Raw genomic sequence first — 72,089 nt, forward strand, 5'->3', positions numbered from 1 at the left:
GTTTGAGTTCTTAGTTCCTGGGTGAATTTTTCCCTTCAGCAAATTCTTACATGGTATTAGAGCAACTTGGAGATTTTCTCATCGCAAGCCATTTGAGACCTCTTGTTTGCTTCATCACCGCAGCCTGAATCCAGAGTGTTGCTGAAATTAAGAGCATTTAGAGATAGATCTAACCTCGGCATTGCATCTAAAATGCTGAACTAGTGAAAATTGACTATAAACTCGGCTACCTTGGTCCAAAGTCGGCTGTGAGGAAAAAAAACTTTTGCAAATCAGAACCTAGAGGCCCCAATTTACATTATGGATATGGTCATTTTTCACAGATTCAATTAATTCATTTTAGGTCTACAATTTTTTATTTTTTTTTCTATTTATTTCCCGTCAGAGTATTTGTGGAAATTTGCAAAAAAAAAATTTAGCAGCCCCAGGCAACAATACCCTAGATCTACCATTTGGAGGGTTTATTATTATTTATCATAGGTTATTGATTTTTAAATTTGCAGTTAACTCCTCAATTTGGCTTATTGGCCATACTGTAAATCATTGAATACTTGCAATGAAATCTCGCTACCATTTCACTGATTCTATCGAGATCAACACAAGTAGTGGCCTCTTTGTTTATAGTCAATGGGCTTTTCTTTTTAAAAAAGTGCATAGCACTCAATCCCAACCAATGTGGGATTTTTAAAATAGTTTGGAAACTGGCTTACCCTTATTGGTGACATATTCCATGTTTGCAAACTTCAACCTCTAATGCTCATTCAAAACTTTGGCGTCGTAGAATTTGTTCTTGGTGGAGTTTGAAAACCCTCTGGCACACGATCACAGTTTTTTCAACAACCGAGCAAAGGAATTTTAGCTGCACAACCTATGAGCTTTGGTTGCATCCTTTTTTGAGTAAAGCACTATTCTTGGCTACTAGTTTTGGCAGTCACATTTTTTTAATATTTTATTTGCGTTCAAACCCTCCGTAGCTCATTTTTTACTTTCCCGACAGCTTGCTTAAACATCTCTGACTATGGTGAAAAACTTGATAATGACTAATGTTTCTAGCACTAGTTTCACGCCCACAGTTTTCACACTCCTATAATAGCCTAGTGCCACATGATGTAGGCCTATTCACTCTCGCCTGCACACTCAGCCAAGAGCGCACGCCAATGTGGACAGATAACTCAACTATATAGTCAATGCCCTGGTGGACCGCCATAGCAACAGCTGGCACTACCATGTCAGCACATAGAAATTGGTTTTTTTGCCACATCAGTCACCTATTCTGTATGTTCTGTATAGTATGAAAATTTGATTCAGCATTAAGTCATCTGCCACATCACCCTAGGGTGCAAAATTTTTGCTGACATCATCTTTTGCTTGTGTTAAAATGATGACCGTTTGACCATCATTTCTATGCATTTTAAAACTGCATTGACAATCATTTGATCATCAAATTTAGACTCACAATTTTCCTTCCAAACCCCTCTTTAGATTGCATTTCAATTTTGCAACCTAACTTTGTGAGCCTATAACTTAGACATCTGGACTCTGATTTAGGTTTAATTTTTTTTGAAATTAGGTAGAATTTCCTAAATGTTCAAGTGGTGGTGTTGTTTTCTAGTTTTGGTGCATAGATTTTGCAAAAAAAATAATTTTTTGGCTACTGTACCTACATAATCTTGTATTTTGCAACTTCAAAAGCTTCGTACGGGCACATCTGGTCACTTTTTTAGGTTCTATTTTTTTGAGAGTGCATTTTTTTCATCTACTTTCTAGATCTGAAGTCATATTCTAAGGTTGTGTGGACCAATTTCTCACTTTCAAAATTAGGCCTTCTTTGGCATTGTAAAGCTTTGATTCTTTTTTAGAATTGTTATAAAACTAAGCTACAGTGCTTAAGTGATAGATTTCAGCCTCATAAGGCAGTTGTAAAAGCAAAATCAGAAATTCCACTTTGTTCATTTTGACAAGTGGCCCATTGTAAATGCACTACTTATAAAGTGCCAACAACATTTTTTTTTTTTTTTTTTTTTTTTTTGGGGGGGGCGGGGGGGGGTCTTTTGATTGAGTGAAAAGGGGGGGGTTTACTGTGCTTTTTGTATCTCTCTCTTGTGCTCTTTTCATTTCTGCATCATGGGTCTTAAATGTCCTCCTCTAACTTCACGCAACTATTCTACATGGAAAGATATTGCATGGAGTAGATTAATGGAAAAAGGATATAGTCTGTATGTTGATGCTACAATTACCAAACCTATTGATGCTAAAGAACTCATTGATTGGAAAAATCATGATTAATAGGCTTTAGGTGTTATCAGGAGTTGTGTACATGGGGATCTTCTCTTTCACATTAAAAATTGTTCAGAATCTAAAGAAGCTTAGGATAAACTTGAACAATTGTATGGTAAAGTGGATGAATAAAAGGGATTTCAGATTGAAGATGATCTACTTCTCTTGGATCCTAATAATTATGACATAATTCAAGATTATATCATCAAAGTCAATGAGTATAGGGCACTTCTCAAAGATTGTGGAAATCCCATGAAGGATGACAGGTTGATTCATCACATCCTGAAGCGGCTACCTTCTAAGTATGCCAACTTTGTTTCAAGTTTTAATACTCATAAGTTGACCATGGGATCTACTTACCAGAAGCCTTCCTTTGATGGATTTGCAGATATGTTGATTGTTAAACAATCTCACTGGTGGATTTTGGACTTCTTAAGTCATCTAAGACCAAAGCCTTGGTGGCTAGTGATGATCAAAAATCAAGTCAAGGGGGAAAAAGAAACAACAACAAGAAGTAATGGAAGCAGAAATCACAATTTGAGACACAACAATCCTCCTCTCAACAAGGCAGTTCTTCTTCAAAAAAGAAGGGAAGTAATGAAAAGAAGGACAAACTTTTTTGTGCATATTGCAAAAAGCCAAATCATGACAAGCCTCATTGCAAGACAAAAAGAATTGATGAGCTAGAAAATCTACTCAAGAAGAACAAGATTCAAGTGCCAAGTACTTCCAAGGATTCAACTCCCACCTCTTTGAAAGGTTATGGTCAAGCACTTATGGCAAACTCAATTTCTTCTTTAGAATGGATACTTGACTCAAGTGCTTCTTACCATATGGGTTCTTCAAAGGAAGACTTTTCTTCATTGAAGTAGTCAAAGGTGCCACACATCTTCATGGGAGATGATGCTAAAATGGAAGTTGAAGGGAAAGGACATGTTGAAATGGAAAATGGGGAATTCAAGGATGTTCTCTACGTTCCAAATCTAAGTTCCAATCTCCTATCAGTTTACCAAATCTCTCACCTAGGAGATGGTCACAAAGTTGAGTTCCTTCTAGATTCATTGATGGTGTGAAGTCTCAAAGATGATTCATTGGTAGTAGTTGGGAAAGTCAATGATGACAAGAGGTTATATTCCTTCTCCCATTTTGTGCCTAAGAGTCCTTCATAAGCCTTGTTAACTCACTCTACTTCACAAATCAACTTATGGCATGAGCGGTTTGGTCACTTTGACTTTCGCTCTCTTCAGCAACTTTTCTCTTAACACATGATCAAAGGTCTACCTAGTATCAACTTTTCTAAGGGAGAGTGTTCATCTTGTTCAGTGGATATGAACCTTAAGGAGAAGTATGATAAAGGGAAGTCTTCTCAAGCTCTAATTGTTCTTCAACTAGTTCACATGGTATTAGCAAGACCCTTTGCAGTTACTTCAGTCAGCCAAGGCTACTACATACTCACATTTGTTGATGAACTTTTGAGATTCACTTGGGTCTTCTTCCTTCATTATAAGAATGAAGTGGTTCATAAGCTTCAAGACTTTAAGACTCATGTTGAAAATAAGTCAAGGAAAGCCATCAAGGTACTAAGGGTGGACAATGAGAATAGATATGTTGATAGAAGACTTAAGAACTTTTGCAAAATTGAGGGAATTGATCTTCAGAACTCACCAGCATTCATTCTACACAAGATTGATGTTACAGCTATGAGTATTATGACTCTCAATACCATGACAAGTTGCATGATAAATGCCAAGTCTCTTGATCCTACACTTGAAGTTGAAGCCATTAGTAGTGCTACTCACATACTTAACATATCTCCTTATCCAACCTTAGATGGAAAGACTCCTTTTGACACATGGTGCGATAGAAAACCAGTTGTGAGTCACCTTAGAGTTTTTAGTTGTCAAGCATGGGAAAACCTTTCATCAAAGAGTTGCAAGGTACTGACACCTAGGCCTTTTACCTTCATCGATTATGAAGACAATGTGAAAGCTTATAGACTAATGGATCCAGAGACACATGAGTTTTTTGTGGAGAAGGATGTCCATTTTTAGGAAAGTTCTCCTAGCTTATCCTCTACTCCTCTTCGCACATCATACATAGTGGAAATTGATAGTGACACCAGCGATAGTGCTTCAACAAGTTCAAACACGTGGGGTTCTATCGATAGTTGTAGTGAGAGGTCACATTAGTCCAGTCCATGTGCTTATATTGCCATAGTGAAAGGTCCAACACATCATGGTACATCTTGTCTTCCAGCTCTAGCTTTAGTTGACTTGGGAGACAGAATTGAGGACTTACATCTTCTCATTGATGATGATGATTCTACAGTTGTTGTGAGGGCACACTCTAACCCTCATGTCCATTCTCTACATGATCAATCTTCACAGGTTGGCATGATTGTGGATCCTTATGAACAACAATTAGTGGAGGGATATTTGTCAGTAGAGGAGATAGATGGTTTAGTGGAATAGGTTCAATAGACATCCTTGCTATATTTGAATTCATTCTTTTCAACACAATTGGAAGAGATGAACCTCAACATCAGCACAAGGATACTTGAGCAAGTTTCAGGGCCAACACACATCTTTAGGAATGTACCTTTGTCTTTGTTTCTTCCTAAGGGGAGGAACACTATTCTACATTTTTGGACCGGCTTCTTCATCTGAGTGGCTTTCACTTGTTGGCATTCTTCTTTTTGGGGGGGGGGCCTATTCTGTCTCTCTTCCTTCTCTCATTCTCTTATGTATATACTGGATGTATGTTGTAATGGGGGGGTCTTGATTACTCCATCCATTGATGCATCCTTACTTATCTCTCTTTTTGGGGGAGGGTTTTTCCCATGAGGTTTTCCCTCTTTCCCCACTTTATGAGAGATTTTCATTTTCATTATGTACATGGGTACCTAATATGGCCTAATAGCTGGGACCCATTATGCATCTTCATCCTAGTTTGTAAGACTAAGGGCATTCTCCTAAGTTGCACTTAAGGGGGGCGGGGGGGGGGGGGGGGGGGGGGTGTTGGTGTAAATAAGTATTTACTTATTACACTTACTTAAGTTTACTTAGGTTAATGCATTATTTAATTATTTTGCATTATTTTATGCTTTTTATTTGTGAGATGCTTAGGAGTTTGTGCACCTTTATGAGTTTTCATGTAGACAACACAGGAGTACACAACTCTATTTTAGCACATGGTGTCTACAACACTATTTTGCATATCACACCCTTGTAGGCTTATCCTCTCATCACCGCACTTACTTCCATGTTTAATGGAGGATAACCCATATATGGTGGACATGTGCTTGGTTTTATGACTTATCATGATGTTGATTATGAGGTATTCTAGATGTATCTCAAAGGCCTTTATATATAGGCACTCCTAGTGTACTTTTACATGACATTGCATGGCATATTGAATACATTGTCATTCTGATCATACTCTCTCTCTCTCTTTGGTCTACTATGTGCTTGTGTTTGAGTTCTTAGTTCCTAGGTGAATTTTTCCCTTAGGAAAATTCTTACACTTTCAATTAAACTCTTGCCAAAATGCATTTTTGGTGTATGAAAATTGCTCAAAATTGAAACCGATAGTTAATTGTCAAGGACACCACAAGTCTTCCAAAATCATAGAATATGTGCACCTAAAAAGTTGCACACCTATGGACCCTTGTTTCAAATAAGAGCCTCTCCACAAAAATATCAAGATGTGGACCTATGCACCTACAAACCTTGAAAAGTGGCAGAACCAAAATTGGTAGGAATTTCTATCTCCGCAATATTTAATTTCCTACATCTATGTCTTGTTGGTTTTTGACCAAAATGATGTCCAAATGAGCCTCCTTGAATTTATTTATAAGTGTGGCCACTTCTTGAGGTTTAGGGAGACTAAGATCTTTATATTGGCTTCTCACTTCTCTATGAAAATCCCTCACCCCTTACCTTATTGCTACAAAATGTCCAATTTTGATTACATCTCCTTAAGCTCCTCCTTAGTCTTGAAGATTCTTCAAATATAATATTCTAAGGCTACTTATTCAAAGGAGGATTTGAATTTTTTTAGTACAACCTCTATGAATGATGTCATTATTTTCTTTCCAATCATTCTTAGTATTGACCACTAGCCTCTCATATACCTTATCGTTGTTATAAATAGGATCAGTAACATCAAGCATGTCATTATCCCATACATTCAAGGGAATTTGTATGTTTAGGGCCTTTTCTACTAGTGTGAGCCCCATCTAAAAATAATCCTTTATTCTCACCTCATAATCATCAACACTACTAAGCCAATGATCCTCAACTATCAATACAGGCACAAACTCTTTTCCTGCCATGTTTTGGAACATGCCAATGTTATCAAAATATGGTCTTGTGAGGAGGTTCTCTTCCAAAGGATATTGGTCCTACTTGACCTTGTATGTAATAAATTATTTATTTTTTTGACTTCATATGGGTTGATGGTAATGGGACAAACCCAATTATTTCTAGGCTTCTTCTAAGCTCAATCATAGGCTAAGTCTAGTTGTTTGGCAATCTCAAAAAGAATGGTCCTATCTGAAGGATTGTGTGGGAGCTTCTTAGGGAAAATTAGGGAGCTAGCCACATAGATATAAGTGATTGTTTCAAATTGGATGAAGTAAACCCTGACTTGGGTTATATTTGTAGTGACCTCTACCAATAGTGTTTTTGCATAGTCCCCCTCCACAAAACTAATTACCACAAAGATGAATGCATTATTCATATTTTTTTACCCAAGGCTTCCCTCCTAGAGGTCTTTCTTTACTAGTTGAAGGTATACAATGTATGGTCACACATTTTCATCCTGAATACTACCCCTTTTGGTGAGTCCTAGGCACTAGGGTAGTTAGTTTGCTAATAGATATACTACGTAGGAAGTCATGTAAAATATAGGATCAATTTGAATTGATACCATTTGATTATGCAGAGAGTTGCTAATGATCATTTCCCAGTCAATAATGTTCTCCCTAGTCCTAATATTTTCAATGAAGTGGACTATCAACATCTCTAACTGGCTTGCAACAAAGAGGCCCAACACTCAGCTTAGAATCATGATGTAGTATTTTATGTCGTATATCATGTATCCATGGGTTAGGTCCACCTTTCTTGGGCTCCTATTATGGAAAGTATGGGTTATTAGGCACCTTCTTTGTATAATCTCCTTTGCTTGGGCTCTATTCTCCCAGAATCATCAATTCACACTCTTATATGAGATGTTGTATAATTTATCATAAGGTGACAAGTGGAAGACCCTCTCTATGTTGTATGGCCAAAGGTCCAGAACTAGCTCTCCTTTAACACTCCTCACTAGCCTTTCATCAAGCATATAATGTTGGGAGAGGGTCATGATTATCTATGATGATTGCACTGAAGTAGGGTTAGAGGAAGCACTAACTAATCCTTTTATAATCATTATGGTGATCATCTCCAACCACTCATAGAGCTTGTTGTAGAGGACCAAGAAGGAGTTCTAATAATTATGGCCAAATATAGTGTCATAGATTTCTAGATGTTTGCTGATGATCCAAGATTTCTTTGGCATGCCTTGGAACTTGACTATCATTGGTTTGGGTGATACCTTGGATAGTGTGGATGAAAAAGATTCCATGATTGCCTACACAAAATACAAAGGTCAATAATGACATAACAAGAAGCAAAAACAAAGATGAAAAGAGAAAAAAACTAACTAAAATAGAGACTTCAGGACCTGGAATGCACAAAAGGGGGATGTTCTTACTTGTGCACTTGTGGACCTAAAAAAGGTACACAAATACATAGTATAGTTTTTGTGCACCTTTGAAGTTGTGTAGTTTCACGTATGTATAGGTGTGCATTGTGCACAACTCTACACCTTGTCTTAGAAATGGAAGCAGGCACTTGTGTAAATTTCCCACATGTGCACCATGATAGTGTATGCAAGGTGAATAACAAGGTGGGCCTAAAGTGTTGGTGTACATGCTCACTTGCAAAGGTACACATAGTGTGCATGTGCATTGTATCTACATTGGGTTGACATGGACATGCTAAGGAATGAAAAAGATGAAATTATGGATGTTGAAGGTGTGAGGATGCATGGTTGGATCTTCAAGGATCAAAATGAGGTATGGATAGAAGGAAAGGGTCAGCCTATTTATAGACGAGGCTACTCTACACACCCTATGCAGCTTTGGGAGGTGCACAAGGTGTGCATATTCATGTTTGTGTAGTTGTGTAAGTTGTGCACACTATTAGGGTGTGCATGTGTGCAATGTATGTAGATGTGAACTTTTTCTTATACTACTTAAGAAGTCCTTTTTTCTCCTATTGAATCTAATTAAAGCCACTTTTCCAGACTCCTACACCTAGGACATAGTGTCCCCACTCCTTAAGGTACCTTAGAAGGCACCTTGCTCTAAAGAGTGGGTCCTACAACTTGAAGACAAGATGAAAAGGGGTCTTCATTTTAGGGCAAAAATGGGGTGTATGTTGGAAAACCACTATAGTAATAAATCTTGTCATAAGAGAGGAGGATGAAGTTAAAATAGAAGAAAATGTTGAAGAAGACATAGTTCTAAACCTAGAAGAAGAAATATTTTTCAAGGTCATCTCCAAGATTGGAAAATGACCTAAGTTTGAGGTTCCTAAATTTTTGGGAAATCTTAACCAAAGGGATTTGATCAATTGGAGAAATATTTTAAGTATGAAGATATTGAGGATCCTAAAAAGGTCAAGTTTGCAAAGGTAAAACTGAAGGGACATGCGAAGATCTATTGGTAGTAGATTCAATTGGAATCAAATAGAAGAGTGAAAAAAAAATCACCATATGGGATCATATGATAGCTAAATTAAAGTGAAAATTCATCTCCATAGATTATGAGCTTGATCTATTAAAGAAAAATCAAGGGTTGAAGCAAGTGAGAAGATCTCTTCAAGAGTATACCAAAGAGTTCTATTGAGTTATGATTAGAACCAACCATATAGAAGCTAATAAGAAGAAATTTTACCATTATCTTAATGGATTAAGGCCAAGAATTTAGGAGGATCTAAGTATGGTTTTAATGGCCAATATTGAGGAGGAATACATTTTTTCCCTAAGAGTTGAGGAGATTATGAATAAAAGTTTGATAATAAGAATAGTGGAAGAGGTCACAGTGGAAGATCTTATGGAAGATATTATGGAGGCCAAAATGATAATTAGAAGAACAAGGATGAGGTTGGAAGTAGTAGTAAGAATCAAATGGTAAAAAAATCCAATCATTTCCATCATCAAAATAATAGAGATTAGAGAGGGAGAAGAAGAGGGAAAGGATCTAGAAGAGGAGGTTTTTATGAAAAATGTTTTCACTGTGGATAAGAAGGGCATAGAGAATTTTAGTGTTCTTAGTACCAAGGAAAGATAGATAGAAGAATTGAAGGTTAGGCTAGAGTTTCACATGTTGATGAAGATGTCAAACCATCCCATTCTAAAGATGATGAAAGAGGAGAAGTCCTAGTTAATAGGAGTGTCTTACTAAGTGGAGAGAATGAACCTAATAAAAGGAGGAGTTTGTTTTGTTGAAGGTGAAAATGTGAAGATAAGTGTTGTGATGTGATCATTTATGATGGGAGCACTAAAAAATTGGTGTCATAAAAAATGGTTATGAAGTTAAATCTCAAGAGGTAGAAACACCCACTTCCATACCATATTGCTTGGGTGTAGGATGACCACAAGGTCATGGTTAGTGAGCAATGCCTAGTGAAGTTCAAGATTGGAAGCTACTAGGATGAGGTGCTTTATGAATATCATAATTATGGACATATTTCATATGTTTTTGGGTAGGTTGTGGTAGTTTTACGGGTATGGTGTACATGATGGGCTAGTAAATTCTTACACTCTAACAAAGGACAGAGTAAAACATAAGTTAAAGTCTTTGAATGGGAGAGAAGAAAAGGTATGTAGTACTACCAAAATAGGTTTCATTGATGTAAAGGAGATTCTCCAAGGTATGAAGCATGAGCATATTTGTTTTTTTGTAATCCCAAAGATGGTAAAGAAGAAGTAGAGGAGGTACCAAAAAAAGTTGCAAATTTCTTCAAAGATTTTCTTGATATTGTATCAGATAAGATACTTGATGGATTACCCCTAGTGAGGAAGATTGATCACTAGATGGACTTGATTCTAGGAACCAATTTCCAAATAAGGAAGCTTACAAAATGGCTTAGGCAGAAAGTGAGGAGTTGAACAGATAAGTGCATGAATTATTGCAGAAGGTGTTCATTTGGTAGAGCTTAAGTCCATGTGTTGTACCAAAAATATTATCACCAACTAATAATGGAGAATGGAGGATGTGCATAGATTCACAAGCTACCAACATGATCACAATTAAGTAAAAAAATTCATTGATGTAGATGAATGATATTATAGACTTTTTGAGTGGACATGTGCATTTCACAAAGATAGATCTAAAGGGTGGATACCATTAGATTTGCATCAGAGAATGAGATGAGTGGAATACTATCTTTAAGACAATGGAAGGATCATACAAGTGGTTAGTCATGTCTTTTGGTCTAACCAATGCACTAAGTTCTTTCATGAGGCTCATGAATGAGGTATTGAAGGAGTTTCTAGGTAAGTTTTTCATTGTTTACCTAGATGATATTTTGATCTTTAGTAAGAATTTGGAGGACAATTTGATTCATATTTGTAAGGTGTTTGGTAATTTGAGGGAATAAAAGTTGCAGATAAATCTAAAGAAGTGTAATTTTTTGAATGGGTTTGTGTACCTAAGATTTGCAGTTTTAGTGGAAGGTTTGAAAATGGACCCTAAGAAAGTGAAGGCTTTCTTTGAATGGCCTACTCTAAGGAGTGTGACTAAGGTAAGATCTTTTCATGGACTAGCTAGTTTTTCCACAAATTTTATCAAAGGTTTTAGCAATATTTGTAGGCATTTGGCTAAAACAATGAGAGGAGATAGGAAAGACTTCAAGTTGACCATAGGAGCATATAAGAGTTATAATATGTTAAAATAGAAAGTTATAGAGAATCCTATTTTATCACTTCCTAATTTTAACAAGGTTTTTCAAGCAAACTTTGATGCTAGTAATGCTACAATAGGAGTTATTTTGAGTCAAGAAGGTAGACTTGTTTCTTCTTTAAGTGAGAAATTGAATGATGCAAAGGGAAAATATTGTGTTTATGATCATGAATTGTATGCTATAGTTCAAGCATTGAATAAGATGAGATACTATCTTCTTCCTAAGGAGTTTTTTCGTATACTAGTCATTAGGCTTTGGAATATTTGAATAGTCATAGAAAATTAAACCAAAGGCATTTGAAATGAGTTGATTTTTTACAAAGTTATAGATTTATTTTGAAACACTAGAGTAGGAAGTCTAATAGGGTATTAGAAGATAGGTTTTCTAACACAAACATAGATTGAGGTGGTTGGATTCAAGGAATTTAAGAATTTATATCTAGAGGATCTTGATTTTGGTGAATCTTGGAAATCTTATACAGAACCTATTACACTTGACAAGACAAGGTGGTTGGATTTAATAATCCAAGATGGTACATTATTTAAAGGAAGTTAAATGTACATTCCTAGAAGTTCTATGAGAGATAATCTCATTAAGGAGAAGCATAGTCAAGGATTGGATGGAAATTTTGGGAGTGAAAATCATTGTATTAGTTGATAATTATTACTAGCCATAGTTGAAGCAAGATATGAAGAATTTTTTGTACAATTATAGAATATGTTAGATGGCAAAAGGATTACAGCATAGTATTGGGTTTTATTAGCCATTACCTATACTAGATAAGCCATGGGAGGATGTTAGCATGGATTTTATTCTTTCTTTACCAAGGACAAAGCAAGGGAATGATTCTATATATGTAGTGGTTGATAAATTTTCAAAAATGACACATTTCATTTTGTGTAAAAAGACTAGTGATGTCCACCATGTGGTGGAGTTATTTTTTAGAGAAGTGGTGAGACTACATGGTCTACCAAATAGTATAGTTTTAGATTGAGATACCAATTTTTTTGGGTATTTCTAGAAAAAATTGTGGAATAAATTGAAGAAATATTTGAAGTTTAGTTCATCACACCATCCACAAATTGATGGACAAACCAAAATTGTGAATCAAAGTTTGGGGAATTTGCTAAGATGCTTGGTTGTAGATAAACCAAAGGGATGGGATCTAATTTTACTATAGGTATAATTTTTATAAAATAATTCTATCAATAGGAGTACTTGTAAAGCACCATTTCATATTGTATATGGGAGTTGTCCCAGAAATGCTTTTGAAATGAGATAGTTTGATAAAGGAGAGATAAGTAGTGTTGAATCAAAATATTTTGTTGAACATTTGAAGAACATCAATGAGGAGGTGAGGAAGCATATTACAAATATGAATACATAGTATAAGGCCAAGATAGATGTGAAAATGCTATATAAGAAATTTTAGATTGGAGATGAAGTCATGGTTCATTTGAGAAAGGAGTTTTTTCCAGTGGGTACATATAATAAGCTAAAAATGAAGAAGTTTAGACCATGCAAGATAGTAAAAGGCATAATTTTAGAAATGCCTATGAAGTGGAGTTGTCTATTGAGATGAATTTTTTACTATTATTTAACATTTTAGATTTGACAGAGTATTATGCAAGAGGTAATGGAGATGAAGTTGCAAAAGTGCAATGGAGTATTCCAGTAGCTAGTTCATCTACAAAGGCAATTAAGGATATATTGGATAGACATGTTGGCAAAAGTAAAAGCAACAAAACTTATGAAGATTAATTGGTCAAATGGGAAGTAAGGTAAATTGAAGATTCATCATAGCTAGTAAGGGAGGAGGTTAATTATCTTGGTTTGCCTTAGAACCCCTAAGGCATTGTAGGGTCCATTCTCAAATTACCCTAAGTGTTTGATGCAAGAGCATCATGGGTGTAAGAGTAATCTTGCATCACCCAAAAATATTTCCTTTTTATTTCTTGAATAAGGGTTTTCTTAGTGTAGAGTTGTTTCATTGAAGGCTTGTAACTTACTAAGTCAATCATAAGAGCTCAAAATATCCTAATTTTAGAGGTGGATGTTGATCTTGGATATATCAGCCTAGTAGTTGAGGCTTAGTAACATATCATGAGTATTCATGGATTTAATATGGATTTTTGGTGTGCAATTTTGGTATAAAACTTTAGGCTCACCATTGAAGACCTTAGAAGCCTTGGATGGGCTCCAAAATGGGATTAACTCAACCTTGTGTGAGTTGGGCCATGTAGATTAGAAGGTGTAGATTTTGAAAAGTGGTTAAAATAGCCAATCAAAGAAACAATTCAAAATTTATGGCCTTCTAAGGTTGGGCTGACCAAAATTTCCAAAATAAGTGTCAAAGGTGTATCAGGATAACTCTATATGTAATTTTAGAGTTATTCAATCTCAAGGGTTAGGGTTTGGTGTCTAGAAATTTCTTCAGTAGTGTAAAAATGCCTATTTAAGGAATGACCGTGCATTGTATAGCATAGCTCTAGGTGACAGTTCATAGCTCTGTATTTCAAATTATTGTAAGGCACCCATGTGGGTTTGTATATTGTATTTCAAAATTCTATAAGTTTGTATTTGAGGTGATAATAAGAAATCCATATTTTTTTCTCACCAGTTATTATTGTTTCTTTATTTTTGTTATGTGTTTATGATATTAAGGGGAGCACCCTTCATTAGAAAGAACTTATGCACTACATCATGGTTAAATAGGTTGATCTCATCTTGGATATTGTATTTGAGGCCATTCAAGTACCTTTTCAACTTTGGCTTCATAATATATTGTGTTTTAGCCTTGAGATTCATTCTATGAAATTCCTCATTATAAGTGCTCACATCCATGTCTTTCTTCCTTAGGTTCTACAATTTATTATGCAGATAAACCTCATAATCCTTAGGCACAAACTACCTCTTGATATCTACTTTCATCTTCCTCCATGTTGAGATAGGGTTCTTCTCATTCTTAGCCATTTCATTGTGCAAGAAGTTCCACCAACTTATAGAAGGTCCTTTCAATTCCAACTCCACCATCTAATTTTTTGCAACTTCTTCACACTCGAAGTAGTTTTCTAATGCTTCAATCCAGTCCATACATTCTTCTAGAGTCATCTTCCCATGAAACATTGTTAGTTCAAGCTTAGTTTCTCTCCTCCCTATCTTTCTAAGGGCTTCAATGAACATTCTATGATTTTTGTCTATTTTTCCTATTGGCTCCTCTTCTTCTTCTTCAAGTTCCTTCTCTAAATCTTTAGCATTATTTCTAGCATTCCTTTCTTCTTCTAATTTTATTGATTGTTTTCTCCAGCTTCTTAGTCTTTGTCATGTGTTCCTTAAACATTTTGGCTAATTCTACATTTGTGACTCTTGTTGGGATTCCTTCCCAACTTCTTTATTCTCTTATGCCACCTTGACACCTCCTAAAATCTCATGAGGCTTTGATATCACCTAATGCAAAAAATACAATAAGAAGTGTGGCGAAAGAAAATTTTAACACCAACTCCTCTAAACAAGGCTTCAAGCCTTCTTCCTTTGCAAGTAATTTTTTAAGTTTCTAGACTACCCTATCATGCTATTCAACCTTCTCTAAGACCCTCCTAAACACTTAGGGATTAGGTAAAACCTTGAGACAAATTTGGGTTTAGGGACTTTTTTCATAAACTTGATCAATTCAAGGAAATATAATGAAGGGTGCTCCCCTTAATACCTTAAATACATAATGAAAACAAAGAAATGCGGGCTTCTTATGATCACTACAAATATAGAATTAAAATATGCTAACCCACATGGGTGCCTTCATCACAGTAATATGCAAGACAAAGCTATGAACTATCATCTAGAGTTGTCCTAGACAATCTATGGGCATTTCTTAAATAAGAAATTTTATTCTGCTCAAGAAAGTTGTAGATAGTCAAACTTAATACCTAGTGTTGATAAACCCTAACAATATATATAGAGTCAGCCAACTATACCTTTGACATTTATTTTGGAATTTTTGGTCAATCCAACTTTAAAAGGCCATAACCTTCAAACTGTTGCTCTAATTTTCTATTATAACCTCTTTTTGAAATCCTCAACTTCTGATCTACAGGCTTAGATTAGTGCAACCACCCCTCCAAAAAAATTTCAAGCCTCATCTAGGCACATTTAGGCCTTCAAAACTAAGATCAAAGTTTTTGTACCTAAATTTTATACCAAAAATCCACAACAACTTCACTAATACTTATGATGATGGACATTCTAATCATGTTTGTTATTAGTGACATACACTTATTTAGATAGTAAGCATATACTGAGGTTATTGTATAGTTAACAATGTTAACCAAGCATTTCAGTTGCTACCTAGTCCTTTGGACATATTTTAGTTTGTGTCGAGAAGTTACTACTATGGTGATGATTAGCAGTATAAACCAAGCATCTTAGTGTATGCTAAATTTACTAGTGCAAACTAAGTTGTGCAGTGCTTATCAAGTTCACAGTTGATGTGATGGGAGTCTAGTGTTAACCAAGCTACTCAATTAACCAAGTTATTCAATTTATACTAAGCTCTTAGTGATAGCATTGACCAAGCTATGTAGTGTAAATCAAGTGATTTAGTTTATATGCCAAGTTTCGTAGTATTTATTGAGGCACCAATGCAGATTGAGTTCAAGACTACTGGAAAGTGATCAGTATGGACTAAGCTTCTACGTCTACTAAGTGTATGATGATGCTAAGCATTGACAGTGGATGTCTAGTATCAAAACCTCACCTAGTCAATCTTCAAAACCTAAGTTTCTACACTTTGGCCAACTTTTTAATATTTGTGTAAACTTGTATTATGCTTGAATTTGTAATTTTGTAATTAGATTGGTAAGTATGTAATGTATTGTATCACATCCAAAGGAATGAATTGAATTAATGTATGAATTAGATAAGAGCAAAAGAGTGGATTACAAAGGCTAAAGCAATATAAGGAGCAGCAAAGATGTATCTATCACAACAAGGTGATTTGCACACTTAGAGGAATCTCATTCAACAAACCAAGTTGCAAATTAGAGATAAGTCACTACTTCATCCCAAAAGGTGGATCAATCAAATCCTTTAACAAGGTAGACCTAATAGTCTTGTAGAAATCTCTTTACCAAGTGCATACTTCATTGTATGTTTGTAAATCTTGTTGCAAGGTGGACCTAGCAATTCGTATTGCTCCTAACAAGGCAGAGTGATCATTGTAAGCCTTAACAAGCCAACTTTATACTACAGTACTAAAGCTTGTGGGTATCATCCCCACCCTAGTTTTACTTTCTATTTGGAAGGTTTATGGATCACCAAAATTGTGTGTCAAAAGTGTTAGGTATGATTTAATGTTTTTAGTTTCTCTTGCATGCAATTAGATCAACATACTCATGAAGGATTAATTACTAATTAAGGATTAAGTTTAATTAGTTATTGATTCATCCCTCCCCTATCAATAACTTATCCTTTCATAATATTTACAACAATTGGTATCAGAGCTTTGTGGTTCTTAAAGAAAATTTTAACAGCTTGAGAAAAGATCATAGGCTATGAAGGTATTTAGACTTGACAAGGCTATTGATAATGAGAAGCTACATTTGGAATTGGCTATTGGACAACTCAAGAAAGAAAAAGAGAAACTCTCTCAATCCTTGAAAAGAACAAAAGATCTTGTAATATAGATGAACAATCCACTCTACATTGAAGAAAGAATTCAAGACATCCATTCAATAAATTTAGATGAAGTTGATAAATTAATCAAAGAACTATTAGAAAAGAATAGTACTCTTCAAGAAGTAATAAAACTAAGAAGACAAAAAGAAATTTAGTTAGTAAGATTGTGTGAAGTTATGGAAGAGAAAAATAAGATAAGAGAAGAGAGAAGAAAAGAACAATGAAATTCAGCACCTATCCCTTCAGTAGGTGGACTTCATTGATCAACTCACCAATGCAAATGAAGAAATCATGAATCTAAGATCAAAGAATGAAAGACTGTAGAATGATCTAAACATTGAAAGGAAAACCAATGAAAGAATGATCAAATCTCAAGAAAACATGAATTAGTTGAATGAGAAAAGTCATTACTAACAAAAAGGGAAAATAGGAATTGGATATATAAAAGAAGGTGAATCGTCCAAGAAAGGAGCTCAAAAGAATCAAAAACCTACTTGCAATCACTATGGTAAGATAGGTCATACATTAAACAGATGTTGGAGCAATGGGAAAGAAAAATTCAATGGAAAATGCTGAAATTATAATCAACATGGTGATAAAGCAAATGAATGTAAAGAAAAACCAAAATTTGAAGGCAAATGTCACAAATGTAAGAAGCATGGCACAAGTCATTAGAATGCAAAACTAAGATGTTAAATCTAGTAGAACACATTGCAAAAGCTATATTTGGTTGGGACTACAACACTTGGTGCAGATGTCATTACTATGGAGAATATATACACATTGGAATGAATTGTGAGAAACATCACTTGAGGAAAAGAGATACTACCAAAACATGTTTCATTTGTATAGAACTTTGTCATTTTTCCAAGATCTATATGAATACTGAAAGAATTGAAGATGAAAACAAGGCAAAAGCTAATAACATTAGAAAGTAGATGAGATGACAATGGGTTCCAAAATCTACTAAAAATTCAAATCCATGCAATGATAATCAATTCAATCAAGAATTAGGTGACTCCACCATTTTCACTTGATTTCTCAAATGAGAACTAGAACTAGGATACTAAACAAGACATCTAATATCAGTTCTAGTTGACAAGATGAAAGATCCATATCTGCATTCAAGATGTAAAGGGATCACTGAGTAAGAGATGGCAGTCACTACTGAGTTACTATCCTTACCAAGAAAGGTCAAGAGTAACTAAGTTTTGTATGGTTATCGAGTCATGGAAGGCTATTGAGTATTCAATGAAGTGAAGTGGATGATAGTTTGTCAATTGAGAAAACAATTATACCTAGAATTTATGGAAAATTTTGATAAAAAGGGTGAAATCGAAGTCATTTCTCACCATTAAATTTTGATAGCTATTTGTGTAGAGTGATCTTCTGAGAAAGTAAGCAATTTGAGTGAATTATTACTACAAGTTTATGTATTCTCTCAAACCCTACCAAGTGAAGATGGCATCCACTAGCAGCAAGTCAAAGAGAGGTTCAAACATGTTGGTTCATAGTGTGGAATGCAAGGCACTAAATTTCAAGTTGACTCCTATAGTTGTAGAAACCCTAGATCTGAGTGGAGCATGGTCTCAAATTCCTCCAAAGGTATTGTTAATTAATGATATACATTCGCATTTCAAATGTGATATTCAAGACATCAGAACACTAGAGATGGATGAATGTTTAAAGGAGTTATATGTCAATGGTGTGTTGAAACCTAAGAATCAACATCTTAACTCAAAATTTTTAGCTCATATTCCTTACATGCCATAGGATTTCCAACTAAAATGGATAAGATTTATCCTAAGTTGTGTGCACAATGGCCAGTTGTTGTTGGAGCAACCAATTTTGATAACTAAGAAGATGATCCACATGATCATTGGTCTACCCATTTTAACAAAGAAAAAAAGAACTAAAACCCAAGTTCGGGTTGAACTAGAAAAGAAAACCCTTATTGAGTGGGATGTAAGGGGAATGAAGATAAGTTATTTCACTAACATGGAATTAAAGTTTGGCATTCATGTCATCACCCACAAAATCTACAGTTCAAGAAAATTGAACAGTGTCTCTTGTGAAGTAGTTGATTTAGTGTATAAGGTGGTCAAAAAAAACCTTTCTCTTGAGCTTGTTGAGTTACTATTGAACTAGTTCAACAAACCATGGAGAGCATTAGAACTTTCAAAAACAATCCATGTAAGTTTGGTTCACTCTTGACCAGTTTGGTTATTTTTCTATGTTCAAAAATTCTTCCCATCGAAAGGTATTGTAATTTGGAGAAAAGATGTACCAGTCATTTATTAGATTAATGAGTATATTGCTAAAATGGGAGAGAATTATGCAAGAATTATGGACAACTACTTTGATGAATTTAAGGAGAAAATGAATAATAGATCTTCTAGATTCCAAAGAAATTAGTTGAAAATTACAAACATGATGTTTGTTTCATGGTTGATAGTGATAAAGTTTGCATTTAGGTAGTTAGGCCAAGAATAGCATGGGTAAAACCTCTAGGATATGAGATGAACATTAATGAAACAAAAGATATAATTGAAGCATTGATAAATGAGTCTGTTGATCCTAAGGCTGCTTACTTTGGCACCTGTGATGAGGCAAAGGGAAAAATAGAAGTGGAAATCAAACTCCCTCTGGAAATTAACAAAGGAGAGAAGAGGATTGCCAAACTAAAAACCAATTCCACTCTTCTATTAAGTGGAGGAAAAGGAGAGGATGAAGAAGCAAAAGATGAAGAAAAGTTAGATGAAGAAGAGCCACTAAAGAAGAAAAGTAAGGTAATCATTACCAAACCTGCAAAGACATCTACTACTGTGTTCACTAGAAGATCATCTAGGAAGAAAGTAGATAAAGAAGGAGCAGACATAATCTTCAATATGTCTCCACCCACCTTTGAGGAAAGAATAAAATAATTAGAATTAGGATTTGGAATTACAAATTTAAAGGCACTAAAATATGAGATCAGGACTATAGAGGAGTAGAAGAAAATAGAAGATATATTAATATCCAAGATGGATGAGTGGAAGTACTCACCTAACTAGCTAGCTCAGCAAATTCCTAATGCTTTGATGGAAAAGATTAAGCCAAGATGGGAGCATACCATGTAAAATAAAAAAGATATATATGAGTAGACCCTAAGGCAACTCATGCCAAATTTGGATGATAAGGAGGTGAAGGAATCATTGAAGAAAAATGAAAAGAAGCTAACTTTAAGATTTAACACTTGTCTTATATTATTGAAAGACATTGAACATGTTGTGAAGAATGCTACAAACACATGGAAGAATGTCTATCTTCTTCACAAGCTAAGTTATTTTGTAATTAGTGATAAGGATGATGATGAATAGGAGAAAAATAAAGAGAAAGATGATGAAGAGGTGCTCATTTTGATAATGTAGATGATAAAGAGGAATAGGGGCAAGAAGCTACCAAAGAAGATGCACAAGATATTGAGGAGACTGGCCTAGTAAAGATTGCTATAGCAATCATAACTTCACTTCCTTCCTCACTCTCTAAGAAAAACATTAAAAACACCAAGCCTAGAGAAAGCTTTAACAAGATTAATTATGACTAGCACTGAAAGCACAAGCACTCAACAATTTCTACACCTCTCCAACTTAGTACTTCATTGATAGTAGTACCAAGTACTTCATCTATTGAAAAACAAGCTCTTCCCTCTACATCAGTTTTGAATACATCAGGTATTTCTACTGGCATTTCAATGAGTGTAGTATCCACTTTTATAGTGAGTCATACCATTTCAACAATTGTCTCCATTCCTAGTATGCAATTAATAAGTGCAAGAATAGTTGAGACCAAGCCTCAATTGAGCACAATTTTTTGGGAAAAGGAAAAGAGAAGGAAGAGGATATAGATCTTGATAAGGATATTGTCATTCCTAAATGGGACATCTCAAATCTAAATCCAGATCAAATGCAATTTTTTGGAGAACTTCTTCAAAAAAAAGCCAAGTAGCAAAGGCTTAGAGAGGAAAGAAACAAGGAGTTTACGATAATTGAAGATGATAAGAATATTTTAGCAGAGGCTTTAGGAATAGAGGTTGATACTTCTTAACCAATTTTGTATTAGTCAGTAGAGGCAGTCCATAACTATAATGAAGATTTGGATGGACAAGGAAAATTGTTGCAAAAAGTCGAGAAAAAGTTTGAGAATAAAGTTTTAGAACATACTGCTCAACAAATTGTCATTCATCAAGTAAAACTATCTACTATTTTAGGCTCTCTAGAGACCTCTTGCATCAATGTATATTTACTTATTGGTAAACTATGTGATACATCAATTTTCACTAAGGAGATAAGAGATAAATTATCAAAAATTGATGAGGATCTAAAGGCAAGTGCACAACAATTGCAACTTGAATCAAGTTCAAGTTTTGCCCACTTCAATAGGATTTGATTTCTAATAGATATGTAGGTAGAGTTGTTAAGAGAATAGGCCAGAATAAGATCAATATTGATAGATATTTAGAATATGAGTCTCCCAAACATGGATGCACTATAGAATCACATTGCAAATTCAAAAATTCTCATCCATGATAACAACTTCTCCATTACAAAGCATATGATAGAATTGTCAGCAAAAGTGGAGATTGTACTACACACATGCAAGGTGTTGTAGGAGAATTAGGACAAGACTTTGGCACTTATCTTAAAGGTACATTTGGATTTCTTGTCAAATTTTTCCACTACTATATAAGTACATATAGCATAAATCTTTGGCATTAATGTCAAAAAGGGGGAGAACCTATAAGGAGAAAAGGGGAGAAGATGTGAGAAGATGTAAGGAGAAAGGAGGAGAAGATTGAAAGAAGATTGTAGAGAAAATGTATATATATATATATATAGTATACTGTATATAATGTATGGGGGAGCATTATCATGTATAGAAATATATCTCTTACAAAACCAATTTTAAAAAATCTCAAAAATAGTATACTCCACCAAGTTGGAGACATAAGGTGATGGATAAAGATGTTCTTGAACATTCTTGAATTAAGTTTTTACTGATAACTATTTTTTGTCACTAATGCCAAAGGGAGAAATTGTTGACATTCTAGTCATGTTTTTTATTAGTGGCATACACTTATTTATATTGTAAGCATATACCATTCTTATTGTATAGTTAACAATGTTAACCAAGCATTTTAGTTGCTACTAAGTTCTACAGTTGCTACCAAGTTGTTTGGACAAATTTCAATTCGCGTCAAGTAATTATCCTTATTGCTCCAAATAGGGCAGATCATTAGAAGTGATCATTGTAAGCCTTAACATACCAACTTTATACTATAGTACTAAAGCTTTTGGGTAACATCCCCACCTTAGTTTTACTTTCTATTTGGAATGTTTTTGGGTCACCAAAATTGTGTGTCAAAAGTGTTATGTATGCTCTAATGTTTTAAATTTCTCATGCATGCAATTAGATTAGAAGACTTGTGAAGAATTAATTTCTAATTAAGGATTAATTTTTATAAGTTACTAATTCACCCGTCTCCTCTGAATAACTTAGCCTTTCATAATATTTTCAACAATGATATGGTATTAAACCTCAACTAGAAGGTTGATATGACTAAGATGAACCTTCACCTCTAAAATTAGGATATTTTGAGCTTTTATGACTAACTCACTAAGTAGCAAGCCTCCATAGACAAAAACTCTATATTAAGACAACCCTTATTCAAACAACTAAAATGAAATATTTTTGGTTGATGCAATATTTCTCTTACACAAAAGATGCTCCCGCATCAAACACCGGAGGTAATTTGAGAAGTGACCCCATCATATTTCATTTGTTTAGAGGAAAACCAAGTGGTTAGCCTCATCCCTTTCTATACATGATGGATCTTCTACTTTCCTCCCTTTCTAGTTGACCAGGCATTCTTCATAAGTTTTGTTCCTTGTACATTTGCCAACATGACTATCTAATATCTCCTCAATCTCCGTTGTAGTTGAACTAGCTATTGGAATAATCCATTGTGATTATACAATTTCATCTCCATCACCTTCTTAATGATACTTTATCAAATCTAAAATGTTAAATACTAGTGACATATTTAGTTTAGAAGGAAACTCTACTTCATAGGCATTTCCATAATCATTTCTTTTCACTACCTTGCATGATCCAAACTTCTTCAATTTTATCTTATTATATGTACCCACTAGAAATCTCTCCTTCCTCAAATGAACCATGACTTGATCTCCAATCTAAAATTCCTTATCCTTCCTTTTCACATCTACCTTGTCCTTGTACTATGTGTTCATCTATATAATGTGCATGCTCACCTCTTAATTGATATTCTTCAAATGTTCAATAAAATCTTCTTCTTCAACACTACTTATCTCTCATTTATCCAACTACCTTAATTTGGAAGCATTTCTAGGATTCCTCCCATATAGAATCTAGAATGGTGATTTATGAGTGCTCCTATTGATAGAATTATTATATGCAAATTCTACCTGTAGTAAAATTAGATCCCATCCCTTTGGTTTATCTCCAATCATGCATCTCAACAAATTCCTCAAACTCTAATTCAAAAGTTATGTTTGTCCATCAGTCTGTGGATGATGTGATGAACTAAACTTCAAATATTTCTTCAATTTATTCCATGCAGTATGCCAGAAATACCCAAAAAATTTGGTATCATGATCTGAAACTATACTCTTTGGAAAACCATGTAGTCTCACCACTTCTTTGGAAAATAAATCCACTACATGAATAGTAACACTAATCTTCTTGCATGGAATGAAATATGTCATCTTTGAAAACATGTCAACCCCCACCAAAATAGAATCATGCCCTCACTGAGTCCTTGTTAATCCAAGAACAAAATCCATGTTGACATCCTCCCATGGCTTCTCTAGTATAGATAATGGCTGATATAACCCCATATTCTACTTCACTCTTTTTTTCATCTAACATAATCTACAACTATGTACAAACTTCTTGAAATCTTGCTACAAATGTGGCCAATAATTTTTCTCAGCCACCAAAGTAATGTTTTATCTCTACCAAAGTGTCCAACCAATCCTCTACTATGCTTATCCTTGATGATATTCTCTCACATTAAACTTTTTAGAATGCACAGCTGGCTTCCTTTTAACAACTTATCATCTTGCATTATGAAATCCAACCACTTCATCATGTTAAGTGTAGTAGATTCTATACAAGCCTTCCACACTTCACAAAAATTAGGATCCTTGGGATATAAATTCTTGAGTTCCCTGAACCCAACCACCTTGATCTATATTTGTCTTAAAACAAGATTTTTCTTCTACTAAGACCATCTGTAACTTGGTTAGACTTCCCACTCCTATATTTCAAGAAAAATGTATAACTCTACAAAAAATCAACCCACTACAAATTCCTTTGGTTTAATTTTCCTTGACTATTCAAATATTACAAAGCTTGATGATAAGTATACAAAAACAACTCCTTAGGAAGAAGATAGAGTCTTTACGTCTTCAATTCCTAAACTATAGCATAAAATTCTTGATCACAAAAAGAATATTTTATTTTTTCATAATTAAAAACTTCTCACTGAAATAAGAAATGGTTCTACCTTTTTGGCTCAAAATAGCTTCTATTGCAATATGACTAACATGATAATCTACTTGAAACACCTTGTTAAAATCTGAAAGTGCTAAAGTAGGTTGCTCTAGAACTTTCTACTTTAACAAATTAAAATACTTATCTTCTCCTAAGTCCACTTAAACTATTTCCTATGCCCTCTCTTTGTTTTAATCAAGGGTCCATAAATAATTCTAAAATCTCTTATGAACTTTCTATAAAAACTAGCTTGTCCATGAAAAGATCTCACCTCTATACCACTCTTCGGAGTAGGTCATTCAAGGATAGCCTTCACTTTCTCCTAGTCCATTTTTAGACCTTCTATTGAAACTAAAAATCTTAAGTACACCAACCCCTTCACAAAACTACACTTATTCAAGTTTATCAGCAATTTTTCTTCCCTCAACTTATAAAACACATTTCGAATATACATCAAATGCTCCCCCAATATCTTACTAAAGATAAAAATATCATCTAGATAAATAAAGAAAAACTTACCCAGAAACTCCTTCAGCACCCCATTCATGAGCCACATAAAATTTCTTAATGCATTGTTGGCACTCAAAATTGCCTTCCAGATTTTGAGCACCATTGAAAAAATCAAGCCCCATAAATGCTTTTGATGAGATTGTACCCGGCTGTCAGTATGAGGTCTAAAAGGTTTTCAATGTTTCTAACACCTTCCATTCAGTCTGTCTACCTATTCCATGAAGATAAATTGATATTCCCATTTGTTTGGCGAAGTCCCGTTTTGAGTGCATTTCAAATCTGCATTTTCACCAAAGTGTCACACAGCGACATTAAGCTGTGTTTTCCATTGAATATCTCACACTCAAAAAGGTTCTGTGACTTTCCACTTTGAGAGTATCTAGTGTCTATAAGTAAGAACCTATGTTTCAGATTTTGAGTCATTTCGAGTCTGTTTGACTAGGTTTTGAATCCCTCAAAGTTGGTCAGTTACTATTTTCATGCTGATGCACTTTGCACCTAATTTTGGGAAGCCCTGTTTGACCAGTGATAACTTTTGACCAGTTGATCCAAATATTGAAATTCCTATTGCATTGCATTGTAGGCATCAGAGACTTGTTATTTTTCAAGTTTCACATCATGACGAATCCGTTTGATCAATTTTCAAGCGTGATTCCAAATGGAATTTTTGACTTTTTGATGGTGTCAGTATTTGCAGATTGATTAGCAGCCCTGTTCATGGTGTCATAACTCCTAACCCATGATTGGCCAAGTCAAAAGGTTTGTTCCTTTGTATTTTCCACTGAAAATACTGCAAGTGTCTCAGTTTTTAGAACTTGATGAATCCGTCTTCACACTTTTCTAGGGTCAATCCATTTATAAAAATTGTTATCTTGTCAGTGTTTCCTATCCTGTTAATCCAAGTGGCTAGATTCAAACCTTCACCAAATACGCGTTGTGATTCGTCAAGAACCCAAATCATAGAATCATATTCTCCTCATGATAGAAAACTAACACCCCAATTTTTATTAACTCATGTGCCCATTTGCCTAGTCTTCGGAGCTCAAACCAAACACACTTTCTAGTTTTCTAACGTGTTTATCTGCAAGTGAATTTAAGTTGGCAACCTCAGAGGTCAATATCTTTTGACCCTGATGTAGTCATACAACGAGATCTGGCAGGCCTGTTGAACATGTCAGAAAGAACAAAGATCCTGAGTTTCAAAGCTTAGTCAGAGGTTTGGGTCAGTTTTCAAAGGCAGTCAACAGACCTCTGGCATTAAATTAATAGTTTGCAGATAAGTGATAAAATGAGTTTTAAGTGATGATTCAACTGTCAAGTTTGTTTCAATTCAGTATGAGGTGATTAGTGGGTCAGTTTTATGGTTTAGTTGTTTGAGTTTGAAATTATTTTTTTAGCCAGACCCGCCTTGGGGCCCGACCAGCCTCATCAAAGTGACAGGGGAATGTAAGAGTGAGATAAAATGCGAAGTAAACATGACTTTTAAAGTCTTGAATGAGATCATCCATAGTCTTAAATGATCAGAGATGAGTTTTACTTCCAAGTCAAAGATTTGATGAAGTTCATTTTGTTTTGCTTGATGTAAACCTTACTAAGACATCCTAGCATAAAAAAAGTTTAACACTGTTGAACATCCTCCAGACTAATCAGTCACCCAGGAAGCTTGGAGGCCATCAGTTGAAGGTTCTACATTAAGAAGAATCTCACTCTTGTAGTTGTTGAATTTCAAATGCTTATCAGCAAAGATTACTTAAAAAGAATTCTTGCAATACTGAAGGGTCATCTCAAGTTTCTGGAGGTCACCAATTGGTAGTGCATATGGAAGAAGCTCCATTTCTTTGAAGAGAGTTTGCTGACAACAGTCACTCATAGTATGAAAGACTTCCTAGCACCAAGAAAGCAAGGGCACTCCATGTAGGTAGAGTATGACGTGTTAAAGATTAAAAAGCAAGGACTCACATTTAAAAAAAAGGGGGAACTGAGGAGCCATCCAAGTCAAGATGATACCATGTGTAATTAAAAAGAAATGGAAACCAGTGCAAGCATTAAAGAGAACTTCACGCCATAAAAGTTGGAGAAGTCACAGGTAAACAAGAAGCTCCCACGTTCAGAGCATAATAAGGGAGCAGTAAAAGGCACAGTTACTAAAGAAGCGGCAGGCATAAAGAAATATGACTTGCAAAAAGGACGTCCCCAGCAAGCATTACAGTGAAGTCCACATGAAATAAAGCATACACGTTTGAAAGGAGGTAAAGAAGCTGGTCATGTATTATGCTACCAAGAATGAAGAGGGAGTCCACGCAATTTGAAAAAAGAACAAGACCAGTGTAAGGAGAACAAAGATAAGAACACTCCACGCATGAAAAGGTATAAAGATGCCATGCATGATAGGTCAAAGGAGGAATCCTCAGGGCAGCATCAGAGGTGTCATTATTGAGGTGTCTACAACATTGGAAAGAGCTCCACATGAGTAAAAAGAAGCCATTGGAACACAAGGCATATTCAAAGGCAAGGAACGTGAGGCATCTTATAGTAGGGAGGCGTCCTTAAAGCAGCAACCTACATTTTAAATGAGAACAAACCCACGTAAAAAAAAATATATGTTAACTCCACATAAGGCAAACAAGGAGCTCATGTGCAGAGATAGGCAGTCCATGCATGAGGATGGAGAGCAATTCACAGATCATATAGGAAAAGTTGCAGAACAAGACGGGGAAGCAGAACCAACGCCATGGTCTAAGGAAGTCACAGGCAGTCAGTATTTTTAAAAGGAAGCTTCCCAATAAAAAAACACCCTGCACCAAAGAGTATAACCCATGCCATGAGCAAGAGTGGAACAGTTGAAAATTTGTTTATCCCACATTCGAGAAGCTATTGATCTAAAAGCATTTTAAATATGATTCCATACAAGATAGTAACATCTAAGAAGACATGGCTTCTAAAGACAAGCCCATGTGGTAGGGGCCCCATCCAATCCGACCTTAAATGCCTAATGATATCAGCATGACGTGGGGTGAGGTCAATGTAAAATTTTGAATGGAAATTCAAATATGATGACATGGCGTTGAAAACCAAGATGCGATCAGATGAGGACATGTGTCTGGATCCGACGCATTTCGCATGCCCGCAATGTGAAGTTGCACCCGGTTTAAATAATGTGGGAATGCAGGCAGTTGACATGTGGTGACAGAGTAGGAAGGTAGGTGATGTGGCAGGGCCAGGGGTAATGAGGTGGTGAATAAGCCATCCAATCAAGGGCTGCCATGTGGCAGCCGAGTGGCACCTAGTGGGCCCAATATGAAACATAGAGAAAAATTGAAATGCAAAAAGTAATAATTTTAAATTATTATTCCAAAAAAATGGTTTGCACGCCAAAAATTTTGAATTTCAAATGGGGATATTTGTTCTAAAGTTTTAACTTTAGACAAATTTAAAACTTTCAAATTTTAAATTTAAAAGTTGCAGACTTTGAGTTTCTACCGGAGGAGTCATTTTCAAAATGAGATTCTGGGCATTTTTGGGAGGCTAGATATGCACTCCAATATACCATCAGAATTGGGAAAAGATGAGCTATCCATTTTTGGAGTCATATTTTGCACAAGTATCAGTCAGTTTGAGCTACATGAGGTTTTCTATCAGGTACCTAAATTGCAAGCATATTCAGACCAAGAAGTTCAGTTTGATTTTTTGTCAAGGTAAATGACTTGAATATCAGTAGCATACAGTGAAAATGTAGTTGGGGTCACGTATAAGTTAGTTATTTGGGGAGTTAACCAGCTTTTCATAAGTAAATCAGATATTTTAGTGACTCAGCAAGTTTTCATCATTCAGAAATAGACATTGGCAAATCAGTTGCAAAAAATGATGTAACAGAAATCAGATCAATGGTAGAAAGAAGAAAGAGGTTACTCAGTTACACAGGATTGATTTTCAAGTGGACACTTGTCAAGTAAAGATCATATCCAGGATTTCTTTCTTGTCTATATCTTTCTTTCTCTGATACTTGGTAGAGGTTCTAGTTTTTGGGAGTTTCCAGTCTTTGGAGAAAAACAAGTCACTATTGAGATACCAGATTTTGGATCCAGTTTTGATATGTTCCCTTACTGTGATACCACATATTTCTTTACCAATTTCTCTCATGTGAATAGCAGTGGTGTAGATAATACAGATAGTTCTAATACATTAGGTTGTTTCATGTTTTAATTTGATGCATCTAAATGTATATTTTCAAAGAAAATGAATACATATGAACAGCATTTCTTTAGTTTCATTCTAGTTCTCATCTCCTGTCTTAGTAATCTGTAGTCTTATGTGGTCTTGGAACGAAGAGCTGAGATCAATTTGCTTCCCCTTCAGGTTGTATGTCTGATATATTTTGCTATTGGAACAAAGTGCCAAGTAAATTCTTAATGTGTTTGACAGGGTTACCGGTTATGTTGAGAAGGATATTTTGTGACAATGAGATCTGAGTGAACATTGATGTCTGAATCACAAGGTGATTAGATAGATCTGATGTTTGGGTACAAAGAATATGTCCTGATGTCACAGATGTATATTTTGGATTCATGAAATTGCCCAATGGATTAGGCACTGATCAGAGGTAGGATCATTATGTTTTGCTGCATGTTTGAGGATTTGTTGAACATCAACATCAATAATCAAACTCTTTTCCCCTTTCATGTTGAAGAGCTATAAAAGTTGAACCCTCACTCAGTTTGTGAGATTCATAGATTTGCATCTAGCTATCGTAGGTCTGTGTTATTTCATGAGTTCTTAGGAGAAATAAGGGTTTTATCTACTTTGAATAGATTCAGTATATGCTTTGACAACTGGTACCATATGAAGAATCTATAGGTCCACCCACCTAGGTTTTGCAGAGCCTGAAGAAGAAGAAGGGTCATGCCTTATAGTTGGCCCAGTGTCTAAAATGATATGTTTAAAATGGGAGTTAGCTACCCCTAGATGCATCAGGTTCTCATCAGGGTAATTGGAAATGGGTAACATTTTCAAACACCAACAAAATGGTGACTCTACTGGTGACTTGCATTAAGAAAGAACCAAAATCTCTACCATGAAACAGATTGGATACAACAAATATGTAGCAAGATGTGTTCCTTTTCCTTGCTGAAGTTTCATGTTCCCCAGTTAAGCTTTATTCATTATCAGCAGTATGTTGAAACTAGATGAAAATTGTGTTCTATGACTGTCATAGGTCTATCTTCAATCAATCCAATTTGAAAATACTATTGAGAAATTTTCAGAGTCAAGAATTCATTTATAAAGTGTATTTTCTTTCCAAGATAATAATGATCTGCAAGTTTTTCCTACATTGAAAGTCTGGTTCAAATTTGTCAAGTGACTAATTGTGTTTTATTTCTCACAAAGTGTGAGTGGTGACTCTCAAATCTCTATACCAGTTGCTCCTAGTTGATTTCATTGTAAAATCTTGAAGGACTTTCAGTCGCATGGGCAGATCTGAAACTATTAGTAGTTTCTTGGAGAGGAATTCTAAATTCTTGATAAGTTTTGAAGTGCTGTTTGAAATCTGTTGTTATAAAGAAATTGAAATGTAAAAAGTAGATCATAGTAGTGATCTCTTTATCCTCTTGAAAGGAGGTGGCGACTCTACAAAGTTTGATCAGTGGTGTGAAGGATTTTCAGTCTTGCACCTGTGCCAAACCAGCAGATCCAAGTTCAGTATCAGCACTGGAGGTATTTTGGTTTTCATGTTTTGTTCTTTTCATGGAAGTCAAGTGTTTAAAAAAGCTACCTCTATTTAGTGGATTTTCAGCACTAGAAGGAAGAGGTAGAAATTTTGTTCTATAATGGAGTCAGATCTCAGATTTGAGATTAGTTTGCCAAATTCTGAGAGTTTGAAAATTGTGAATAATAACATTGCTATGTTGAATAGACTGGTCTACAAAAGGATTGTCAATCTTATAAGAATTCAAGTAGGAAGTACTCAAGGTTTAAGTACCGAACAATGTTATTTAAGGCTTAAGTCAGTAATTAGTAAGATGCCTTTTCATTGTAAACCTGAGGAATCTTCCCTGCCAAATGTTTTCCTTGATGTTCTAGTACCTGATTCAATCAATTTTCCAGCACCTATAAGGTTACAAAGGTCTTTACAAATTGAAAGATTCATTAAGGAGATGGAAGATGATGATTATAGATTTCATGTTATGTCTTTTGATGATAATGAGTGTGCTAAAAGTCAAAGTAGTAATGAATACAATGAGTTTGTAGTTAGATAATATGTCTTCCGAATATGAAGAGGTGGATTCAAATGTCACTGAGTCAGGTAATAGCGATCAGCATGAAAAAGATGGATATAAAAGAGAAGATAAATTTTGTTACAGTACATATGAAGTTGAAGAAAGTTGTAACAACAGTAGATCCAGTGATTGCTATGATAAGAAAGAATGTTGTAATAATTCTGATTTTCCAAATTGTTACATTAATGATCTTCCTATTGTAAGTTCTTCATGTTGTCTAGATGATAACCACAACTAAGAGAAGATTTGTGAGGAAATCTTCTTGAGCTCCGATGAAATCTCAAAATTTTTGGCTCATGAGTTTGAAAAGTACATAAGTATCTCTAAGGATCTTCATATGTTCTCTCATAATACTTTCTCATTTAGTCAAATCATTTCCCCAAAGTTTGACGTGGAAAAAAAGGTGGAATCTGAACAATTTTTGTTAGACTTTGGAGGTGTATATAAAAGAACCTCAAATGTTTTTACACATGACGATTTGTTGGATGTAGGGAATGTTAATAAAGGGAAGGTTAAGGCTGTTTCCGATTCTTTTTATGTTGACCTTTCTGAACATTGTTTTGATGTTTCACATGATGAAGTGGAAAACAGTGAGTGTTGTCAATCCGATTATAGATTTTCTTCGTTTGCTGACAAGTCTTGTAAAGATGAGTTCAAGGTGTATTCCGACATTCAATTTAATGAATAAAATGATAGTGATCAGCATAGTTTAGATCAACACTTTCAGAATGAATTTTCATGTATGGTGACTAATCAATGTTTTGAGTGTGAAGAGGTTTCAGTGAAGGATGAATCTGATTTAGTGAATGATACGACTGCAAGTAGACAACAATCAGATTCCAAACACTCTTTGTAGCCGGAGACACAAGGTGAGTTGCAAGTTTTTGGTCTTTGCAACTTGGTGAATGATGTAGATTTTGAAGTTTTTGTGTTTTCAGTCAGCATGCATGAATCATCATTGGATTTTGATTCTCAGTTCGGTTTGTGTAGTCATGAGCATGCTGATGCTTTTTCTCATAGTGAGCATGAAGATGAAATGGTCTTTGAATTTTATATGCGCTATGAGAATGAAGGAAGTTGTTTTGTTTTGCCAAGTTATTTGTTTCAGTATGATGATCTGATTGGTGAAGCAAATGATAATAAGAATTTCAGTTTACCTCAGGAGAATGTAAATGAAAGCAAGGTTTATGACAGAAGTAAGGAGTTCTAAAATTTTGGTGGCCAGGGACCATCGCTTGTACATAGTAGTTGTAGATTTCCTTGTTTTCAATAAAGCTGTTCAAGAAAGTTTTGTTGTTCAGGTGTGTGGTCTACTTCTTCTAGAGATCTAAAATCTTGCCATTCCTACAAGGGACATGCATCCCTAGACAGAGCCACTGTTGGTACTCAAAATTGCCTTCCCGATTTTGAGCACCATTGAAAAAATAAGCCCCATAAACGCTTTTGATGAGATTGTACCCGGCTGTCAATATGAGGCCTAAAAGGTGTTCAATGTTTCTAACACCTTCCATTCAGCCCGTCTACCTATTCCATGAAGATAAATTGATATTCCTAGTTGTTTGGCGAAGTCCCGTTTTGAGTGCATTTCAAATCTGCATTTTCACCCAAGTGTCACACAGCGACATTAAGCTATGTTTACCATTGAATATCTCACACTCAGAAAGGTTCTGTGACTTTCCACTTTGAGAGTATCTAGTGTCCATACCTGAGAACCTATGTTTCAGATTTTGAGTAATTTCGAGTCCGTTTGACTAGGTTTTGAATCCCTCAAAGTTGGTTAGTTACTATTTTCATGCTGATGCACTTTGCACCTAATTCTGGGAAGCCCTGTTTGACCCGTGATAACTTTTGACCAGTTGATCCAAATGTTGAAATTCCTATTGCATTGCATTGTAGGCATCAGAGCCTTTTTATTTTTCAAGTTTCATATCATGATGAATCCATTTGATTAGTTTTCAAGCATGATTCCAAATGGAATTTTTGACTTTTTGATGGTGTCAGTATTTGCAGATTGATTAGCAGCCCTATTCGTGGCGTCATAACTCCTAACCCATGATTGGCCAAGCCAAAAGGTTTTTTCCTTTGTATTGTCCATCGAAAATACTACAAGTGTGCTAGTTTTTAGAACTTGATGAATCCGTCTTCACACTTTTCCAGGGTCAATCCATTTATAAAAATTGTTATCTTGTTAGTGTTTCCTATCATGTTAATCCAAGTGGCTAGTTTCAGACCTTCGCCAAATATGCATCATGATTCATCAAGAGCCCAAATAATAGAATCATATTCTCCTCATGACAAAGAACCAACACCCCAATTTTCATTAACTCATGTGCCCATTTGCCTAGTCTTTGGAGCTCAAACCAAACGCACTTTCCAATTTTCTAACATGTTTATCTGCAGGTGAATTTAAGTTGGCAACCTCAGAGGTCAATATCTTTTGACCCTGATGTCATCATGCAATGAGATCTGGCAGGCCTATTGAACATGTCAGAAAGAACAGAGATCCTAAGTTTTAAAGCTTAGTCAGAGGTTTGGGTCAGTTTTCAAAGGCAGTCAACAGACCTCTGGCATTAAATTAATAGTTTGCAAATAAGTGATAAAATGAGTTTTAAGTGATGATTCAACTGTCAAGTTTGTTTCAATTCAGTATGAGGTGATCAATGGGTCAGTTTTATGGTTTAGTTGTTTGAGTTTGAAATTTTTTTTTTAGCCGGACCCACCTTGGGGCCCGACCAGCCTCATCAAAGTGATAGGGGAATGTAACAGTGAGATAAAATGGGAAGTAAACATGACTTTTAAAGTCTTGAATGAGATCATCCATAGTCTTAAATGATCAGAGATGAGTTTTACTTCCAAGTCAAAGATTTGATGAAGTTCATTTTGTTTTGCTTGATGTAAACCTTACTAAGACATCCTAGCATAAAAGAAGTTTGACACTGTTGAACATCCTCCAAACTAATCAGTCACCCAGGAAGCTTGGAGGCCATCAGTTGAAGGTGCTACATTAAGAAGAATCTCACTCTTGTAGCTGTTGAATTTCAAATGCTTATCAAAAAAGATTACTTAAAAAGAATGCTTGCAATATTGAAGGGTCATCTCAAGTTTCTGGAGGTCACCAGTTGGTAGTGCATATGGAAGAAGCTCCATTTCTTTGAAGAGAGTCTGCCGACAATAGTCACTCATAGTATGAAAGACTGCCCAGCACCAAGAAAGCAAGGGCACTCCACGCAAGTGGAGTATGATGTGTTAAAGATTTAAAAGCAAGGACTCACATTTTTAAAAAAGGGGGAATTGAGGAGCCATCCAAGTCAAGATGAGACCATGTGTAATTAAAAAGAAATGGAAACCAGCACAAGCATTAAAGAGAACTTCATGCCATAAAAGTTGGAGAAGCCGCAGGTAAACAAGAAGCTCCCACGTTGAGAGCATAATAAGGGAGCAGTAAAAGGCATAGTTACTAAAGAAGCAACAGGCATAAAGAAAGATGACTTGCAAAAAGCACATCCCTAGCAAGCATTACAGCGAAGTCCACTTGAAACAGAGCATACATGCCTGAAAGGAGGTAAAGAAGTCAGTCATGTATTATGCCACCTAGAATGAAGAGGGACTCCATTCAATTTGAAAAAAGAACAAGACCAGCGTAAGGAGAACAAAGATAAGAACACTCCATGCATGAAAAGGTATAAAGATGCCATGCATGACAGGTCAAAGGAGGAATCCTCAAGGCAGCATCAAAGGTGTCATTATTGAGGCATCTACAACATTGGAAAGAGCTCCACATGAGTAAAAAGAAGCTGTTGGAACATAGCGCATATTCAAAGGCAAGGAATGTGAGGCGTCTTATAGTAGGGAGGCATCCTTAAAGCAGCAACCTAAATTTTAAATGAGAACAAACCCATGTAAAAAAAAATATGTTAACTCCACGCAAGGAAAACAAGGAGCTCATGCACAAAGATAGGAAGTCCATGCATTAGGATGGAGAGCAATTCACAAATCACATAGAAAAAGCTGCAGAATAAGACGGGGAAGTAGAAGTAATGCCATGGCCTAAGGAAGTCACAGGCAATCAGTATTTTTAAAAGGAAGTTGCCCAACAACAAAACACACTGTGCCAAAGAGTATAACCCATGCCATGAGCAAGAGTGGAATAGTTGAAAATTTGTTTATCCCACATTCGGGAAGGTATGGATCTAAAAGCATTTTAAATACCAATCCATACAAGACATTAACGTCTAAGAAGACACGACTTCTAAAGCCAAGCCCGTGTGGTAGGGGCCCCATCCAATCTGACCTTAAATTCCTAATGATATCAGCATGATGTGGGGTGGGGTCAATGTAAAATTTTGAATGGAAATTCAAATATGATGACATTGCATCAAAAACCAAGATGCGATCAGATGAGGACACGTGTCCGGATCTGACGCATTTCGCATCCTCGCAATGTGAAGTTGCGCCCGATTTAAATAATGCGAGAATGCGGGTAGTTGACACGTGGCGATAGAGTAGGAAGGTAGGTGACATGGCAGGGCCAGGGGTAATGAGGTGGTGAATAAGCCAGCCAATCAGGGGCTGCCACGTTGTAGCCGAGTGGTGCCCAGTGGGCCCAATATGAAACATAGAGAAAAATTGAAATGCAAAAAGTAATAATTTTAAATTATTATTCCAAAAAAATGTTTTGCACGTCAGAAATTTTGAATTTCAAATGGGGATATTTGTTCTAAATTTTTAACTTTAGATAAATTTAAAACTTTCAAATTTTAAATTTAAAAGTTGTAAACTTTGAGTTTCTATTGGAGGAGTCGTTTTCAAAATGAGATTCTGGGCACTTTTGGGAGGCTAGATATGCACTCCAATATACTGTTAGAATTGTAAAAAGATGAGCTATCCATTTCTGGAGTCAAATTTTGCATAGGTATTAGTCAGTTTGAGCTACACAAGGTTTTCTATCAGGTACCTGAATTGCAAGCATATTCAGACCAAGAAGTTCAGTTTGATTTTTTGTCAAGGTAAATGACCTAAATATCAGTAGCATACATTGAAAATGTAGTTGGGGTCATGTTTAAGTCAGTTATTTGGGGAGTTCACCAGCTTTTCATTAGGTAAATCAGATATTTTAGTGACTCAGCAAGTTTTCATCATTCAGAAATAGACATTGGCAAATCAGTTGCAAAAAATGATGAAACAAAAATCAGATCAATGGTAGAAAGAAGAAAGAGGTTACTCAGTTACACAGGATTGATTTTCAAGTGGACACTTGTCAAGTAAAGATCAGATCCGGGATTTCTTTCTTGTCTATATCTTTCTTTCTCTGATACTTGGTAGAGGTTCTAGTTTTTGGGAGGTTCCGGTCTTTGGAAAAAAGAAGTCACTACTGAGATACCAGATTTTGGATCCAGTTTTGATATGTTCCCTTACTGTAATACCACATATTTCTTCAGCAATTTCTCTCATGTGAAAAGCAGTAGTGTAGATAATACAGACAGTTCTAATACATTAGGTTGTTTCATGTTTTAATTTGATGCATCTAAATGTATATTTTCAAAGAAAATGAATACATATGAACAGCATTTCTTTAGTTTCATTCTGGTTCTCATCTCCTATCTTAGTAATCTGTAGCCTTATGTGGTCTTGGAATGAAGAGCTAAGATCAATTTGCTTCCCCTTCAGGTTGTATGTCTGATATATTTTGCTATTGGAAAAAAGTGCCAAGTAAATGCTTAATGTGTTTGACAGGGTTACCGGTTATGTTGAGAAGGATATTTTTTGACAATGAGATCTGGGTGAACATTGATGTCTGAATCACAAGGTGATTAGATAGATCTGATGTCTGGGTACATAGAATATGTCCTGATGTCACAGATGTATGTTTTGGATTCATAAAATTGCCCAATGGATTAGGCACTGATCAGAGGTAGGATCATTATGTTTTGTTGCATGTTTGAGGATTTGTTGAACATCAACATCAATAATCAAACTCTTTTCCCCTTTCATGTTGAAGAGCTATAAAAGTTGAACCCTCACTTAGTTTGTGAGATTCATAGATTTGCATCTAGCTATCGTAGGTCTGTGTTATTTCATGAGTTCTTAGGAGAAATAAGGGTTTTATCTGCTTTGAATAGATTCAGTATATGCTTTGACAACTGGTACCTTATGAAGAATCTATAGGTCCACCTGCCTTGGTTTTGCAAAGCCTGAAGAAGAAGAAGGGTCATGCTTTATAGTTGGTCCTGTGTCTGAAATGATATGTTTAAAATGGGAGTTAGCTACCCCTAGATGCATCAAGTTCTCATCAGGGTAATTGAAAATGGGTAACATTTTTAAACACCAACACATTGGTTAGCCCAAAAGGCATGACTAACTACTCGTAAAATCTTTCCCTTGTCTTAAAAGAAGTTGTCCACTCATTACCTTCTTCGATGCAAATTTGATGGTATCCACTCTTTAGATCTATCTTTTTGAAATACATAACTCTACTCATCCTTGGCTATATAAATCTATACTTGATTGTGATCTTGTTAATAGCACAAGAATATATGCACATCCTTCATTATCCATTCTTCTTGGATGCTAATACTTATGGTACATCACATGGACTCAGACTCTCCTAAATTAAACCCCTTCTGTAACAACTCATGCACTTCTCTATTTAACTCCTCACTTTTTTCTTGTTTCATCCTATGAACTACATTATTTGGAAAAATGGCTCCTAGAATCAAATCCATCTGGTGACTGATCTTCCTTACTAGTTGATGTAGGAGCATCCAATGGTGTAAGGGCAATCTTGTATCACACAAAAATATGCTTAGTGTTAGTTTTTGTTTAAAGTGTTTTCATTTTTGGATACCCATTTGGGTCAAATAGATATACCAACTCTCATAGTTCCACTATTGGTTTTCTATGTTAGATTTTTTGAGCACCTTGGTATATGTGCCAATGTAAAAAATGGGATATTTTGTAATTGAGCCATATCTATGGTGATTTAGAGGGTGTAAGTTTGGGGGATCATTATATTTGTAATTTAAAACAATCCATAAAAAGAATTAGGTCAAAAGGCTTTACAGTTTAAAAGTTATTGCAGTTTTAAATTGCCTAGAGACCTCCTAACAACACTTCAGAGTTAGATTTGAGGCACTAAATGACCTTGTATGGGACCAAAAAATTTGGGACAGCTAAGATTTTCTAGAGGGCTATAGAGTGCTTTGAGAGCTTTTCGAAAATGTAAATGGTTTGTCAATCAGAGTCTCAAATCATAAGTTATGCCTCCCAAAAGTTGGACTACCATTTCTAGATTCTTCTAATTTTACACCAGCTTCTAACACGATTCCTAGAACCTTTTGTTTTGGCAGTGGATGCCAAATTACATATTCTAGATTGTATTCCTAACCCTAAATCTAATTGGGGTTTATTTAAGAACATTTCTAGCATTTTAAAGGTGGTTCTTGGTGGGGTTTGAGAGAAGGTACTCCGAGGAGGATTTTTCTCCAAGATCTAACCATTGTAAGCCCATGGGGCATGACATTTGGTCTATTTACATGTACTGAGTGTATTACCATACTTTACTAATAATTATATTTCTCCTTTTTCCCTATTGCATTCATTTTAGTTGTGGATTTTATCTTCGTCACTGGTGGTAATCCATCAAGAAAATTATCAGATATAATATCTAATAATTCTTGCAAAAAATCTACAAGTTCTGCAAGTAACTCTTCTACTTATTTTCCATCTTTTGGAAATACCCCAAAATACATATGCTCATGCCTCATACCCTCTAGGAACTTTTTTCCATCAACAAAATAAACTCTAGCATCACTACATACATTTTCATTTGTATCCTTCAATGGCTTCAACTTATGTTTTATTCCATCCTTTATTAGAGTGTAGGTATTTGCACACACATCATTTATAGCATGCATGTCAAACTTCCATGGCCTACCCAAAAACATATGGCATATGTCTAGAGGTATGATATCATATGGCACATCATCCTTGTAGCTTCAAATCTTGAACTTAATTGAGCATTTCTCACTGACCATGACCTCATTGTCATCTAGTTCCCAGTCCATACAGTATGAACATGAGTGTTTCTACCTCTTAGCTTCAACTTTTTGATGATCTTTTTTGACACTGAATTATCAGTACTTCCACCATCAATGATCACATCAATATACTTATATTTACATTTACACCTTGTGTGAAACAAGCTCCTTGTTTCTGTTGGAATTCTTTAGAAAAACTAAGAGGGGAAGTGAATTAGTTATCCAAGGTCTAGATATACAAATAAAAATTTTCAACTCTTAGTAGACCCATATCCATAAAATCTTATCATGCATGCATCTATTAGATCATACAATACATAAACTTTGTAAGTTACTACCCTAGGTCAAAACAACTTGTTAGAAATGTAAACATGAAATATAAAAAATTCAATAATACATTTTTCACAAGGATTTTATGTGGAAAACCAATTTGGGAAAAAACACTAGTAACATGCTACTAATTCTCACTCTTCTAAAGTGATTCTCTATGAAAGGCCAACCATGTTAAAGGTTACAATACAAACTATTAAATGTGACCTAGTTAAAGGATTCCAATCACTCTGTTAGAAGTGAGCATTGTTAGAGGACTTTAGACAATTTCATTAGAATGTTACCCAATTAAAATATTTACAAATGATTGTTAGGTCAACCTTAATCCAAAGGATTTACCCTAGACTAATACAATGATTAGAAAGTAATAGTAAAGCTTGATCTAATAACAAATTACAACTCACTTGCAAATTACAGATCTTTGTTTCAATCCTCCATTTTGCTTGGCATGCACACACTTCATCTCCAATATCTTATTCACTCTTAATCCTTCTTTCTTTGCATGCCAATTATAGTCACTTATGTTTGGCTACTGAATGAAGCAATACCCTAGACTACTTGTCTTCCTTAGGTTCTTACACATGACAACCTTTTCTTCTGACTAGCTATTTTTATAAATGGAGAATTAAGATCTTTTGTCACTTAACTACAATCATCCACTTAGGATTAGGTAGGATTAGGTAAGATATAATGAATCTACCCACTTTTCCTTTTGGTTCCTTTAGAAACTTCTACAATCTTCCTTAAATTTGCCTCAAAATGGTTTATCATGAATTTTGTGCCACCAACTCATCATTAATATCTTCCACATGCTTCACAAAATTCAAGGAAACAAAATAGTTATCTTAGATTCATCAAATCTTTGATTAAACACATTTACCAGTACTCAACATCAACATGTTGTCACTTAGTATCTATGTTGTTCAATCACTTGGCCAACACTATTTTACTGAGTGAACACTAAAGTTTATTGATGCTTGGCACCAAGTAAACTTTATTTAGCATATACTAACAATCACTTGGCTTGAATTTTTTCTCATCTTTGCTCGGCACCTCTTTTTTTTCACTCGAATTCCATTGATGTATGTTTTCCTTGCACTAACTACTCAGCAAGGCTTGGTAGACATTTTTTCATACTTGATCTTCTTTTATTCTTAATTTGAATAATCTTTCATTTCAAAATTTAAGTAGATAACCAATACATTATAATATCAATGTCTTACTTGGTCTTAGTGCTTCTTTTACATACCAAATAACTCAACCTTTCTCTAGGTGCTATTGTTACCTCCTCTTTTCAAATCCTCTTCATTAATCAACTAAATAATAGATTTCAAACCAAAAAGTAATTGTCTCAATAGTAGGTAGTAGTTTTGACATCATTGACAAAATAATTATTGTTCCATTATAGGTTCTTCACTTCAAAACAATCTTATAGCAACAATCTCCCTATTTGGCATTGATGAAAGACCAATACCAACAACAATACCAAAAAGAAAATAAATGTTTGAAATTTCTCCCTATATCAATGTAGTATATGTCCTTCTTCTATGTAGGGGAATGTGAGCTTTTTCAAATTCCTTTACCTCTTCTTCTCCCTCTGACTTATAGCTCCCTCTTTAGAGCATCTCTTCCTCTTTCTAATATTTAGGTGTATCCATCTTTGTCCACTCTATTCTTGTATCTCCCTAAGTACTTTCTCTCTTTTTCTTACTAGGTAGATGTATATTTCTTTATCCCTTAGTCTTATTTCTCCCTCTTTGATAATAATGCCAAAGACGTTTCATATTTATATGTAGATATAATTAGTTCTAGATTCTCCCTCTATCACCTTTCATATGAATATAATCTTCAAATTAAGCTCCTTCATTACTTTAGGTAGCTCCTAAACTAATATTTGTTGCATCAAGTTGTAAGATTCAACATTCAACTTAGTTGATGTAGGGCACTACTTATGCTTCTTAAGTAGCTTTAGATAGGGGTATCACCCCAAGTTTATCTCTTAGATACTCATGAGAATCCTTAGGTATGTGAAGATATCAATCATCTGTTCTTTTGTATTCACATATTCCATTCTTCTTCGTCTTGAACTAATTCTCTCAAGTAATGATACTTGATTGCATTGTGATTATAATTTGTGTATTGTTGTCACAAAAGTTTTTACCTAAGGACAACCTTGTAAAACATGGAAACAACCTCCAAGCTGTGGGACTTGAACTGTGAGGTTGAGTCTTTGAAGAAGGTTGGCTTCCTTTACTATCAGGGTGCACCTAACTACTCTTGGAGAGGAAAAGGGAGAAGGAATGCATGAAAGAAAATCTACCTACTCTAACCTAAGGGGGTGATGCATCAAAATAGAGTGTTCAAACCAATCTCTGCCCATACATGCACTATTGAACCATCATGACACCAAAGGATATACACATCAAGACTTGCTTTAATCTAACAATCACATGCAGATCAGAAAACCCAAATGAATGACACAAGGAAAGAGGGGATTCACTTATATACCATTCATAGACCAAAAGAGATACAGTCATTCAAGATTGCAGATCTCTACAATACACCAATGAGAGGCAAATAGTTCTTTGCACTTTACATCAATGGATGGAGGAGATAAGGAAAAATGTCATACAGTTCAAAGGCAAAGGGGATTTACACTAAAGTTGCATAGCAATATTAGAGAAAATAGAGAAGAGTTGACTAGAATAAAATCTACAAAAATTGTCTTTAAAGTTCAGGCATAACTAAGATGTCCTCTTACTAAAGTTACTCCACAACCACTACCATTAAGTCTCACAGAGAACAATCATGCAGATCTAGGGCAAATCTAACCTGAGCACAGATCCAGATGCAATGATATTTGATCTTTGTTGGAACAAGGCCCTAAGAAGATAGAAATAGCACCATTAAATTGTCTAACCAAGAAGATGGATCAACTAGGGTAGTGGAGTGTTCTCTTGGGTTTAGCATTCATTCAAAGGTGGTTGGCATTGATCACAAGGATTAGATCACACAACAAAACTTGAATTCCCCTATTTCTATTTCATGAATCAGTAGGGTTAGCAAGTCAACTAAGCTTTGCCACTAGGATGAGCCATGTGGACCAATGATCTTCTTTTGTTTTTCCACTTTGTAGAGTCTCCACACGGTTGACCATGTCTTCTTTACTAACTGCGCCACCTCCTCAGATCCCTAACCATGATGTCTCATAATTGCCAGCCCAACTGTGTTGCCTTAACTATTAATACCTTGGCTAGACCTGCAAGGACATGTGTCCTTTAGGTTCTTACCCTCATTGTTTAAAGTCCTTGCATCTTCATAATGCAGGAAAGGATCAATCATTGATCTTTGCAGCCCATGAAACACTTCGACATCTAACTAGGCCTAACCTTGCCCCAAATGGAATCACCTTTTTGACCCACAAAAGAAATAGGTCCCACAGAGACACGTAGCAGTGAGGCACTTGCCCAGATTCCTTAAAATCCTTGCATCTTCATAATGTGGGGAAGTGTCAGCCGTTGATCCCATTTAAATCTATGATGATCATAAATTTTGTAGGACTGCATACCTAGTCAACTGGATGGGCCAATGAAACACCTTCATTGTACTCTGACTTGCCTGACAACTACCACCAAGGACAAGCCATCATCACCTTCTAAGAAAGGTGGGCCCATGATGTCACACCAGCCATGTGTCACAAAGGGGCATGCTCGCATTGTTTAACATCCTTGCAACTTTATCTTGTGAGCGTGCACCAGTTGTTGATCCTTGAAGATCTGACGGTGGAAGGTATGATTGGGAACATAGGATGTCATGGGACATGTGTCACAAAGGGGCATGCCTACATTGTCAAAAAGCCTAATAAAAGACAAAATGCAGAAATGTGGGCACCAATTGAACTTCCAACTCACCAACCACCTTGTCTACCTTTTTTGTGACGGCTTAAAGAAGATGGACCTGCCTACCATGTAGTTGAAAAGTGCTTCCCCGCATTGTCAGGAAGTCTAACAGAACTCAGAATGTGGGACAGTGGGCACCAATAGAATTTCCAACTGGACTAACCTTCCTCCTTTCTGTGGCCCACAAGAAGGACCTGGACCCACTGATCCACATGTCACAAAGGGGCTTCCCTACATTACATAAAGGTAGTGCATTTTCAAAATGCAGGAAAGCACCCACCATAGATCGCCAGAGATCTAATGGTGCAAAAAGTTGCAGGTAAGCAGAAACAAATTTAGGAAATAAATAAGTACCATAAAGTTTTATCATTTTAATTTTTTGATATTCCCATGGCATTAAAATAATATTTAAGATGGGAAGTAGCTATTGGGTGGGGTTAAGCATTCGAATTCAAATTTTTGGTAGAGGCAAAAAATGGTGACATGTATGTCATAAGATTATTTGATATATTTATAGCACTTGTATTATCACAATAAAGTACCATAGGTTTATTGATTTCCTCCTTCATACTTTTGAGTGGCTATTTGATTCATACAATGTTTGTACAATTTACTGTAGCAACTACATATTCAGCTTTGATAGTAGATTGAGAAATGCAATTTTGTTTCTTCCTAGTCTAGGTGACCAATCTCTTTCTTAAGAAAAATGCTCTATCACTTCTTCTCTTTCTATCATGAATGTAGGCTCTCAACTCAAATTTTTCATTTTTCTTGTAGAATAGACCATTTTCTTCTATTCCTTTTAGATATCTTATAACTCTATTAATAGCCATCAAATCATTCTCCTTAAAATTTGCAGAGAATCTTGCAACAATCCCAATAGATAATGAAATGTTAGGTCTGTTGTGTACTACATATTGCAATTTTCTAATTATAGACCTATATAATGTTTGATTCACATTAGTTGAATCATCATTCTTTGACAACATGTATCCTATCATCATAGGTGTTCTAACTAGTTTGGAGTATTCTAATCCAAAAAAATTCAGTATTTCCTTCACATACTTAAACTGAGTGATGTATATACCAGACTTCATTGGATATACTTGCAAACCAACAAAGAACTTGATCTCTCCAAACATGGACATCTCAAATTCTTTCTTCATTTCATTTTCAAATGCCTTAATGTATCTTGACCTCCAAATATGATATCATCCACAAAAATTTAAGCTAGTAAAATACCTTTACCTCCTTCTATCTTCAAGTACAAATTTTTGTTATCATCAATCCTCTCAAAACCAATCTTCACAAGATAATTGTAAAGCCTTTCATACCATGCTCTTGGTGCTTTCTTTAAACCATATAAATATTTTTGTAGTCTACATACCATATTCTTGTTGTTAGCATCAGCAAATCCTTCTAGTTGTTCTATATAGACCTCTTCTTCTAATATGTCATTCAAAAATGTCAATTTCACATCCATTTGATAAACTTTGAAACCTTTGTATGCAGAGTAACAAAGTAGAGTTCTTATTCCTTCCAATCTTATAATAGGAGCAAATTTTTTTCCATATTCAATTCCTTCTTCTTGTGCATACCCTTTGAAAACTAATTTTGTCTTATTCTATGTGACTTCACCATTCTCATCTAAATTATTTCTGTATACCCACTTGGTTCCAATCACATTATTATCCTCTGGTCTGTGAACTAGAGTCTATCTCTTCTTTCATGAATTTACTCTAGTCCTCATTTTCTAAGGCATCATTCACTATCTTAATCTCATGCATGCTCAGTAAACATGTATCACTTCTTAGCTCACTTCTTGTCATTGGTCTAGCATCTTTATCTCCAATAATTTGTTTAGTAGGGTGATATCTTTTGACATACTTTGAAAATATTGGTTTTACTTTTCCTTTCTCATTAGGTCTTTCAACTTTAGAATCACAATGTACTTCTCTATCAAGTAATTCAACATCTCTTTCATGTACACTTATCTTAGAATCAGAATGTGCCTCAACTTCTATCTAAAACTCGGTTCCTAAATGCAACTTGTCATTCATGGTATGTGACTTGGTAGATTACACAAGGAGGAAGATAATAACCAAGGCTTAGGGCACACCTAGCCATCAAAATCCACCTTGCACAAGTTCACACAATGGAAACAAACAACACAAGAATAGCAACAAAGAGAGAGAACAAGATATCTTTATTGATTGTTCATGTAAATAGCATACCTGCCCAGCTGTAAGGCCTTCTAGATTATGGCCAAATACAAATACAATCTTCAAATTCTCACTTTCAAGAACATATCTTCTTTTTGCAATCTGACCTCTAGCTTCTATTTGCTTATCTCTAACTACCCTAAAACCTAACCTTAGACTTCCTTAAATACTTGCCAAAATAGCTTACAGAAGATTCTAGAATAAAGAAAGGCCATAAGTTGGCTCTTTACAAATATTAGCTACCTAACAAAAATTAAATACAAGTAGAGTCAACCCAAATGGGAACCAGACACAGACAACTCGGCAAATGAAAATTGGCACTTAGCATCCACACAAGCTCGGCATCCAAAGGGATCACTCGATAGCAACTACAAACTTGACATCCTCCAACACTTGGAAACCAAAGAAAATCACTCGGTAACCAAAGGCACTCAGCAACCAAAGGATTCACTCGACATCCAAAGAATTCACTCAGCAACCAAAGGAACTCGACAGCAACTAAGAATGACTCAGCATCCAAATAGTTCACTCAGTAACCAAAGGAACTTTGTAGCAACTAAGAACTTGGTAGTCACTGGCAGAAAGAGCAAAAGTGCAAGATTATAAGGAACCCCAAGATGCTCCTACATTGGACAACTAGGGTTGGAGAAAATGATTCTCCTAAATCATGCAAGTGTTACTGTATATGCTACTTTAGTATGTTAGAAACACTAAATTAAAACAATCAAAAGCATTTGCACACTAATTTAACATAACTTTATGACAGACAAAGTGAAGTCCTCAAATGATAATATGAGTCATGGATAGGCTCTCTCAATGAGGATGATCACTTGATGTAGAGGTGTGTCTAATAGCTAAGATGGCTTGATTATGTATGTATGCTCAAATACTCAAATGGGCTTCAATGGAGGATTTTTGATAGATTTTGGTGAATGGATTTGATGTAAAAATGGCTTCTCAAAATGGCATTATGGCTTTACTTTCTAGATTGTGTTAAAATGGCTTGGGAGAGGATTCCTTAAATAGGCAAAGGGCTTGAGGGATCAAGGGCTAGGATGCAAGGATGGGAGAAATCTTATGGAAGGTTTAGATTGAATGAGAGGAGAGCAAATGGATTGTGCTTCCTTACAGTCAATCAGGGAGTGACACATGGCACAAGGTCATTGGTTAGAGAAAGAGGGGTTGAGGGGTCAACAAAGGAGGCTCAAAGCTCATAAAGACCCTCATAATGGCTTGTAAGAGCAATGAATGGGCTTGTAAGAGTTATTTATGGATTTGTGGGCTTCATAAAGTTTTATGGTTGGGATATTTGTGAGAGAGTTGAGATATTTTGACTTGGGTTGGATTAAGAAAGTCTTAAGCTTGACTTAGGAATGTGCAAATGATTAAGGCTTGGATTAGGCTTGTTAGAGATGGGAAAGTGGATGGTATTTAATGAGGGTGGGTGAAGGAGGAGATATTTGTTGGCTTTGGTTTGGGTTAGCAAGTCTTAACCCATGTTTAGGGAATGTGACAAGGTTAGGAGGGAATTAGGATTAGGGTCAAAGATAAGGATTGACATCTTCTAGAAGAGTCTAGGCTTTGGGTGAGGATAAAGACTTTCTAGAAGAGTCTAGAACTTCCTAAGATGAGGATAAATAACGTTTTTAGGAAATAAATAAAGTTTTATTTATTTCAAGGGTTTGGGTTGAGGAGATATTTATTAAAATATTTTTAATAAACATGAGGATTAATATTTAATCTTAATTAAATATTTTGAGTTGGGATTAGGGGTAGGAAATGATGGGATTAGCCTTTAATCAAAATTAAAGAAGGATTAGAAGATTTGGGAAGAGGTTAGTGGTGTTAAGGAAAATGGCCAAGTTTTGGGCAAAAAATAAATAAATTATTTATTTTGGAATTTTTGGTCAATTTATTAATTAAATAATTAATAAATAAGGAAATAATGTTTAAATAAGATTTAAACATTTTTGGGAGGGATTCCTTAATTAAATATTTTTAATTAAGATAAAGGGATTTAATGGCATAAAAATAAATTAATTAATTAATGATGATGTCATCAGGGACTTTTCCAAAAAATAAAAATACTTTATTTTCTAAAGGATTTAGGTGTCTACAGTTACAACCTGAGCTGAATCCAACTTAGATTGAGAAATCCATGTAGCATCATCAATAGATCTATTCTTCCACTTCACCAAATATTCATAGTAATCATTTCCTCTTGTGCTCTTGCCAACTCTCTGATCCAATATCTATTCAACTTCTCCAATCTATTTCTTAGGGTAATCATTAGGTATAGAAACTTCATCATCTAACTCATGATACTTGTATAAATTAGCAACATTGAATATAGAAGATATATCCATGTCATTAGGTAACTCAACTTCATAAGCATTACCACTATCAAACTTCTTCAAGATGTTACGATGTCCAAATTTCTTCATCTTCAGCTTACTATATGTTCAAATAGGAAATCTTCCTTTCTTCAAATGAACCATCACCTCATCACCAACTTTGAAATCATGATGTCTTCTAGACTTATTAGCATTCTCTTTATATTTTTGATTACTTTGTTCCAACCTCAACTTCACTTCCTTATGCAAAGACTCCATGAAATCAAAAAATTATTCTCCTATAGCGCTTTTGTTTTCTTCACCAGCAACATCTCTCAAATATGATACTCCTCTAGGCTTCATTCCAATAACAATCTCAAAAGGTGTCTTCCCTATACTCCTATTCATAGAATTATTATACGCAAACCTAGCTTGTGCCAATACCATCTCCCAATTACTTGGCTTGTCTCTAACTAAACATCTTAGCAAATTACCCAAGATTCTATTCACAACCTCTATCTATCCATCAGTTTGTGGATGGAATGCAGAACTAAACTTCAACTTAGTACCCATCTTCTTCCACAAATTCTTCCTAAAATAACCAACAAACTTGCTATCTATGTCAAAAATAATACTTCTTGGTAATCCATGCAATCTCACAATCTCTTTAAAGAAACATTCAGCAACATGCTCAGCATCTAATGTCTTCTTATATGGTATAAAATGAGCCATTTTAGAAATTCTATCCACCACAAAAAATATAGAATCATACTCCTTCATTGTCTTAGGAAATCTAAGAACAAAGTCCACACTAATGTATCTCCAAGGTTTCTTAGGAATAGTAATAGGTGTATACAAACCAATATTTTGACTTACTCCTTTTTCAACTTGATAAACTCCACAACTCTTCACAAATTTTTGAACATCCTTATACATTTGTGTCCAATAATACTTCTCTTTCAGCAAACTCAATGTCTTATCAATTCCAAAATGTCTAGCTAATCCAACACTATGATTTTCCTTAATCAAATTCAATCTCATAGAACTTCTAGGAATGTACAACTGAATGTGTTTGAACAACATACCTTCTTGAATGAAATACTCATCATACTTATTCATCGTATAACTCTTTCATTTCATCAACAAAGAACTTCAACCTTCATTTCAGTCAACAAAGAACGTCTTCTACTCAATGCATTAGCAACTTTGTTAGTAACTCCACTCTTATGCTTGATAACAAATGTGAAACTCTACAAATACCCAACCCGCTTCATAGGCCTCTAATATAATTTATGTTTACTTCCCAAGTATTGTAAAGCTTTATGATTAGTATGCAACACAAATTCCTTAGGAATCAAATAATGTCTCCACTTCTTCAAGGCTTGAACAATAGCATAAAACTCTTGATCATACATAGAATACCTCCTTTTAGCATCATTCAAATTTTCACTAAAGAAAGCAATAGGTTTACCTTCTTGACTTAATACAACACTTATTGCATTACCACTTGCATCACATTCAACATGAAATACTTTGTTGAAATTAGGCAAAGCCAATATAGGTAATTTAACAACATTTTGTTTCAAAGTTTCAAAACTCTTATTAGCTCCATGTGTCCACTTAAATTCCTTTTTATATCCCCTCATTATCTTAGTCATATCATTACAAATAACACTAAAATTCTTTGTAAACTTTCTGTAAAAACTAGCCAAACCATGAAATGATCTTACCTCACCCACATTCTCGAGTGTTGGCCATTCCAAATTGCTTTAACCTTCTTAGGATCCATCTTCAATCCATCAACTAAAATCATAAATCACAAATACACAATCTCCTCTTGCATAAAAGAACACTTTTTTAGATTAATTAGCAACTTTTCCTCTTTCAACCTCTACAATACTTGTCTAATATGCTCAAGATGTTTTTCCTTAGTCTTACTAAATATCATAATATCATCCAAATAAACAATCACAAACTTACCCAAAAATCTTTTTAGAACTTCATTCATCAACCTCATGAAAGTACTAGGTGCATTAGAAAAGCTGAAAGGCATAACCAACCATTCATACAAACCATCTTTTTTCTTGAAAGTAGTCTTCCATTCATCAGCTTCTCTAATTTTGGTTTGATGATAGCCACTCTTCAAATCAATCTTGGTAAAATACTTTGCTCCACTCAAAAAATCCATTATGTCATCCATCCTCGGTATAGGAAACCTATATTTCACTCTTATCTTGTTTATAGCTCTAGAATTAGTATGCATTCTCCATTATCCATTCTTTTTGGGTGCTAATACAGTAGGTACAACACATGGACTCAAACTTTCTCTGATAAATCCTTTCTCCAATAACTCATGCACTTGTTTGTTAAGCTCTTCATTTTCTATCGGTGTAAATCTATATGGTGCTTTGTTCAGCAAACTAGCTTTAGGAATTAGATCCATACAATGACTTATACTTCTCATTGGAGGTAAACCATTAGTTATATCCTTTGCAACAATATCCTTATATTCCTTTAGTAAATTTGCAATTTCTTTTGGTACTTGGCTTCCATTAGTTTCTGCTGTCACTAGGTCACCATTGACTAGTACTCGGCTAACACTATTTTCTAGAACACAACTCAGTCCTCTAGGAATTATAGCAAAAAAAACTTGGTTCCTCTTCATTTCCTTTTCAAAATGTTTTTAATTAACTATGTATATTTTCATAGTAGTATAATTCACCTCATCTATACTTTCAATCAAAGGCAGCAATATTTGCTTCTTCCCATTCACCCAAAGGGTATATTGATTCAATCTTTCATCATGTATAGCATATCTATCATATTACTAAGGTCTACCCAAAAAAATATGACAACAATCCATAGGCATTATACCACACAAAACTTCATCAAAGTAATGTCCAATCTTGAACTTCACAAGGCATTGCTCACTTACCAATATCTTGTGCTCATCTTTGATCCATGAAACATGATATGGTTTAGGATGCTTTAGCCTCTAAAATTGCAACTTTTTAACTAGCTCTTCTAATGCCAAATTTCTAGAACTTCCACTATCAATGATCACTTTGCAGTATTTTCCAGCCATCTTCCATCTTGTCTTGAAAAGACTTCTCCTTAAAATAGGTTCCTCATCACTTCCTTTATTACATAAGGTTCTTCTCACCATCAAATTTTTATCTAGTCTTAGGTCCACTTGGTGAAACCTCATCTTCTCCTTGAATCACAACATTTCTATTATGTTGCCTACTTCCAAAAGATCTACATTTAAAAGATCTATGTCCTTCTTTACCACATCTGAAACAATTACCATGAAAACCACCTCTAGAATAAGAATTTCCTCTTCCTCAATAAGAACTAGTACCTCCTTGATAGGAATCACCACCTTTCCACTCAGTCTTACTTTTTTCATCATTCTTCCTTTCATATTTTCCCTTATCTTGCACAAAATTTTTAGATCTACCACCTTCTCCATAGGATCTACCTCTACCCCTCTAAAATCTACCACCTCTACTTCTTTGTCTTTGTTCATGTTTCTTTGTCAAGATTTCCATAGTTTTCAAGGAATATTGATATGCTTCATCCACACTCGCCAATTTCACAAAACTTATTTCATCCTAAATTTTAGAACTCAATCCATTTATGTATCTTGAAATTTTTTCAAAATCATCATCCACATGTCAAAATCTGATGTCCAATCTATAGAATTCCTCAATATACTCCTTCACGCTCATGTCTCTTTGCCTCAAATTTTGCATCTTTCTCAACAAGCTAACTTGGTAATCAACGGGGAAGAATTTGTTCTTTACCTTATTCACCATCTTTGGCCAAGTTTTAATCTTCTCTTTTCATCTCCTTTTTCTATTAGTTTACAAGTGCTCCCACCATAGTGATGCATGACCTTTCAACCTAGTGACTACAATCTTCACCTTTCTATTATTAAGAATTTTTTCATACTCAAAGAACTTCTCCATTCTAAGATCCAATCCAACATAGCATTGGTATCCAATTTTCCATCATAAGGAACAACTTCTATAGCAGGCTTTGAATTTTCCCTAGACAACACTCCCAACAATCTTTCCTCATCTTGATCTTCTTCAAGTTCTAGATTATGGTTTGGTGTTGCTACTTCATCATCACTTACATCATCAAGATGTGTTCCTCTCCTCTGGGTTGTCTCCACAGCATCTAATCTAGCTGTAATTTTTCTCAACTAATCCAAAATAGCATTATCAACATTTCCTCTACTATGAACCATCTTTACAAATTAGATTCCTACAATATTGTAACACTCTGCAAGTTATAGGTCAAATTCATAGATCTACCACCCTACAACAAAATCCTAATCAAGGTTCTACATGATCTAATCTCCACAAGGATGAACCTAGGCTCTCATAACACCTGGCAGAAGGAGGAAGAGAATAACCAAGGCCTAGGGCACACCCAACTATCCAAATCCACCCTACAAGAGTTCACTTAGTGGAAACAAACAACACAAGAATAGCACTAAGGAGAGAGAACAAGATATATGTATTGATTCCTTAGGTAAATAGCATACATGCCATGCTATAAGGCCTTCTAGGTTATGGCCAAATATAAATACAATTTTCAAATTCTCACTTTCAAGTACATATCTTCTTTTTGCAATCTAAACTCTAGCTTCTATTTTCTTATCTCTAACTACCCTAAAACCTAACCGTAGACTTCCTTAAATACTTGCCAAAATGGCTTATAGAAGATTCTAGAACAAAAAAGGGCCATAAGTCAGTTCTTTACAAATATTGGCTACCTAACCGAAATTAAATTCAAGTAAAGGTGGCCCAAACTAGAACTAGACATAGACAACTCGACATATGAAAAGTGGCACTCAACATCCACACGAGCTTGGTATCCAAAAGGATCACTCAATAGTAACTATGAACTCAGCATCCTCCAATGCTTGGTAACCAAAGAAACTCAGCAACCAAAGGATTAACTCAGCATCCAAAGAATACACTCGAAAACCAAAGGAAATTGGTAGCAACTAAGAATGACTCAAAATCCAAAGAGTTCACTCAGCAACCAGAGGAACTCAGGAACAACTAAGAACTCAGTAGTCACTAGTAGAAAGAGCAAAAGTGCAAGATTGCAAGGAAACCTAGGATGCTCGTACATCAGCAGTTATTGAAACTCCTTGTTAATTTTTAACTTGGTTTATAGCATCTTCATCATTAGGTATACCTTCATAATGTATACAAATGATTTATACTCCTCAAGATCCTTCATAGGTTCAACTTCATGTACCTTTGTACATTCATCAAACTTCACATTTGCACATTCCACAATTTTGTTAGTGCTAGTATTTAAACACTTATAATCTTTACTTATTGTGGAGTGGCCAAGAAATATATCTTCTTCACTTTTAGCATCTAATTTTTCATTCATGAAATCCTTTAGAGTTTAGAACTTGCTTCCAAATACCTTAAAGTATTTTACATTTGGTGGCTATCCATACCATAATTTAAGGTGTTGAATGAGTACCTTTCTTGACTTGCACATTGTTCAAGGTATAGATAGTTGTACTTATAGCCTCTATATAATATTTCAAAGTAACATTTTTTTGGATTTCTTACTGGTAAGGAACATACTAGGTTGTTTTGAGCCTAATACTAGGGTGCACAGGACAGAGACCAAGCCTAAGGACTAGCTAAAAACTATAATCAGTTGGGTTTATCCTAGCTTTGGACCAACTTCAATAGAATCACTATGACTCCCTTCATTTTAGGATTTGCAAGGCCAAGGAAGAAAAACATCAAGAATTGATATAATTACTTCTACAATATTCTTCTCTTCAAGAAAATCCCCTATAGTATGAAGTGGCCAATGTTCTTCTATAATTTACATATATTTTCCCTATCATAATAGCTAACTACAACTGAGAAGATATTGTAAATAAGTAATGAATAGAAAAGTTTAGTTCATCATTACATAAAATGCTAAATTGATTGTTTATAATTTGTGTATTTATAAACTATATGAATCATTAGTTTTCAACTTAAAAATTAATGACTATTGTCTTATCCATTGTTATATAGAGTCAAAATTAGTAGCTCGGACCTATTTAGTCAATTTGTAACTAAATTGATAAAAAATGAGCTCTGAATTTCATTATTATCATATCCTTCTTATAAACCGTAAAACTTATAACCTACAGAAATAAATTACTTAATTTTTTGAATTAACAACAAATAGTAACAGATACACAATTCATTCAAATTGAATTAAACTGAAAGAAAATTGTTCATTTCAATCCCAAGATTAAAGATATATAAAGAAGGAGACAAAACTCAAAGACACGGATATATAGAGAATTTCCTTCTTGTATTGATTTCCTTTGAAAATGTTTACAATTTTGATAGCCAAAAATAATTCAAAACTTGACAACTGATATTTGATTTTTATTGTATTCTAGAGTATACAGAACCAATTACATTCATATAATTACAAAAACTCAATGGACTACAAAAAAGACATAAAACATGAAAATTTCTACAAACTACTGACCACCACTCCACATCTTGGGAATCCTTATATAGAGGATTGCAACAAGCTTCAGAAGGGAGGGAAGGTGTTAAAAACTATCCAATCAAAACATATAGCAAAAATCCTTTGAAAAGTTACATTAAATACATTCCTTACAGTTAGAGAATCGAAAGGAAAGTGGGTGAAAAAAGTAGATGTCATTTATGGCAAGAGCCTTTTATTCAACTATTGTACCTCTTCTATCTCATTTTGTCTTCTCATAGAAACTTCATAGTTGTCTTTTTCTAATCAGCCTCCAGGGATGGTAGAGCCTTGATCTCTACAATCAATTTCCAAATGACCAAATCTGATTCTACTTCTAGCCAAGTAGCATCCCTAACTACATTTAATTCTTCTACACATTTATTCCACTTAGAATCATTAATATCCTTCACCTCTCCTAAGACTCTATTCATATCTAATTCTATTCTAAAAAGAAAATCAACTAGATCATATACAACATTTATATCAGCCTCATTATTAGAATATGCCAAAAACCTTGAATGTCTCAAAATTTCTTCAAAAGAAGAAGACCATTCCTGCCATTCCTTAGGTTCTCCATTACTATCTATTATACTAGGAATGAAATTTGGTATTCCCATAGAAAATCAACTTCATTTTTCCTTAGATTAATTACAACTTTCTTGTGAAGAAACCATGCAACTTCCTTACCCTATTTATCATCTTTCTATTATTAATGATTACCAGCTTGGGTAAATCCTTTTTTTGGAGTAGTAGAGGGACCAAATTATTGAAGAATTAAGCATAGGGCCCCCAAGTTACAAATATAGGGGATAAAAGGTACAATTCCTATGAGCATTTGTGTTCAACTCCCTATAGGCTTATGTAGCTATTGTGCACAATTTCTAAAAGAATTTTTAAGGCACCAATTTTGTGCATGAGGAAATTTTGCATTTTCTTTATCTCCATCTCCTTAGCACCAACCCACTCATCAATATCCATATGATGGGCCTCCCCTACAACTACAATCTCAACTTCAGTCTAAGTTTCTCTATCCTTTACCTTAGTAATAGGTCTAGTTACAACCCTTAAGCTCCTTATTTTTTCTTCCATGTCAGCAATTTTATTTTCCAAGACATAAGTCCTCTTCAACTATTCTTCATATTTTTTCCTAGCATCAATAAATATACTATAGGTTGTGTATAATTACTCTTGCAATGTATCCATTTTTCTCTTCCCCATTAATGATGTTGTATTCACCAAATTGTGGATTTGATCACTGGATATAGTGGAAACATTCCAAAAAATTACATTTCTCTGGGTGGACTACTTTATTTCCATAAGAGTTGGTTTATTATCATCTGGAACCATGCTCCATAGTGCAATTATTTTTCTATATATATTAAATCCAAAGCCTTACAACTCACCAGTGATATCAGTTTCTTCAAAAGAGACTATTATTTCTTGTTTCCTAATCTGATCCAACATAAAAGAAGAACTAAGTTCCCAACTAGGAATAAGATGCATTATGCTTCTTGTTACTAATTCTCTTACCTCCTCAGCTATGATATTCTCATTTTTTGGATCATAATCCTACAACCTTTGTACTAGCTCTGCAATTTTCTCAAGTGAATCACCAACTTGAAACTATAGGGAAAGTTCATTTTGTTTTATTTTATATAGGATTGACTTAAATTCATCAGAATCTATAAATTGGTCATCCTAAGTGAACTCTTCTTGAATTATTCTTTCATCCAACATTTAAATTTCTAATTCATTCATGCTAGGGATTTTCTCATTCTCACCTACCTATATGATTAGAAAATTGTATCTAATTGTATCAAATAATTTTGATCCTTGAGGCATAATTTGTACTACCTTTCCTCTAACCTTATCAAAGATATGAATCATCTTTTTTTTTTTCTTTTTTCCTTTAGCCCATGAAGTGCTCTTTGGTTGATCAACTTCAACCTCTATAGTTATAACATCCTCCTATTAAGGAGGTGGAGTTTCTTCTCTATCTCTAAATTTTGCAGGGTCTATAGCCTTCATGGATTCTTCTATCTTCATTATCTTTTTTGAATTCTGAGTCCTCTCTCTACACACCTCTATTTTTAGGTAGTTCATGATGTAATATTCTTCCCATATTGGTTTTCTCTTAGGAAGGGTGTACTTTCTCATTTGTTTAAGATCAGCCCTTACCAATTCATTTTGTGTTTCTAGCTAAAAAAGATCATTTCCTAATAGCAAGGCTTGGATACTCTCTATTCATCATTAGTAATTGCCAAAAGAATTCTAACTAGCCTAGCCTTTTAGGGATATGCCTAGTTAATACATGGGGAGGCTGAGGACAACTAAATACTCTTATAATTAAAAAGTTTTCAAATAAAAACAAGCTAGCCCAATCATGGCTAAGTACCTTATCTTCATTTTGATAGGAAAATGATCTAATTAACATTCTTACCCCTTTAGTTACTCTTCCATTTATATCTATTAACATATTCATGATTGGAAATACAAAATCATTATAGAAAGCAATAGTACTAGCATAAGGATAAAACCTTTGCCAAAAGTAAGTCCATAATTGTATAGGTAGGTCTTCTCCATTCTCTTTAATAGCCTTGATGAAGTCTAGACTGATGTACCCTATGTTCTTAAAGCTGATGATGTGCATCAACAATGAATAATGGAAAAACTTGAAGTTTTGCATGTCTTCATTCTAAGCTACCTCAATTTCCTCATGCATTATATCGATGAAGTATTCCACAAAATCATAATAGATATTATGATTTGGATCATGATAGTTCTAGTGTAGAAACTCTTGGAATTCTTGAAGGTCTCATTCATTTTTTCTTTCTTAATTTTCTTCATGAGAGGCCCTCCTAGGTCAAAAACCTCAGCAAAGGTCTCCCCATCCAATTTGTAGAGGACACTCATATCATTTTTGTGAAAGGCCTTGGTAGTCGGATTATAAGACTTAATCAGTTCTTTCACCAAATCAACATCAATTATCACCTCTAGCATTATTAATTTTTCCATGTTTCTAATCCATGGGTTACAGATTGGAGACTTTGAATACCTATTTTGATATAAATACTAGAATAACTCATTCCCATTGGTCTCAGGCATAATGGCATCCCTATAGAAGGATTATATATTTATAAAGACATGGGCATTCAAAGTTTGAGCATGTGAGAACTCTAAAAGAAAATACACCCACTCCTCTACATATAAAATTTCTAACTTTGGCTTTGCTTTCTTTGTAGCCTATGAAGATTCTTTCACATCACTTGTGCTATCATCTTTCCTTCCTCTTGTACCATGGTCTCTATAACTAAAGATTTTAGAGCAATATCTATCAATATTGGCTCTAAGAACACTAAAATTTCTTGTAAATTCTTAGTGCTCAAATTCTTGTTTCTAACTTATGCATAATACTATAAATGAGGAATTCATTGCATCAACCTCTTAATGGAGATAAAAAATAATAGAGGAGAATTTGTCTCTTAATATCAACATGCATGGGAAATCTCAAAATTTGCAAAAGTGTAGAGCCATGACATTTACAGCTATTCATTTAATTATTTTATGCACCTTTTGATAGGACATAATCTTTGAAATCATAATGGGGCTTCAAATAGTCATTTTTCATTTTTCATTTCCTCCTTACGACCCAACAACCATAGCATCTTACTTTTTTCCACTGCTTTGCAGTCTATTCTTTGTTGTTGATAACTAACCGTGTGATCAAGTGATCATAGATTTTGGGCCTTTATTTTTCCTTCATTTAGGTCATCATTGCCTTATGTTAGCATCTAAAATTAACCTCAACAACCCTGAGATCACCTTTAATTCATGAATTTGTGGCATCATGCACAGTTAAACATTTGAAAACATTTCTCTTGTGACCTAGTGACCCTTACATTTAGCTTTAACTTTTACTACATTGTATGGTCATGGTCAAACTTCATTTCATATTTACTAGCTACGTAACCAAGTGATCAAACCCTTCTAACTGTCTTTGTCAGATCTCTGAGTAAAAAGTTCTTATGCCTTATGGTGATGCAACTAGACAAATAAACACTTATGTATCTTTATAACAATGATCGTTGGGTCACCACTTCTCTTACCAATTAGCTAACATTGCAACTACACAATTCAACATTTCTTTAAACCTTTTTCCATTTCATGGTTAAAGATCTTATCCCTTTAGCCCACCTCATGACCATGCAAAAAAAATCAATCCTTTTAGAAGTGGGTTATCACCACATGTCATACTATCATTATCTCACCATAATTAAAACACCTTTAGATTTATATAATGGGGAAGTGACAACCATATGATTATCTTTAATCTAATGGTACTAAAATATTCTAGCTCACTATCCTAACTAGGGGCCTCTAACTTATCAAAGACTATCTTTATGCCTCATCACCTTAACCCATAGTTTTGATCCAACTCTAGTGACCCCATGATCAAAGACTTTATGCAAGCCTTTAGAACATTATCTCATAGTCATGATTAACTATAGACCTTTATTAACCAAGTGTCTAGCCAAGTGATCAAAATAATCTCCTAGTCACTGCTACATTTTGATAAAACACTTTTCTAAGGCAATTGCAAGATTAAGGCAACCTTAACTACCTTTCTCAGTCATGGTTGGGAAAATACTTAACCATCAACCCACTATGACTCAGAGATCAAAGGGAAAACTTGAATCCATCAGGTCACACCCTTTGTTGCTACAGTTTGATTAGGATCATCGACTGTGTGACTAATCATAGTCGCATGGTCGCATATTTAAAACATAAGAGCCTTTATCAAAGGATAAAATATAATAAATAAGGTGTCACTTTTTAAGTATTTGAAAATTTAAAATTTTAAAAGTGCAGACCTAAAAACAAGGTTATCCTTAGCTTTAAGCATTTTCATGAAAATCTCAGAGAAATTCGAGGTGCTTGGCATAAATAATAACTTTCAAAAATAAGTTTTTCACTAGGGGATGAAAACACATTGTCATTAACTCAAAATGCTCAAAGGTTTAGAATAATTTGGCGAAATTATTTGGATAAAAAGGCCTATCAGAAGTGAGGGCTAATAGTGTCTCCATCTAGGGATGATGGATAACCTATACCCATGCAAGAATTCAAAATCTTTGGGTTAAACAAACCACATACAACAAAATAGTCTAAAACAAGACTGCACTGCAATATACACATATATACAAAGGCTATAGACATATGCACAGGAAATTCCACAAATGTACAAGGATATTCAAACCTAACTACTATTCATAGAAAATAAAATACCTTCAACAGAAGTAGTTCTTCAAGAATTGTCCATGAACTAGCAATTCAAGAAAGCTCCTTGATAGTTCTGTGATAAATTATGAGTCATCATCCAAAGTACAATCAACCAGATATGGAACAAGCCATATAGGGTCAAATTTTCCATGCTTTCCTTTTTCCTCCATTCATGCATTCCACATCAGAACAAGATCCTCCTATTTAAACTTTCTTTCCACTACCTTTTTGTCATACAAATGCTTTATTTTTAATTGTAATTTCATGTTTCTTGCAGAGGCTTCCTTTCTTGTTTTAGTCAGGGCAACCAATTCATCCATCATTTCTTGCATATCATCAATGATATCTTTGTCAACCAATTCATCCATCCTTTCTTTCATATCATCAATGATATCTTTGTCATACATTTGGATTTAATTATATAGACCTATGAGGTTGTTTTGCAACACCCTATCTTGGATTCCATATACAAGATCAAAAGGTGAAACACCTATTGCCTTCTTCACTATCACTCTATTAGCCCAGACTGCCAAGTGCAATTTTGAATCCCATTCTTTCTTGTTGTCTTCCAAAGTTCTTTTTATGACCTTCAACAAGCTCTTATTTTTAGACTCAGCTTTTCCATTTCCTTATGGGTGATAGGATGATAAATTTGACCTAGTAATACCATATTTATTACAAAATTCAATAAATTCTTCAAATCTTAAGCACGTGGAATGGTCAATTATAATCCTTTTAGGAAACCCAAACCTTGTAATAATATTATTCAATATAAAACTATTTACCACTTTACTGGTGGAATTTCTTATGGGAATGACCCCTACCACTTTGTTAAGTAATCAATTGCCACAAAATTCTAAGGGTAGCCTATACTAGATTTGGTTGAGATTTTTCCTATAAAATCCATCCCCCAATACTGAAAAGGTGCATTTACTTCTGTTGATTTTAGTGGAGTTTTCCCAGAGAACTTTAACTTCCCTACAAATATCTAGCAAGGGTCATAATTTCTAACCAGGACTTGGGCATCTTTACACAAGCTAGGTCATCAAAAGCCTGATCTCATAATCTTCTGGGTAGTAGTATTTTCCATATAATGGCCCCCACATACTCTAGAATGCATCTCATTTAATACTCCTTTAGATTCTATTTTATCAATACATTTCAAGAGTATACCTTCAAATTTTCTCCACCACATACTACCATTTACAATAATATATCTGATTGAATGTAATTTTATAGATTTTTTTTTATTATCTATTAAGTTAGGTGAAGCCTGCATGTGTTGTAAGTAGTATATTACATCTTTATACCAATCACATTGATCTATATCACATGTATCAAAGTTAAGGTCCTCATTAATAACATTTATGTAATTAGCATCTAGATTTGATTGGGCCATTAATTTAGCTAATCATTGGCCTTTTAGCAATTTGGTAATTTGGATGTCTATATTGAATTCTTAGATCTAATTGATTCATCTACACCTTCTACCAAAAACTTCTTGCTGAGAAAATTTATCCTTTACTATTGCACTAGGTACAAAGGCAATAACAATAGCACCCACTAGGTAACACCTAAAAGCCTTGACAATTTTAACAAGTGCATATGCTTGTTTCACATTGATTTCATGCTTATGTTCTACTGGCTGAAGAGACTTGCTAAAAAATTCTATAGGTTGTTCATGTTCATCTTCATTTTTTTGTAATAGAACAACAACAATGGTATGGAAAGTTGCAAAGGAGAAAATATACTTGGGATTTCCATAGTCAAGGGTTCTAAGGACTAGTGCATTATTGATAGCAATATTTATTTCTTGTAAGGCAATAGTAGACTCACCTTCCCAACTAATAGTTTCTCCTTTCTTGTGAATTTTGGAAATTGGTATGCTGATCTTAGAAAAAAATTTCACAAATCTCCTTAAAAAATTAACTTGTCCGATAAAAGATTGTATACCCTTGACATTCTTGGGCTTTGGTACCTTTTCAATTGCTACTACTCTTTCAGGCTCAATTTTTACCCCATCTTTGGATAGTATATGACCCAGCAACTTCTCTTCTATAACTCCAAAGGTGCACTTCTTTGGGTTTAAGGAAACACCATATTCTAATGCCCTGATAAAAATATCTTCTAGATGTTTGCAATGGTCTTCAACTTTCTTTGAATATTGAGTTAGATCATCTTGATATACAACCATAAATTTGTCAATATATTCACTAAAAGCTACATCCATGGCCCTCTCAAATATTGCCCCTACATTGATAAGACCAAAGGGTATTCTTACATACACATAGGTCCACTAAGGAGTAGTAAAGGTTTTCTTGAATTGTTCCTTCTCATCAACAAGAATTTGGTTGTACCCTAAAAAACCTCTATCATTGACATTAGTTCTGATTTGGTGACTTGCTACAACATGGATTCCATGTTGGGTAATCCATTATTATCTTTTAATGAAGCAATGTTGAGATTCTTGAAGTCAACAAAAAGCCTAATGTCACCATTCTTCTTTCTAACTAGTACCAAATTAGACACCCAAGAAAAATGTCTAATTGGTTTTATTATCCCCCCATCCTTGAATTTCATGAGTTCTTCTTGCATCTTGGGGAGTTAGAGGGAGATTCATAAGTCTTTATTTTTTCCTAAATGGTTTAATATCATCCTTGAGAATTATCACATGCTGGAATAGATCTTTCCTATAAGCTTTAAGGTCATCATAAGACCATGAAAAAACATTCCTAAATCTTCTCAACAAATTTATCAATTTTTTTCTAAATTTAGTGGACAAGGTTTTTCTAATGTATACCTTCTTTGGAGTTTTAGCAGTGCCTAGATTAACTTCCTTGAGCTCTTGTGGCTTCTAATTTCTAACCTCTGACTGTACTTTTTCTTGATTACCAAAGACATTTTCCATAACAACTAGCCCCTTGGGCACCTTGTTGGTCTTGAGTTGTAGGATTTCTTGGCCAAAGATCTTCTCTTTTCCATCTATTGTTTCTATCCAAGCACTACAGTCAAGCTCCTATCCATGATACTTATCCTCATTAAGGAGGAAATTTAGGATGTCCTTATCATTCTCAAAAACTTTCCAACTTTCCACATTATCTATAATTGAAGGCTTGTTTTACATTTCAATAGTAGACACACCAGAAAATGATATGTCATCTAGCTTAATAGCTACATTAGCTACTAAGTCAGCCATTTTATTGTTACTTATATCCTTCCAAGAAATGCCAAAGGCATCAAATGATTATATATTTTCCCAAACAACATTCCTATATTTTTTTAGCCTTTTCTTCTCAAAGGCATACATCTCTTTGATCTAAGACACAATCAATTTAGAGTCACCAACAACATATAGCCTTTTGATCTTATGACTAGCTACCACTTTCAATCCTAATAGTAGTGCCTCATATTGTGCAATGTTATTTGTGCATGAAAGTCTTAAAGTAAATGAATACCTGAATGTATTCCTTTTTAGAGATATAAACACAAATCTAGCACCTTAGCCTTCTTTAGAATTGGTACCATCAAAAAACATTGTCCAAAGGCCTTGTGATTATGCACAATTGATGACCTCTTATGTCATGAGTGGGGGAAGTTTCTCAATTTCATGAATAACTAGTTCTACTCTAAAAGAAGTTACCCCAGTATCTAGGAAACATGTAATATCCTTATACATATTTTCTTCAAATATATGGGTCACCCTTGGTTTCCTTTTAATTTTAATAGCCTTATCCCCTACATGAAAGGTGGCATATAATAAATCAACTATAGGCTACCTCCCATTGCATAACTCCATTTCCTAGAGAGTAACATACCATAATGGGGAGGAATATCTACCACAAGGGTAGTCATAAATAAATCTACTTCAAGGTAACCAGTAATTTTAAAAGGTAAAGCATTGATAGTACCTATTATAGATACTTCTTTGGCATCCATCGCTCTACATCTACCCTACTTGGTATCTACCTTTAAACCAAGAGCCTCTATAACTTTAAAAGGCATAATGTTGTTAGATGCACCAAAGTCAATCATATAATTCCTAAGAGTCCTACCATTTATAATCAGGCTAAGGAAAAAAAGATCAATATCTTGGAGATATGTTATAGAGGAGTTATCCAAATACATTTATGGTATTTGGGACATGACCCCTTTATCCTCAACTATAACTAAAGTGTTGGATGATAAGACTATTGGTTCTTGTGTGAAAACATTAGTATTTCCTATCCCTTCCAACCAAGATATGGCCTTTTTTTTTGGTTCCTCTATCCTAAGAATTTTTGATAAAGGAAATTTGATAGTAATTTTTGATAGCATTGAAATCATGTCAATAGGATCATAACTTGTAGGCTTTATAGAAATACCTATGGTTTCAAGTGTTTGAATAGCAAGAGCCTTCATTTCCTTAATGGTATCAAAGTCTGGTTTCTTTTCTTGAAGAATTGCCTTGATAGTTTTAACTCCTTGAAACTATACCTTTTTCTTTGGTTCCCACTTCTTACCTTTTTTATCCTTGAGCTTGGAAGTATTTGGAGTGTTCTTCTTATTTTCATCAACTATCTTAATAATAGTGTCTTTAATGAAAATACCAGTTGGCTTATCTGGAGCATTTTTAAAAGTCTAATTTCTTGGATTGTAAGTACTATGAGTTTGAGCCACCATCTCTACAATAATTCTATCAATCTCCTCCTTAGATGTCTTTCTCAAATTTATGTGATTTATTCTTGGGAATACACTAAATATAGTGCTCTCATCATGATCTTCATCATCTGGAAATACCTATTGATGATGTTGGAAATATGTCCAATCAATCAAATAAGGTAAGTAATATGGTTTTCATTTATGACAACATATTTGGTTTGTAGATTAGTCATGTTCATTTGTGAAGGAAATTTGTCTAAGTATCAGACATCATTACAACAGCATGATAGATTTAATGATAGAAGAATATTCTTTTGGAATATTCTCTTGCACAATTAACCAGAGATGCACGACATCATATTGATGATGTATACCAGTGTGCATGTCCATATGATCAACCAAGTCCAAGTTATGAAGGAATTAGTAATGCAATGATGATATAATGCAGATTAGAGGATATCAACAAAATGTGTAAAACGACTTGATTTATTATTTTAATTACTATTTTTTAATGAGACAACTTTAAGGATGTTATGCGAGCTGACTAAGAAAGAATTTACCAATATGTTTGGTATAAGTAAAGCACTTTATTTGCAAAGTTAGAGTGTAGTGCGAGAAAAAAAAGGTGTAATCAGTGATTGCAAACTTCATATGATCTTATGAAATGAGAGTAACAAGTGAATGCGATATTATGACATATGATGTGAAGCATTGTTATCCAAGATATGATGCAGATTGATATGTTCACAGTCACTCTTGTATGAAGAATTTTTAGTCAAAAGATTTGTGAAGTACATCAAGTGTCTTAGTATTGTATGTATACTTATTTCTTGAAGAACTTATTGTATAGTTGCATGTTAGGATAGTGGGCTCTTCTTGCACACATTTGTATATGATCTACTAACTCCTAATAGGGTTGAGGCTTCAAACAAGGCCTAGTCTCCTAACAAGGACTCAAGACACTATACATGCTTCATAGACTCCCAACAAGGTCAATATCCTTAACTTGATCCTTTATATAGTGAATCATCTAGTGGGTTTCATCCCCACTAGGGTTTTCCCTTGGTCAGGGTTTCCCTAGTTAAAAAAACATGGTGTTATGAGTTCTCTTCTTGTATGGTTGATTATTTTGTATAGCACTATTGGTATTCTCTTTCATGCATGTGGTAAAGTAATTAACAAAATTTAGTTGTGGGTAAAAAGATTAAAAATATTGATTCACCTCCCCCCCCCCACCTTCTTAGTATTATTTATTTCCAAAAATTAGTATCAAAGCTTTGTTATTTAGAAGAGGCTTAATAGCTTTAATAAGATCCCTATGGATATGGAACAATTGAAGAAGAATCTTGAAGAAGCACTTGAACAGATTGATCTCCTTACTGATGAAAGAGATAGCCTTAAAGACATATAGAAGGATACAAAAGCCTACATTGGTGAATTAAAGGACAAAATAGATGACCTAAATAAAAAAGGACCTAGTAAGAAAACTAGTGATGATGATATTGAAGATTTGAAAGAAGAAAATGAGATCCTAAAACATAAGTTAAAGATAGTTGGACTTAAGTTGAGTCTTAAGAAAAATGGAGGAAAGAATGACTGTGAAATTAAAGCTGAAAAATGCAAATCTGAGATCCTAGTTAAGCAAGGTAACATCTAAATTGGAATCTATTAAGTTAGAGCATGAAAAATTAGAGAAATAAAACACTATTTTGAAAGGTGAGTTGGTAAAAAGAAAATGGAAACTTGAGAAATTATATACCGACAGTGATAAGATTGAAGAAAAAATATGTGCACAAAGACCCAGTTATGAAAAGATTAGTCTTGGATTCTTTCTTGAACAATCCACAAAGAAATATATTGAGAGAAAAGAATTTGATACTCCTAAAGTCAATGAGGATCTAAGCAAAATAGATGATACATCTAAGGACAAAGAGAATGTTATTAACTCTAAGAAAGTTAAAGAATCTAATCAAGATATGGACAACAAAAGAAAGGAATCTTATGCCTAGTGTGATGAACCTAAAGACACTGAAGTCGATTGCAAACATAAGTCCTTCAAACCTATTTCAAAATTTGATTGCAATAATTTTCATGGATATGGTCATTATGCAGTACATTGTAAGAAACCTAAATTTTATAGTAATAATGCAAATAGTAGGATATATAGGAACACTAACCATGCAAGGAATAGAAGAAGATCTCACAGTAATAAAAGTGAGAAAGAAGAAAAATTGTTTGCTACAAATGCAACAATCTTGGACACATTGCAAAGAATTGTAGAACACCTGACGACCAATAGAATGAACAAAAAAGAAAAGTACATGTATGTCAGTTATGCAATAACTTTGGACACACAGCGAAGTTTTGTAGAATGGATAGAAGAAATATAAAAAGAATCAAAATTATAGAAGGAACAATACAAGAAATAATATGGAGTAGACAAATGAATTAGAGGAATCATTTATAAAGGAAAATGAACTAGGAAGCTCTCATATAGTTATAGAAGATGTACTTGACAAGACAATGAAGTCACTTATTGTTTGTGACTCCTCTTACCAAAAATAAGCATTCTCAGTGAAATAGAGTATCAATTATTGATAACTGATGTTAGAGAAAGTATCAAAGATTACATAGTTGATAGTATGTAGTAGACATTGAGAGAAGTCTATAGTGAAGTGTGCATTGCCTAATAATATTAGAATAAGGATATGGAAGAAGAATAACCACTAAACTAATGGCAGACATGCATTTAATGTAAAGTACAGATTACAAAAGATTTAAAGGATGCAAATTGATTTGCATACATCATTTGTTTGTGTGAATTTTGAGTGTGAGATTGAAGAAAGATTTGAAGAATTAAAGAGGCTTGGAGCTATGCAAAGTCACTGCAAACCCTAATACTCAAAGTTGAGGTATTTTCTAAATTGTTGAACATAATCTTTTAGAAATGGAAAGACAAGAAGTTTTTAATGTGATCAATAGAACTAGATACAATTTCAAGAAACACCCATTTTTTTCTTTCCTTGATGACCCTATTGGAGCATTTTCACAAGTTCTAGAAAATGTCCTTCATGTTGAGGATATAATAAGTTATATCCATTGCAAGATTAAAAGCATAGGTGATATGGAAATACATAAGGAATTAGAGAAGATGTGAAAAAATTATTTTTCATTAAAACCTAAATATGGTTATCTAGAACAACTTAACCTAGTTAAGCATATGTTCTACATGGACTTCGACAATCATGAATGGACATGGATAATTCTAAGTAGAATACATGATGATATTTTATGGCTGGGAGATTCTATCATGTGTATTGAAAATGACCTAGTTCATGAGGTCACAGGTCTAAGTAATGAAGAAAGTAATCCAGTGAATATCAAGAATGTGCACAAGATAGTCAAGACAAATCTCAACACATGTTTTGATGGCAGAAACATGAAGGTCAATAGCATTCAAGATGAAGGAGTAAGATTGATTTATAAATTCTTGGGATACAAATTTAATCATGGATCTAGGATAGATCTAGTCCTTGTAGGATTTCTTCATGCAACCTACCTAGTAGTAAGATGCAAAGATGTTAATTTATGTGACATTATCTGAATGAAGTTGTTGGATAATATATCAAGAATCAAGAAATCTAGGAGTGTAGTCTTTAGGTTTGAATCCCTATTGACTCACATATTCTTCTATGCATTTAAGAAATTTCTTGGAATCATGAATTGGGATGGAAGTGAGTGTGCAATACAGTTAATAAATCGTGCATATAGATCAAGACTTGAAGTAGTCAGAGACAATGACATTGATAGAATAATGAAGTATTTCCAAGTAGAGATGAAGCAAAGATATAGGATACCTCTTGTTCTAGTAAAAAAATATAAGGATGAATTGTGTTTTATGGTTGAAACAGATTTCACTTGTATGGAACTTGTAGTTCCTTGAGTCAAGTTCATTGAACCTATGGGTTATGAGATGAGTGAGGAAAAAACTAAAGGGTATGCACAAATAATCCTTTACTCAAAAGTTGATTCTAAATGTCCTAGATGGGGGACATATTCTAAGAAAATGAGAGAAGTCAAAATGAGTAAAATTATAAAGGATTTTAAGAAAAAGGTGGAAAAGGTGATTGATTCTATTTTGAAAGAATCAAGAATGACAAGAAAAGAACTTGATGAGGTGAAAGGTATAGCTATGGAAATTAAGGCTAGTGGTCAATCTTCACTATTCATCCCTATACCCATTACAATGGTAGGACCTACTTAAGAGGTCACAATTTCCTAAACAAGTGTGCAGGCACCTACTATGCCATATGTTGTAGTTGTATAGTAGCAACCACAAAGGAATCTAGTAAAAACTAAGGAAGCACCTACATCCAGGAAGTCTACAAGACTTGAAAGGAATGGAACCCCCCCTAAGAAGAGAGTCAAGTAGACTACAAGTGGTCCAAGCAAGAAGAGAAGAACCTTGTAGATTAGTTCTATTGAATCTAAGGAAGAAACTAGTGACAGACCAGTAGAGCCAGTTGATCAAGAAGCAAAGACTTTAGCAGGACATAAAGCATGGAAACCCAAGGTAGAGAATATAAACATGCAAATTATTAATGAAAATAATTGTGTGCAACTAAATAAATACTATGATTTGTACAATAATATGGATAGAAGATAGCTAGAGAATATTGTAGTTAGAAATATGATTCTTAAAGGTAAGAGATTTGATAGTATAAGAGGTCAAATACCCAAATATTTGTATAATAGTTTAAGGAATAGAAAAAGAAAAGTATTAGAGGAAGACAAGAAAATAAGAATTAATATGGTGAGAAAGCTATGCATTGTAAATAATGAGGAAAAAATAATAGAAATTATGAAAGGTATAGCACCATTGTTGAGACACAAAAAGAGATCCATTCTCCTCATGGGAGGAAATTATGAAGAAGTGAACATGAAAAATTAAAAGGCTATAGTCTCATACATGTCCACTATGATAGAGAAAAGTGCACAAATAGAAAAGGTAAGCCCCATGACTAAAGAATTTGAGTGTGCACAAACACAGGAAGCTAGTCCTATAGCATGTTGTCCTCCTCACAGTTTTGAACAACCAGTAGCTACACCAAGTTCAAGTGATTCACCACATATAACCATTGGTAGTGAATCTATGCAAGTAGATAACACCAATGTGGTAGTTGATAGAACTGAGGACCCATTCAAAGAGTTTGGTGCCAACACTGTTGGAAATATTGTGGAATATAGTAGCTTTGATGAAGAAATAGATTAGGAGCCTAAGAAAGAAGATGCACGTTCTGAGAAGAAAATTGAGCCTAGCATTAAAGTAGCTACCCCAAGTGTACCCTTGATAGCAGAAATAGTATCACCCTCAACACCACCTACCCAAGCAACAACAGTAGCAATTCAATCAGATGAAGAAGATGAAGCAAAGAATCTCATATCTTCTTTAAGTAAACTTCTTGAGAAAAAGAAATCAGTCAAGTCCTTTGAGAAGACTTTGACTTCATTTTTGGATAGAATGGAGAAGGTAGTAAGACTTGTTGACACTCCTGTAGATATTCAATAGTGTGCAACAATTTTGTGCAAAGCTTTTGATAATGAATTCACAACACTTTCTAATGTGGCTTCAATTCAAGCACAACTAGAGCATGATGGTAAACTCCTTAATACCGTGTGCACTAATATGAGGAATGACATAGAAACTTTGAATATATGCATTAAGGCAATGAGATAGTGTATAGAGGAAGGAAAATAGGCTTATATTAAGTGCAACTTGGCATACATTCATCTTCAAGAATATGATGATCAAATCAAAGAAAAGGTAACTGAGCTTCAGATGCTCATTGAAAATTTTCTAAAGTAGAATTAGAAGATAGATGCCATTGAGCACACAATGCAAACACTTCATGATAGCATTAAGGAATATGTAAGTAGAAAAAGAGAAAGCTGTAGAGAGATTAACTCTCCTAAGAGAACACTTGCTCCCACAAGTAACATTGTTGGAGAATCGGCTAGAGGAATGCTTGTCAGCAAAATCTTCATATGACAAGTTTGTGGCTACAAACTTAAATGAAACAAAGTTAGCCACATATTATTTATGTGCACTAATTAATGTATCTGATGCACTAAAATAAAGTTGGAAGAAACACTTTGTGCAGTTAAAAACCAACTTCAATAATTACTTTTCCAAGTTTTGATGTAGCTACCAGATTTTGACAGATTTTTCTCTTTCTGACACCTTTTTCATTGATGTCAAAGGGGGAGATATATGGAAAATTGTAATTAATTGTAAGGGGGGGAAATTATATATATATATATATATATATATATATATATATATATATATATATATATATTGTTGGAATTATGATATATTTGTCATTAGTGCAAACACTTATTCAATTCTCAATGCTTATCTAGCTCATCACTTAGTCTACAGTGTATACCTAGCATTCAGTGGTTACCTTGTAAGTTCAGCAGGTAAACAGTTCTCACCAAGCATTCCAGAGGATACTGAGTGAATGAGAAGTTCAGTAGTTTTTATCGAGTGAAAAAGGTAAATGAAGGACTCAGTGTTTACCAAGTAAAAAAGGTAAATGAAGGACTTAGTTTTTACTGAGTGAAAAAAGTAAATGAAGGACTCAATTTTTACTAACTGAAGAAGGTAAACAAAAGACTCAGTGTTTACCGAGTAAGGCAAGGTAAATGAAGAAGTTAGTTTCTACTGAGTGACACTATATCTACCGAGTCACCAATGGTTGTCGAGTTCCAAGAAATGTTGTGTGGCTAGTATGAACTGAGCCTCTACTCCTACCTAGTGCATGATGATGTCAAGTAATGTAGTGGATGTTGTGTATCAGAAGGTCACCAAGTCAACTTAAGGAACTCGATTTTTCTACTATCTAGCTGACTCTGTAATATTTTGTTCACTTAGTTTTGGCCGACCTTGAAATTGTACATATTGGAATGGTATATATGTAATGTATGATATCATTTATAGAATGGATGTATATGAAAAAAAAAAAAGAGTGATGTTCGCATATGAAGAAGGTATTGCTATATTTTGAGAATAGTGAAAGGGAATCAGTAGCAGAATAAAAGGAATACAGCAAGGTCAACATAGGAGCAGAAAAGTTATATCTATCACATCAGGTGATCAATGCTAAAAGGGATATTATTAGCAAATAGTTTTAAGTAGATCCACTGCTTCATCCTAATAGGTGAATTAGTTTATAAATCCTTTAACAGGATAGACTTAACAGTCTTTTTGTAAATCTCCTAACAGAGTGCATACTTTACTGTATGTTTGTAAATCCTCTAACAAGGTGGATCTAGCAGTCCTAATTGCTCCTAATAGGGTAGATCACTAGAAGTGATCATTGTAAGCCTTAATAGGCCAACTTTATGTTGCAGTATTGAATTTTTTGGGCATCATCCCCAACCTAGTTTTACTTTCTAATTGGAAGGTTTCTGGGTCACCAAATCAT

Source organism: Cupressus sempervirens, chromosome 11, assembly GCF_028749045.1.
Source record: "Cupressus sempervirens isolate cs-2001-9-10 chromosome 11, ASM2874904v1, whole genome shotgun sequence".
NCBI lineage: Eukaryota > Viridiplantae > Streptophyta > Pinopsida > Cupressales > Cupressaceae > Cupressus > Cupressus sempervirens.